Genomic DNA, 72089 nt, shown 5'->3' on the forward strand with positions numbered 1-72089 from the left:
TAAAGGACAGTCCTGCAGGAGCTGAAGCAATGGTGGAGATGTACCCCCTGCCAGAGACACTGCCTAAGACAGAAGTAGGGGGAGCAATACCTGGGCTTCTCCTTTCCTCCTGCTCTTCAAATCAGGGCTTTGAACCAGTTCCAACCAGTTCAATCATGGCCGACCAAGCGAAACCAAAACAAACCCAAATTTTGACAATCTGGGTAAACTGGACTGATAACTAAAAAAAAAAACTAGAACAGGAAAAATTACAGGTTGAAGCCCTGGAACAGGAGACTCAGAAGAGGCATAGTAAGCCCTTTCAGGAGGCTGATGCATGACACCGGATTATTGGCAGGACTGTGGAGAATGACACACTTTTAAAGGGGCCTGCTACGCTGCCATCTTTGAGCAGGGCACCACTGTTTCCAACTGTGCTCAAAATATGACAGGCAAGAGATTTGGCTGCTATGCAACAAGTAACCTGTCCTTGTTTTCTAAGAAGGAGATAAGGTTGCTAGCAGGGCTTCAACCTATAATTTTTCCTGTTCTGGTTTTTGTTCCAGTTGACTCAATTTTTTAAAATTCAGGCCTGTTTTGGTTTTGCTTCTTTGGCCATGATTTAACCAGGAAAAACTGGTTTAAAGTCCTGCTTTAATTTCTCACCAAGAACTAAACCCCATGGGGAGCCAGCTAATGGAGCCTAAGCGGTCAGTCATCCTCCCTCGCCTCTGTTAATACAGAGCAAAGCAGGGGAAGGGCAAGGAATGGATCTGAAAGCAAACTGGCACAAGATGGCATTGGAGGGCCACAATCAGTTTCCTCCTCCACCTTCTCTACACATGTACCTCTTACAGTAAGTAGAGTGAAAAGGAATGCTGGATAAGGCTATATCAGTTCTCAATGCAGCATTTTCTAAATAAATAAATACAATAACCAGATATTATATACTCTTCTTGAAGGTTCAAATGTGTGCTAGCATATTAGGGGCTCAGAGAAGTCCTATAAAATTCTCAAAAATTCTTTGATGCTAGAACTCCACCACTTCTCACTTTTTTTAAGTGAAGCGTCTGTTAAAATTATTTTAAGGTGGAGTGCCCAGTACAATCTCAAAAAAAAGTATTCCATAGAACAAAATCTAAGAAACAGTACAGAATGTTTCATTAAAAGTGTATCAAAATTTCCAGTATGGTATATTTATAAAGTTTTTGGTGGAGTCTTGAACTAAGAAAAGTATGATAAGCCACTAAATATAGTCAAGTCTACTGATGTGCTACAGCCAGTTTATATTGGCTCATAAGAACCAATGTAAAATTTCCAGAAATTTTATGAACTGCCTGTTAAATGGAGTCCTGGTGGTACACACAATTTTACAATTAAAAAAAAAAAAATGCTTTACTGTAAATTCCATACAGCCAATTGATTCTCACAGAATGCTTTCACTGATTTTTGCTGAGTTCTTGTATCTGCAGCCAAGCTGTGATTGCAACTCAACCATGATGGAACAAATAGAGCTGCATCCCAATCCACTAACTCTTTTTCCAATAAATTTATTGTTATTCATCTTATATTAATCTCTTACAAAACTATTTCTTACTCTTGCACAAATTGTATTTATTAAACTGAAACCTCTTTCGGCTTTGGCACTATGTATGTCAGAACTTCACTTGTTTGTCAGTAATAGGAGCAACTTCTTTGCTGAATTGGATTATAGTTTTTGAATACTGGAAGGATATTTTCTCAATTTTTTTTTTTGGTGCAGTTTACAGTGTAAAGGCTATAGAACTGCACACTTATAAGTTTAATCTGCATAATCAACATTTTCTCCTTCATTTGCTAAGTCTAGACAATCAACAGAAACCCTGGTGGCATAGTGATTAAGAGCTATGGCTGCTAATCAAAAGGTTGGCAGCTCAAATCCACCAAGAGCTCCTTGGAAACCCTCTGGGGTGGTTCTACTCTGTCCTATAGGATCACTATGAGTCAGAATCGACTGGACAGCAATGGGTTTTGTTTTGTTTTTGGTTTAGACAATCAACAAAACAATAAATCAAGCCCTTAGTTATAGCATTTGCTGATTTCTACGGTGCAGATCTTTCCACAATGGCTGATTTCTAGCTACCACTGTGATGTCACTGAATGTGGAGACTCAAGAATATCAGCAATAGTAAAGCAATTAGCTAATGATGAGCTCTGAGTATTTAATACCATTGTTTTAATATATTTACATTTATATAATTTAATTTTTAACAATGACTGTGTTTAACAACCAAACCAAAAACCAAACCACAACTGTAAAATTTATAACAAACCTATGTATGTATGGAGCCCTAGAGGCACAGTGGTTAAGAGCTTGGCTGCTAACCAAAAGGTCAGCAGTTCAAATCCACCAGCCACTCCTTGGAAACCCTATAGAGCAGTTCTACCCTGTACAATAGGATCGCTATGTGTTGGAATCGACTTGACATGCATATTGCATATCGTATTTTTTCCTGGAGAGCTCGCCGTTAAACTTTTACCAGTGCCTTCATTTGAAGGTAATTCTGTCCCATGAGTTATACTATCTTAGGACCTGAAGATGTCAACTGGTCCAGGTATCTCTAAATTTAGGAAAGTATTGTCTCTAGTCTAAAGCATCACACTCCAATGTTTCTTGTGATTCAATTCACCAAATATTTATTAAGCATTTACTGTGTACAGAAACCCTGGTGGCATAGTGGTTAGGTGCTACAGCTGCTAACCAAGAGGTCGGCAGCTCGAATCTGCCAGGCACTCCTTGGAAACTCTATCAGGCAGTTCTACTCTGTCCTATAGGGTCACTATGAGTTGGAACCGACTCGATGGCAGTGGGTTTGGTTTTGGGGTTTTTTACTGTGTACAGGAGTGGTTCCATTAAATCATAGGCTTTTAGAGCTTTAAGAAATCTTTGAGACATTTACGCTTAACTTCCCAGCTTTTTATTGAGAAAACTCACATAACAAAATTCACCATTGTAACCCTTTTAAAGGGTACAGTTCAGTGGTTTTCAGGGTATTTACAACACTGTGCAGCAATCACCACAGTCTAGTGGCAGAGCATTTGCATCACCTCAAAAAGAAACCACATTGCTCCGTGTTCAAGACAGGCCAAAAAACTGAGCTCTCTCACCGTGTCTAGCACCTTCAAGCTTTCAAGATTTTTCCACACTATATTTAATTCAAAAAGCAATCCTGACAGCCTTCTACGTGCCAGTCAGGGGATTCAAATTAGCACATTTCCTGCCTTCAAAGAACAAATTCACAAACATCATTGTAGGTGAAGCTCTCATTATGTAATGAATAACAATAGAATCCGACACATAAAATAATACATACGCAAAGTCCAGAAGTAGAGCAAAGTAGGAATGCATTAACTCTCTCTAAAGTAGTCCATAAAAGGCTTCACAAAGGGCATAATGACAGAGTAGGGCTCTGAAGGATGAAGAGGAGTTCACCATGTGTACATGGAGAAGGAACAGCAACTGAAAAGGCAAAGTGGCAAAAACAGAGAGGCATTTGAGGGAATTCATGAACAGTTCTGCAGTGCTGGGGCAGAAAGAGATAGGCTGGAGAAAGGCTGGAGATTCACATACCTAGATGGGTTGTGGATGCCAACCTCCATTCAGGTTAAGAGGAAACACCTAGAAAGGTATGTGGATGCCAAATAAAGGACTTGCATTCTGTTTAAGGGATCTATGATTTGCCCTCTAAGCAATGTGAGTTTTAAGAGGGGAGAGGTAGTTTGTGTTTAGCTAATAATTTAGAGACAGTGTAGGAAGTAGATTTGAGGGGGCAAAAGTGGATGCAAGAAGCCTCTCACCACAGTCCAAGGAAGAGATGATGAAGGTTTGACTCAGAGAATAGTGTGATAGCAATGAAGCAGGGAAACCTTCTTCACCTGCCAAACCAACACTTCTCAGAGAGCTCCCATTACCCTGGCAGAATTAACCACTGCCTCTCCTGTTCTCTCAGCACTTGATACAGACCTCTTCCTAAACACACCCCATCAGTCTTCGCCCCACCTCCAAACCGCAACTCCAGAAGGCGGAGGACAGGATACCTGGTGTCTCTAGCATTCAGTACCCGTCACTTCATACAGTGCTTCTCCAACTTTTATTAAGATGCAGATTTTGATTCAGTAGGTCTAGGGTGAGCTGAAATTCTGTATTTTTTCTTTCTTTCCTTATGCCTGGCACTTTAGTAGTAAAGAGACTTGTCTTGGTCTGGGAGGATGGGATGGACAGGACCAGTGGCCACAACAAGGGACTTTCCTAGAATCAGGCATCCCTCCATTCAGGTTTAGAGGAAAACACCCTCACTGATGAAACCCCCATGGAGTACAGCATTGAGATTGCCAGCCAGTCTGGGAAGGAGGGGCACCCTAGGTACAGCTCAGACCCTGGGACAACAGAGCTTCAATGTCAACCTCAATGTCGATGGATGGGAAGCAGTGGCTCTACCTGAGCACAGGCACACTGTCTTGGCCCACTAGGAACTTCTCGAAGTTCCAGGAGACGTTGTTGCAGCATACCAGAGACCAGGTAGTGAGCTTGGGACTGGTCATGAGTGCATTTCTAATATGCCACAGACTACTCTATGAGTACACAGTCAACAAAGATGTGTTGAGTGGGCAAGAAACTCAATCCTGGAACATAGGAACATCCCTCTTCTGCTTCCTGCTCCTCACAAAAGGACTCCACATCCTGTGCCATTGAGTTCTCAGTCAAGGGGGAAAAGAAGGGTGTGGAAATTCTCCTTGAATAGCAAGAACGGTTGCACAACTTGAAGAATGTAATCAGTGTCACTGAGCTGCACATGTAAAAGTTATTGAGACGGGGTGTGTTTTGTTAGGTATATTGTCACCACAATAAAATAAAAAGAAAATTCTCCTTGGCTAAACCCCTCATAATCAATGGAAATGCACAACATTGTTGAGTCAGAGCAAGTCTAAACCCTTCTGATGACACTGAGTAGCAAAGAGTCAATGAGCCCTTAACATACCAAAGAACTTCCTTGGCAAGCAGAGGGCCTTTGAATAATTGATGTATGAGACCTTTCAGTCTTTGCAGCAGTTCTGACCAACACTGCTCATTACGGAAGATGATTCACTCCATTCTATAGAACAAATTATTCCAAGGTCTAACTCTGCTTCCCTTTCCATTTTTTTCCAAAAAAAAAAAAAAATACACCTGTGGAATTCATATGCATGCAAGTGTGTCCAGAATAGAAATGAAAGAATTAATTCCTGTCCCGCAGCCCATAGTACAGCGATCTCAGAGGACACTGTCAGGGGGCTTAGCTTTGAGAATGACTTCTTTCTTCAGAGAAGAAGAAAGATACAGATATGTCAAGTCTCTGCTGGCTGTGAAGATTTCGGGAGCAGGATGAATTGAAATGAGACCATCTTCCCCAATAATACTTGTTATTTGCTAAGTTTGGCAAAGTGACAATTGGTATTCAAATCATATGCCTATGTTTTAGACTGTGCATCTGGGAGCTCATTTAGTTCTCACTCCAGCCCAGTGTGTCTAGTTCCTGTTAGTCATGTGTTTCTAAGTGCTAGGGTTGTCTTGTGAATTGAGTCCACAGGACAGTTTTACAAGCACACATCAAGCTGCCATGGCTTCTCTATATCCCTTCTCTGTCCCCCAAAATCTGGAAATTTCTCCAACTGTTTCATCTTTCCAATTTATCATTTTGATGAAAAGATGTCTATTTGTTTTGTGAAATGAAGTAAATCTAACAATTTTGCTGGATACATTTCTATAGTGGTTTCCAGTGTGTGCAGATTCAGCCCTGATGAAACCCTTGGTGAGGGAAGGAGAAGGTAATGACCCGAGACATAACGGCCTCTTCTTTATATAATCAGAGACATTTTGAGAATCAGAGAGACAGGTGGTCCAGAAGAGCCTGATTATGCTAAGGCTCAAGCATAAACCCTGGAAAACATCATTCTCCCCTTTCTGGCCCCAAATTCTGCTCCATTTCTCAGATGCTAACATGACTCGGCCCAGTCTCCAGAGTGTCATCTGGATTGGGTTGGGCTCAAAAGCTAGGCCCAGCGTGACTCTGTTCTGATCATCTTCAGCAAGGCCTTGGACAGAACTGGGCTCTGGGCTGACCACACAAGGAACTGGATTTCCCTTCCAGACTTGGAGCAAACCAGCCCCTGAGGAGACCCTGGGATGCAGAGTGGCCAGCTTCGATTTTCAATGGTTGATTAAAACAGGATCTAGAAATGTTGGGGAAAGGCAAAGATCCCATTTCTCCACTCCCTTCTTTGGCTCCTCCAGCACATGAGGCCCCTTGTTTAAGCTGGGTCTAGCTGGTGAACTCTCACCTTGCCCTCTGTGATGTTCAGTGTCTGAACAGCATTCTCTTGTTTCCTGGCTGATCCTAGAGCAACTGAGAATATTGGTTCAGATTCTCACATCCATCTGCACTTCCTTCATTCTCACCTCCATTGCTCCTTGAAAACCCAGCTCTTCTTTTAATGCTGAGAGGTGTCTTTCATGGAAAAGGAAGAGATGAGAATACCAGGATTCCAAGCCATGCAATGCTGAGGGCTGCTCCCCCACAGTTCTCTCACAGCTACTTCTGGGAAGCCCTTCTTTGGCCAGAGACAAGAGGGCACTTTGTGGGAATTTTAAAAAGTGGATCACAGATATCGGTGTTTGAAGAGAACCGAAAGATCGGCAAGTAACCACCCATCTGACATTTGAGTCCTGCCTATATTTTCCTTCACGAGTAAAAAAAATCACGAGTAGCCATGCTTAAATAGCCTCCATTGGTCCAGATTCTCTGAGAAGCAGATGTTGAGGTAGGATTAAATGTGCAAGGATTTTGTTAGTGGAAATGACTGCACAAAAGAAATAGGAATGGAGTCAGAGAAGGCTGGGAGAGTCATTACTGTGATGTGAGTCAAAGTGAAGGACAGAGGGAGAGAAGGTTGGGTGGAAGCATCCTAGACTGTCATGAGTTCAGAGAAAGACTCAAGGGAGTATCTGAGCCCAAAGTCAGCTGATGTAGGAGTCCCATGTTTCCCAGGACTGGGTCTGCTTTAGTATCCCTGCAACACCCAGTTATTGGCAGAAGCAGCCTATGGGAGGCATGCCCTCACTGCAGAGGCAGCGATGGTGTGCTCATCCCTCCCTATCTGGGTCCTACAGGCTCCTACAGTCAGAGTTGCCCTGCCTCACCCTACCATCCTCCCAGAATGGGAAAGCAGACAACAGGACATCTGAGTAGAGTTAGACCAGAACAAAGGAGAGAGGCCAAGGATGGAGACCAGGGAGTTGCAGAAACTCAAACCTGTCTCCCAGTGGGCCAGCCACTGGGGTGACTATATGACCAGTGCTAAAGTTCCATGAATCACAAGGCTCAGGTCTTATCCTGGTTGAATGTATATAGGATCTATACAGTATTTCTGTTTTTTTTAAAATAATTTTTAACTGTGGTATGCATATATAGGTAACAGAAAAATTGCGAATTTCTAGCTTTCACATATGTAGTTCAGTGACATTAATTACATTCATGTTGTTCAATGATCACCATTAACGATTTACGGTATTATAAAGTGTAGCTCTTTATAATAAAAATCTAAACAATGCAAGCGCTCAGAAATTCTTCCCTGAATTTTAATCCTGATTTTCACCTAGCCCCAACTGCCACATTTAAATAAATGCTGACCAGGATTTAGGGGAGTGGGTTCCTAATGGGAACAGGTGATTTTAAATGCCTATTAGTTTAAGATCCCATTGTTTACCTCCTCCTTTGTAAAAACAGTAGTAGTCCTAGGCCAGTTGGCATGGCTATTTTGGAAACCCTTGAGGATATGACTAAAATACACTGTGAAATTGTGAAGTGTTACAGAAATTCTTAGTGACAATGGAAAGCATCGTGGGCGTCAGACTCCTCAGTTTATCCAGGAAGCTTATGGCAGTCAAGCCCTGAGGCCTCTGATTGTACCCATTGCCATCGAGTCAATTCTGATAGTATAGGCCTTTATGCCCAGTCCTTCACAGCCTCTGGTTTCTAATGCTGTCTTTATGATTCCCATGGAAAGCATTCACAGCTGGTGAACTAAAGCCACGCTGTCTTCAGGTTTGAGTTTGGCTGGTGGATGTTACCTTTGCTATAACAATATTCAGAGATTCACAACACATACACACACGTGTAGACACACATATACATAGATACACACATACACATGCATAGACACACATATGCACACACACAGAGACACATAGACACATATATACACACATATACACACACACACTTAGCATGAAAAGATAAATCAACTAGGGAAGAGCTGCCAATGATACTCTATTATTTTTTTCACTCACTTCCCATTTTGATCACATGTGAGTTCTGAAATTGAGCAATATTAAGAATTGTAGAGCCACCCTCTTTCCCTTACAGCTTATGTGCAGAATGTGCCCAGCATTACATGCTGAGCAACTAAAGTGATTAAGAAAGAGGAGTTTTAAAGGAGGAAAACTATGTTTTGAAATGCAGATTCTATTTCAGCGATAGATCAAAGATCAACACAAAAGGACATATAGAGAATAGATGGGTTGTAAAACATGATTTTAAAAAGTGTCTTCAGCAACAACTTGGATAAATTTCAAAAATATTAAGTTGAGCAGAAGAAGCCAGAAACAAAAGAATACTTGCTCTATGGTTCCATTTATATGAAGTCCAAAACTAACTTCAGGGATAAAAGTCAGAATTGTGGTAGTCTGAAGCAGATTAAGGGGTGCATTAAGGTTAAGAGGTCATGAGGAAATCTTCTGGGGTGGTGGAAATGTTCTATATCTTGATTTGGTGATGGTAACATGGTTGAATACATTCAGTGATACTGGATCCAACTCTTAGGCTCTTGAGAGGCAATTCCTAAGTAATCTGGAAAATTTTGCAAGCCAGTTGTTAACCCAAAGCTAGTTTGGACAAGTTATCAGGAGGGACCAGTCCCTGGAGAAGGACATCATGCTTGGTAAAGCAGAGGGTCAGCTAAAAAGAGGAAGACCCTCAAAGAAATGGATTGACACAGTGGCTGCAACAATGGGCTCAAACATAGCAATGATTGTGAGGATGGCGCAGGACTGGGCAGTGTTTCATTCTGCTGTGCATAGGGTTATGAGTTGGAACCAACTCAATGGCACCTAAAAAAAGAAGCTTGAAATCTGCCATAGTGGGAGTATCTACACCAAGAAAAAAAAAAACAAAACAGCAAATGCTATAAGTCAGGGCTTTTTAAAACTTTTTTCCCTAGAGAACTGGTTTACCAGCAGACCACTGAATACAGGTAGTCCCCAACTTACTATGTATTTATTTGAGTTATGATGAACCACACTTACTACAGTTTTTTTTAAACATCTTATTAGTAATATGTACTACATACAATATTGCAAAGCATAATTTGCTGATGTTATCCTTCTCACATGTTCACTCAAAGGTGTTCAAAAACAGGATTTATAAATATACTGATAATAAAAGGCAATAATAATGAAAACTAAAAAAAAAAAAGTATTCAACTTACTTTAGAAATGACTTATGACAGAGTTGAGGAAAGAACCTGTCAGGCACTACCTGTACATTTGTCAAACTTCATTAAACAGTACACTTAAGATTTATGAATTTTACTGTATATAAATTGTGTCTGAATAAAATAATAGTAGCAAAAAAGGGGGGATAAGATAGCATCTTCAATTACTGAGTTAGTCCAGTTGTTCATACATGACTATCAAAGATCTATGTACCTTTTTAATCTCTCATGAGTCTCGTTTTCTAAAATTGAGGATCATCACGACTATATTAAATAGCTAGCTTGCCATTGGGTACTCTTTAAGCCGCTGAGCTTCATTTAGTTCACTTATAACTAATTTTACCACTCTTAAAACACACTTATACCTATAAAATAGAATAAAATAAAACAGAGGTGAATCCTACTTTTTAATAATGTTTGATATGTGAAAGTCTTAACATATCAAACAGCTTAAACGTAATATAATTGAGTATTAATTTTGTTCACAAAGTATTTTTTAATTGGATCAATCCCTCATAGCTTTTATGTTTCATTTTCCTTATCTTTTGTAAAAAGAGCACATTGGCTGTGTCAAATTCAAATAATACAAAAAGGTTAAAGAAAATGCCTCTCCCCAGACTTTCCTGAGCCTCTCTCTCAAAAAAAAAAGGTAACCACAATTAATGCATTAGGATATATCTGTTCAATCTTTTTCAACATCAATATTATACACAAATCAAAATATATGAATATATATACACATACTTGTAGAACAAAAATAAGATTATCCATTATGTTATACAACTTTGTTTACTTAGTACTTCTTGATTATCTTTTCATATCAGTGTATATTAACTCTATCCCCTGCTTTTTAAAAACTGCATAAGATATGTACCATTATTTATTTAATCATCATCCTATTGCTGGAAATTTAGGCTTTTTCCAAACTGTCATCATTACAAAATGCTACAATGAACACCTCTGTATAAGGCTGAATCATATGAAATTACTTTTTATATGTAAAAAATGGTCAAATAGCAATAATTTCATATAGTTCATCTTACACATTTGTATTTCTATAGGACACACTCCTTGAAGTGGGATTGGTGGGTCAAAGGATATGTTCCTATTTTATTTGATGGGTATGATTACACTGCCCTCCAAAAGGTTATAACAATTGATACCGTGTACATTTCCACACGCCCTTGGCAATAATAAAAAGCTTTCAATCTTTGTAATTTTTGCCAGTCTGATGGCTAGAAAATTATACTTCAGTGTTTTGATTTTCTGTTCTTCAATTATTATTGAGGAGGTTGAGCATCTTTTCATATGCATATTGCTCCCATTGCATTTAAAATACAGTTTGATTCTCCCATAACTCTCCAGAAACAATCCTATTTAAAAACAGCATCAAATCTGTTTTTGAAAGAATCAAAGAATGCAGGCATATCATTAAAAGAGCCCCTTTTAGGAAGCTAGAAAAGGTTATTTTTCTGCCTTCAAATTCCTATTTGTTTCTGTTACTGGACACACAGACATGTATTGTTTTTGACCAGAGTGAACTCCTTCAAATTCAGTCTTCTGCTTTCTGAATTTGAGCCACTTGGAAAAACCACTGGGCTTTGGATGGGAGAAGAGCAGAAAGCAGGTTCCCAGCAAGGCTGCAGGTCAGCCTAAGGTCGGCTTCTCAGCCTTAGGGTCTGCTTGCCGGCAGGGGGCCTCAGCAGCTCTGAAAAGGCCTCCTAGCCCAAACTCCATTTTCTCCCTTTTAAACAAGCTTAAACCCTCTCCCCAACGCAGCTGGGCACTGCTGACTTCTGCTTAGGCAGACTAATTTACTCAAAGTCGTTTGGCTTTCTCCGCAGCAATTAATATGCAAATTACTGGTATATTACCTGCCGAGTCATAAATTACATCGACAAACTTAATATTCACAGATTCAACATACCAATTTGGGTAATTTTTCTATTTTTCAGTAGTTGTAGACCAAGACGATTCATTGCCTTATTGAACCATTACACATTAAATCAACAGTTGAAAAAATAAGCATTTTTCAAAGCATTTTGTTATGGATTTAGTTCTTTCAGTAAGCCGTAAAGTGGAACATTAAATGTGCAATGCGTCTAAGTGTACTAAATAGGTAGTGAATACATTTAAGCCTAAAACCATTCTTTTGTAACTTAATTAAAAAAAAAAAAAAGACTCAACAAAGGAAAACCTATACCATGATACAACCTATTGTTAGAACCAAATGTTCTTCTAGTTCAGGTCCCATAAGTGTGAAGAATTATCAATCCCCAATATACTATTCAAGCTAATGATGCTCACGACTGAAAAATGGCTGATTAATCGAATTTCAGGATTCATAAATTGGTACTGAGAAGGTCAGCTCTGGAAAAGCATTTAAACTTTGATCACTAGCTCATTAAATTAATTATGTCCCCCCCACCTCCTGCTTTAATGCTTTAAGTAAATAAGTTCCTGAGCCTTCAGACTGGGCATGGGTGGAGCAAGTTCAAGGGCAGATGCACAGGGTCAAGTCCAGGCACACCTACGTATTCCTTCCTTTTTTCATTTTCCTAGTAAAGGAACTGAGCCCACACTCTGTGCTATCCCCAGGGAGATTTAAGGATGTCATTGCTCAGCACCTGCAGCTGGAACAACACACACGCGCACACACACACATACACACACACACAAACCTGTTGCTGTCAATTCTGACTCACAGCAACCCTATAAAACAGTAGAACTTCCCCATAGGGTTTCCAAGGAGCGGCTGGTGGATCAGAACTGCTGACCTTCTGGTTAGCAACAAACTCTTAACCACTGTGCCCACTAGGGCTGCAGAACAGCACAGTGATCACTACTGAAGACTCATGGGTGCACTCCTGGTCCCTTTTCCCCAACACCACTAACTGCCAATTCGACTCATAGTGACCCCATGTGTGTCAGATTAGAAATGTGCTCCATAAGGTTTTCAATGGCTAATTTTTTGGAAGTAGATCTCCAGGCCTTTCTTCTGAAGTGCCTCTGGGTGAACTAAAACCACCTACCTTCCAGTTAGCAGCCAAGTGCGTTAACAGTTTGCACCACCCAGGGACCCCTGCCACAGAAGTCACTTGCAAGTTAGTAAGACTCGAGTCCAGAATTCCTTTCCCTAATCCCTTACCGTACCCTGCCACGAAATAAAACTACCTTTACCTTAAATTCTAACATTACTATTAAGGTGCTCCAGGGAAATATTTATTAATCAATTAAGCTAGGAGATCTGAGAACAGTTACTAAGACTGTTAACAGGAATATACTGAGAGAGACTCATTCACAGGTGTACAGGTAATCTCAAATTGCACGTAAACCTTGCGGCTGATAACTTACATTTGGTGCCTAAATTTTAAAAGAATTTAGCTTACACAGAGAATATCATCCTTCAAGACAAACTAAAAAGTCCTCTGTAGAGATGGGACAGAGGTTGGAGTAGAAAACCACTTTGCTGCCACAATCTGGACCTGCCACAGCTTCTGTGGCCCCTACACCTAAAACGAGAGCCACATTGGGCAGGGCTCTTCACTCTGGCTCAGGCCTTCTTTGTGAAGCTCGGGTCTGGAGAGGCACTTAATTGCTTTCCCTTCAAGGAAAGAAATATGAGCCAAAGTGAAGTAAGAGGGGACATCTCAGTTAATTTGGGGACGCAATAAAGGATTTTCATATTATACCCCCCCCCCAACCTTGTAACCTTTCCCTGGGGTGGAAACTCTGTGCCACAAAAATCTGGTAGAAGTGATAACATGAAGCAGGAGTTGAAAGCAAACATGTACCATGTGCTTCTCAAGAAAGCCGGCCACATTGATAATCTATTAGGGAACATTATTGTAACTTTAGCCCGTCTTTCAACCATTCATTCAATAAGTATCAATTGAATGCATATTTCTTTCCCAGCACACATGCCTTCTATCAATATTTTACATTTAAGTGTCGGTATGACAAGCAAGGACCTGCAAGTACAGAGCTCAAGTACAGGGAACATTCAGGAGCAGCAAAAATGGAGACTGAAGAATTAAACAGAGCCTGGATGACTGAAATGCAGATGATAGTACCTATCTCATAGCATTCTTGCAAGGACTAAATGAGATAATACATGCATAGATTCCAGAATGGTGTCCGGCATGTAGAGGGCATTCCATAAATGTTAGCGATAGTTAACTACTATCACTTAGGGAAACTTGCAGACCATGGTAGGTGGTTTATATTTCATCCTGAAGGGGGTGGAAAACCATCAAAGGTTAAGCTAATGAAAGACAAGATCATATATATGCTTTATAAAGATAACTCTGATGGCACCGTGGAAGATGGAGTTTGTGTATTACTAGGGGGACTGAGATCGGGAAAAGAAAAAGATGATAAATGATGAAGGCATGAGATAATGAAAGAACGGAACTGATTATATTTTTTTTGTTCATCTCAATGTACTTAGAATCCTCACAGAGTTTGGCACACAGGAGTCATTCAGTGAATAGCTGGAGGAAAAGACCTGCCAAAGACTAAAATCAGATCAAGAAGAAGCCAGAGGAAAGATTGGCAATGGTGGGAGCAGGCAGGAAAGATCAAAGTCGTAGATCTGAACATGCAGCAATAAATTGCTTAGCATAACAATTCTCCCCATATGCCCACCCACTTTTGCTGAGAAAAGTACAGTGACAGCAGGCCTGAAAAGCAGAAAGAACTATCACAGTTTCATGTATTCACATTCTCTTGGTGTCTGGAACAATTGAATCCAAAGGTAGCACCATACCCAGCCCTCCAAGCTCAAGCCTCAAACACTTAACCTGGGAGGCTGGTTTACCAAAGGTGAACTCAACCATCTTAAAGCTGTAGCCCAGAGCCAGAAAAACTCACACTTGGTAAAACCTGCATGATCATGTTTTTCCTTTAGCTGCCAAACATAGAAAAGAGCTTGCTCTCAGTGGGAAAATAAAATAATTGTATACCTCAATCTCTACTGTTTGTCTATACGCAAGGTCAAGTATACAATCAAAGTTCAAAGGAAAGAGCAATAAAATAGGACAGACAACAAACAAAAACCAGCTAAACCTGATCCACAAATAATCCAGCTATTGAAGATTACAGATATTCAAGAATTTAAAGGCGGGGGTGGGGGGGAGGGAGACAGAAAATGGATGAATAGGCAATCTCAGCAGAGCAGTGGAAACTACAAAAAAGAATCTAGTAGGAATTCCAAAACTAAGAAATAAAACATCTGAAATAAAAAGTATACTGGATGGGCTTAAATAAATACTACAGAAAAAAAATGATTAATGAATGTGAGGATAGGTTAATAGAAATTATCTATAATAAATCACAGAACAAAAAAAAAACTGTAGCTCTAGTGAGCTGTAGGATATTAGGTGTCGTGTGTAATCATAGTACTAAAAGAAGAGGAAAGAAAAATATGATAGACAAATATTTGAAGATACAATCCTGAAAATTTTTCCAAATCTGATTTTAATGAATATATCAATTCACAAGTCCAAAAGTTCAGCAAACCATAAGGGGGATAAATCCCAGAAAATCAGACCTAGGTTCCATATAGTCAAACTGCTGATTAAAACTCTTTTCAAACTAGGAATAGAAGGGTAGTTCCTCTACCTGAAAAAAGCAATTACGAAAAATACTTACGGATAATATCATATATAACAGTGAAATACTAGATCTCCCCCTACCTCACAAGCTTAAAAATAAAGCATGTGTTCACTCTCACCATTTTTATACAACATTGCATCAGAGGTCACAGCCAATGCAAAAAGGCAAGAAAAATAAATAAAAAGCAAATGCAAAATTTTTAAAAAGGTGAAACTGTCCTAATTTACAAACAACGTGGTTGTATACCTAGAAAATCCCAAGGAATGCACAAGGAAAAATAAAGGTCTAACTAGTAAAATCAGCAAAGCCTTAGGATACAAAGTCATTATATAACAAGTATTAATAGCTACAATTGGAAAATGAAGTAAAAAAAATATATAATTTGTGATACCATTATAAAATACTAACAAATAAATATAATGAAATATATATACTCCCTCTACAACGAAATCTACAAAATACTGCTGAAATAAATGTAAAATAGACCTAAATATGGAGGGATATATCATGCTTATGTGTTGGAAGACTGAATATTGTAAAATGTGGATTGCCCTCAAATTGATCTGTAGGTTCAATATACTTCCCATTAAAATCCCAGGAAGCTTTATTGTAAAAATTGATAAACTGACACTAAAGTTTATATGAAAATGTAAACCTGAAATAGCCAAAATAATCTTGAGAAAGAACAAAGTTGGAGGACATTCACTATCAGATATTAAAACTTACCATGAGGCTACAGTATTGGCATAAGAGTAGACAAATAGATCACTGGATTTCAACACAAAATCCAGAAATAGGCCCACACATACACAGTTAGTTGATTTTTGACAGAATATGCCAATGCAATTTAATGAGGGAAAGGAAAGTCTTTTCAACAATTGGTGCTGAACAGCTGGATAGCAATATGGAAGAAATGAACCTTGACCCCTACCTCACACTGTACACAAAGTTAAATCAAGATGGAATATAGGCTCCAACATAAAAGCTAAAACTATAAAGCTCTTAGAAGAAAACATAGAATATATTTCCATCATAGGATAAGCAAAGATTTGTTAGAAAATGCAAAAAATAAATAAATAAATAAGATAAAAATTGATAAACTGGACTTTCTACTCACCAAAAACTGCCAAACTTAGAGAAAATATTTGCAATACATATATTTAACAAAAGACTAATCTCCAAAATATAAAAGGAACCACAAATTAAAAATAAAAAGACAAATAAAACTACAAGAATGGTAAAAAGACTTGACAGACACTTTACAAAAGAGAGTATATAATGACTAATAAGCATGTAACAAAACATGCACATGAACATGTAAACTAAAGCCACAGTGAGATTCTACTGCACATCCATTACAATGGCTAAAATTTAAAAGACTGACTATGCGAAGTGTTGGCAAGAAGGTAGAGCACCAAGAACTCTCCTACACTGCTATCCCATAAACTTGGGATAACCACTTGAAAAAACATTGGCAGTTTCTTATAAAAGTAAACATAAACCTAGCTTATGATCCAGCAATTCCATTCCTACATATTTACCCAAGAGAAAGGAGAGCAGATATCCACAAAAAGACATGCACAAGAATGTTTACTGGCACTTTATAGTAGCAAAAAATTTACAAACAACACCAACATTCTAATGAGAAAATAAATTGTGGACAATTCATGCAGCAGAATTCTTAGCAATAAAAAGCAATGATACATGCACCAATATGGATTAATCTCAAAAACATTTTGTTAAATGAAAGAAACTATTGTTGTTGCTGTTGTTAGATGCCATGGAGCTGGTTCCCACTCATAGCGACTCCACGCAGGACAGAGGGAAACACTGCGGAGTCCTGCAGCATCCTCACAATTGTTGCTTATGCTTAAGCCCACTGTTGCAGCCACTGTGGCAATCCATCTCATTGTGGGTCTCCTTCTTTTTCACTAACCCTCTGCCTTTACCGAGCATGGTATCCTTCTGCAGGGACTGATCCCTCCTGATAACACGTCCAAAGTCAGCAAGGCGATGTCTCAGTATCCTCGCTTCTAAGGTGCTTTCTAGTCAATGGTATCACTAGAAGGGCGCACAATACACCCCCTGTCACTGTCGGAGGTGACACCAAAATAACCCCCGAGTCCCCAACAGAGGCAGCAGTAGCTGGATGGCTGGCATGGCTGGGGGATACATCAAATAGCATCACTAGAGTTGGTATCACCGGTCACCCAGTCTAGTAACTCGCCACCACCACTCCTCTTCCCCTAACTCATCACCCACCATTCGGGGAGTGGGCAAGTGGGCCACAGCACCTGCCATTGGGCAGAGAGAAGGGTCTTCATGTTGGTCAATGGGGAACAATGAAGGGCGGGGCAGGGAAGGGTAGGACTATGTGGCTTGATTTTTTTTTTTTTTAATTTAAGGGGGCAGGGCGGCGGGGCCATGCCACTGGGGGAGTGACATCATAAGTCACCATACTGGGTCACATCAACCCTAGTGACGCCACTGATCCTGGCTGTACTTCTTCCATGAAAGATTTGTTCATTCTTCTGGCAGTCCATACTATATTCAGTATTTTTCACCAACACCATAATTCAAAGGCGTCAATTCTTTTTCGTCTCCCTTATTCATTGTCCAGCTTTCACATGCACATGAGGCGACTGAAGTTACCATGGCTTGGGTCAGGTACACCTTACTCCTCAAAGTGACATCTCTGCTTTTTTAATACTTTAAAGAGGTCTTTTGCAGCAAGAGTTGCCCAATGCAATATGTCGTTTGATATCTTACCTGCTGCTTCCAAGGATGTTGATGGTGTTTCCAAATAAAATGAAATCCTTGCCCACTTCAATATTTTCTCCATTTATCATGATGTTGCTTACTGGCCGAGTTGTGAGGATTTTTCTTTTCTTTATATTGAGGTGTAACACACAGTGAAGGTTGTAGTCTTTGATCTTCATCAGTAAGTGCTTCAAGTCCTCTTCACTTTCAGCAAGCAAGGTTGTGTCATCTGCATATCACAGGTTGTTATTAAGTCTTCCTCCAATTCTGATGCTGTGTTCTTCTTCATATAGTACAGCTTTTGGGGTTATTTGCTCAGCATACAGATTGAATAAGTATAGTGAAAGGATACAACCCTAATGCACACTTTTCCTGATTTTAAATCACACACTATCCCCTTGTTCTGTTCAGACAACTGCCTCTTGGTCTATGTACAGTTTCCTCATGAGCACAATTAAGTGTTTTGGAATTCCCATTCTTCACAATATTATCCATAATTTGTTATGATCCACACAGTCAAATGCCTTTGCATAGTCAACAAAACACAGGTAAACATCTTTCTGGAATTCTCTGCTTTCAGCCAAGATCCATCTGACATCAGCAGTGATGACTCTCATTCCACGTCCTCTTGCACATACATCTGTAAGATATTGATCTTTATGCATTCCATTTCATTTTTTATTATTTCCAATTTTTCTTTATTCATACTTCATGCATTCCACATTCCGATCACTCATGGATGTTTGTAGCTGTTTCTTCTAATTTTAAGTTGCACCACATCAGCATACGAAGGTCCCAAAAGCTTTATTCCATCCACATCATTAAGGCTGACTCTACTTTGAGGAGGCAGCTCTTCCCCAGTCTTATCTTGAGTGCCTTCCAACCCAAGGAGCTCATTTCCAGCACTATATCAGACAATGTTCCACTGCTATTCATTGGGTTTTCACTGGCCAATTTTTTCAGAAGTAGACTGCCAGGTCCTTCTTCTCAGTCTGTCTTAGTCTGGAAGGTCCTCTGAAGCCTGTCCACCATGAGTGACCCTGCTGGTATATGAAGTATCAGTGACATAGCTTCCAGCATGCCACCACAGCATGACAAACTGACAGATGAATGGTGGAGATACTGTTAAGAACAGGCAAAACTAATTTATGGGAATAGAAATCAGAACACGGGGATTTACTAGAAAGGATGATGGCAACATTCTAAGTCTTATTTGGGGTTCTGGGTACATAGGTATATACATTTTTCAAAATTCATAGAACTGTGTAAGAACTATGCATTTTTCTGTATGTAATTATACCTCAACTTAAAATTAAAAAAAGTTAATGAGTGAGTGAGTTAGTGAGTAATGAACAAATAAAATTTCATTGAAGGCTACAATAGTCAAGACCTCATGAAGACCTTAAATTATATGGTTGAAATCTGACTAGGAGTAAAAACTGGGAAAGACTCTCTTGTATGAGTAGGGAGAAAAGAGAGGATAATAAGATCTAAACCAAGAGAGAAAAGTATGAAAATGCACATCTAGTATTTTCCTTCTCGCTACCACAATCAATCAAAACTTACAGAGCACTGACAGACATAAAAAGTACAGGCTTATCAACAGCAAATACAATGCCCCTGTGTATAGACTGGGATCCGAGAGTATTTGGATTGTCATTCACCTCAAATTCCACCAGAACCTGTGACTAATGGCCTGATTTTGCCTAAAGATTAGTGGTGGGGAACTACTCACTTTCCCAACATGAAAGAAATATTTTCTACCTACATTGGCTCCTGAGATTTTGTCTGAACTTAATGTAACCTGGCATCATTATAAATGTTTAAACATTTACTTCAAGGAGAAAAAAAAAAATCATGTATTTGCATCTCAGACTCTGTTTCCTCAGGAGTTTAGGTCTGTTGCCAAGTGCTCTGGTAGCTGAATTCAGGCACTGCTAGCTCTAGATAAATTCAGACATTGCTGAGTTCTAAGATGAAGCATAGGTCTCCCTGCTCACTCTTAGTTGGAGGTAAAATCCAAATCTTAAGGATGTTGTTCCAGGGGCTATAAGCAATCCTAATGATAGTGACTTAGACTGCTGGAAGAATGCAGAGGTTCAACAGACAGAAGGGATTATAATGGTTTGGAAAAAGCATTAAAAAAATCTCCTGTTTATCTTTTCATGTAGACCAAGTACAAATTTTAACCAATTAAAATGAAATAAATGAAGTACATATTCTGTAAAAATACATTATGAACAAATTTTCCTAATATTTTATGGAAACCAATTAATTTTATCATTTAGGAACTTCTGTCCCTCAGTCTTGTCCTTGCTTACCTGCTGTGTCATTGATGGGAGGGAAAGGACAGTGAGAGAGAATATTTCCTTCCACTTTCTCCTCTTTGGTCCAGGAGTTGAATTACAGTCATGTAGCTCTAGAGCTGTGGAACCAGCAGATTTATATTTTTAGAAGCAACTAGCAAAGTATATATGGAAAAGAGGTCAAAAGTGATAGGGGCAAAGTGTAGGCCATTTGTAGTCACTTCCTTTCTTAGTGTCATCTTACTTTGCAAGCGTTACCAATGTAAGCATTTCTTCTGTCTCTTTAGACACAGAGAAATCAAGCAGGTGGTGATTAAGCTACTGGCATGACACAATCCAGTAAGTTAGTACCAGTGGGTGAGAATTCAACCCTCCTAACTTCAAATCCATTCTCCTGCTGCCACGAACCACAACTATTTCTCTTTAATCAAGTGTACCTTGTTAGGGTCTATGGAAAATAATCTTCAGAATTCATAATACATTCCCCAAGAGTATTCATTCACTGGAAATTTTTATGAGAGCAAAATGCATTTTTTTAAATCATTCTAAAGATACTGGAATTTTATGTTTAACAGCAACAGTTGCTGTTTACTCCTAAGTATATATATGGTGATATATATATATACATATGGCACAGGACCAGGCAGTGTTTCGTTCTACTGTACATAGGGTCGCTATGAGTCAGAACTGACAACAACAACTCCTAAGTTAATGAAGGAGGTTCTCCAGAACTAGAGAGGGATACAACCTAAATGCCTCATTCTATGCCATGTACTTCATTAGAGGGCCAGATAGTGTCACAGTAAGCAAGTTTGGTATATTCACCCAAGGAAATAGATCTCCTTTAAACATGTTTATATATACACACAAACATAAATTAGATCGGCAGACAGACAGCTGCCAATGAGTCGACTGACTCATGGCAGCTGTATGTACAACAGAACAAGCTGTTGCCTGGTCTTGTGTCATCCTCACAATTGCATATATATATAGAGAGAGAGAACAATGCTGGATTCAAATATATATGTATATAATATATATCATAAATTTATTATACCTCATAAATAAATATATTTTTCATAAGAATAAATAGCAGGATGCTAGCCTTTTAAGTCAGGTCATTCATTGCCTCAAGAAAAGACTGTTCAAATTCTTCTGTCTTTCCTTTAGCCTATCAACAACTGAACCCAGAGGACTCAGCTCAGACAGAAATCCTGAAGTAGATAGGATACTCCTGACCATTATTATAGCTTAGCTGGAGTTGGAAAGAGGTAAGTCATGATGTCAGGGAAGTCAAAGAAATGCCAACTCCTTTTCCTGCTTTGGAGAAACTGGAAAGGAGTCAGAAGAAAAGCGAGAGAAATCAGAGTAGTAAACAGTAAGACCCATTTCTAACTTCTTCTCTTGAGTTTGGCCTGCAGGACTGGAGATATTAGACAACTTTAGGGGAGCGCTAAGAGCAAGAGCATCTTCCCTTAGTTTCCATGTTGGATTCTGGGAATAGAGGTCAAAGCGCCCAATCACACAGAGAGGATCTTATTCTCATTTACGAACTAACTGCACTTCCTATACGGGATGAATACTGAATTCTAGCTGGTCATCGAGCCCACTGTGGTAGAAAACTAAACATGGCCACATGTAGAACAAATGTTCAAAGAGGAGAAGATGGCCAGTGCTGTAAACTAGAAACTGGTGACCATGATATCAGCTGTAGACCAGAGTCTAGAATGGAGAGTTAGGGCTGGATCATGTCCCCTTAGCATAGCAAATGAGATCAGTTAGAAACACATGGTCTCACTATAAACAAATCTTGCCAGACTGGCCTTCTTGCTCTCTGTGGTAGGGTTATGGATTGAATTATGTCCCCCCAAAAATATGTGTATTAACCTGGCTAGGCCATGATTCCCAGTGTTCTGTGGTTGTCCTCCATTTTGTAATTTTATGTTAAAGATTATTTCTGTTATAGCAGCACTAGACAACTAAGACAGAACTTGGTACCAAGAGAGCGGGGTGCTGCTCTAACAGATACCTAAAAGGTGGAAGAGGTTTTGAAACTGTGAAAGGATAGAAAACGAGCAATGGCAGAGATGCAGCAGCAGCAGAAAATCAGGAGATCAGCGCAAGACCGTGCTGGAGCCGACCCATGGGGCGAGAGAGCTGAATGCCCATGCACGGGAGGCTTCCTGGTGAAGTGGGATACCTCCAGGCACTTGTCCATAGAGCTAGGCTTGCTGACCCACAGAGCAAGAAAGCTGAGTGCCTGTGTGCAGGAGGCTTCCTGGCAAAGTGGGGTACCTCTAGGTGCTTATCGGTGGAGTTACAGAGCTTTGGAACACTTGCCCCAGCATGGCAGATGTGGGTGTGAGACTCGAGGAGCCCAGAGGCCAAGAAACCAGGAACAGAAGTTGAAGAGGCAGAGAACACAAGAAGCTGAGCTGCCTCAGTCTCAAAAGGTATGGCCATGACCTCAGGGGTTTCAAAGGGTGGAGCCAGGGCCTCTAGAGTTTCTAAGCGTGGAATCTCCACTCAGATTCTGACAAGGAGAATGGTGCACCTAAAGCCAAGGGAGCAGAATTGCCCTCCCAGTGGGCCTGGAAGGCGGAGCTGAAGCCCAGGGCTGAGGGGCCTCCACTCAGAATCCGAAGACTGTGGCCTACACCAAGAGGTTGGAGAGTAGGGCTATTGTGTAAATTGTCTCAGAGAAGAAAAGATTATTTTCAAAGCCTTGAGGGCTAATGTAGTGTGTTGTACTGACTTGCTTGGTGCCTGTTATGCCTTCTTTCCCTCCAATTTCTCCCATTTGTAACGGAAATGTCTAGCATGTGCCTGTTCTGCCATTGTACCTTTGAAAGCAGATAACCTGTAACCTAAATATCACAGATGAAGAGGAATTTTTTGGATTTTGGACTTGGAGTTAAGACTTTTGCTATAATATGATGGGATGAATATGTTTTGCAAGTTGCAAGAATGTGATTTTTGAGGGGGCCAAAGGGTGGAATGTCATGGATTGAATTATGTCCCCCCAAAAACGTGTGTATTAACTTGGTTAGGCCATGATTCCCAGTATTCTGTGGTTGTCCTGCATTTTGTGATTGTAATTTCATGTTAAAAAGTATTTCTGTTATAGCAGCACTAGATAACCGAGGCAGTGACACTAGACTCAGTAGAAGCATGCCTTAGAAATTCTGCACTTGAATTTTAACAAGGGACTCAGCAAGATCTTTATGAGGGATGTGAGGAAAACATGTAAGCTGGATCACAGTGCCATGGATTTGTAATTTGATCTGAGTGGCGATCAATGCCAACCATGAAGGAGGCCCTGCTGTGGATTTGGTTTGGTTCTGTTTTTTGAAGTAATGACCTGAACAAGAATAATGATGACAAAGAGTAGGTTTTGTCATCATGAAGGAGGCTCTGGTGTGGATTTGGTTTGGTTCCGTTTTTTGAAGTAATGACCTGAACAAGAATAATGATGACAAAGAGTAGTCCAAAGGACTAATGGACCAAAAGTACCACAGCCTCCACCAGACTGAGTCCAGCACAGCTAGATGGTACCTGGCTGCCACCACCGACTGCTCTGACAGGAATCACAATAGAGGGTCCCAGAAAGAGATAGAGAAAATAGTATAACAAATTTCTAATGCAAAAAAAAAAAAAAAGAAAAGAAAGACCAGACTTACTGATCTAGCAGAGACTGGAGAATTGCCCAGAGTATGGCTCCCAGACTTCCTTTTAACTCAGCACTGAAGGCACTCCTGAGGATCACTCTTCAGCCAAAGACTGGACAGGCGCATAGAACAAAATGAGACTAAATGGGCGCACTAGCCCAGGGGCAAGGATGAGAAGGCAGGAGGGGACAGGAAAAATGATAAAGGGGAACCTAAGGTCAAGAAGCGGAGAGTGTTGGCATGTCATGGAGGTAGCAACCAATGTCACAAAACAATATGTGTATTAATTGTTTAACGAGAAATTAATCTCCTATGTAAAACTTCATCTAAATACAATTAAAAAAAAGAATAATGATGGCAGCTGATGAAATTTATGGATGGCATGACGCTCTAAGGAAATGGCTAATGTATTTGAAACAAGATCAGGATCCAAACATAACTCAGCAGGCTAAAAGGGTAGGAAGGTCTAACTAGACTCATTTCTAATAGTTCTGTCTTTGATGTTGGCTCCTCTGAGTCCCCCTTCCAAGAAAAATCAGCATCAAAAACATCATTCCTATACAGAAGGTAGAGTAGCATCAAGTTCAAGAGCACCTGCATTAGAGTTAGACCTCTTTAGATAAGTCTCTACTCCTATGCACCTCATCCACAATAGGATGTTTAATATGGGGCTAAGGATACTTTCTACATCACTGGGGTGATGTGAGAATTAAATGAGACACAAAAGATGCAAAGCATTTAGCACACTGCCTTGCCCACAATAAGCACTCAACAGATAAAAAATAGCTGTATATACACGGTGGCTTAGAAGGAGCGTGTGTGAAAAAGAATTGTGGTTTTAATAGACTCCTAGTTCAACATGAGCCAATGATGTGTTGTGGCCTCCAAAAATAACTGATTGGACCCTGGCTGTCTTAATAAGAGCTAGGGCAGGATGAGGAATTGGAGCAGCAATTCTTGCCGGATTCCACTTGGACAGACCACAAGCAGAGCTCATGTTCTGCTCCCAACGCCTGGCCCTTAGGAAGGACTTTCGTAACCTGAAACCCATGCAGCTAGGAGAAACTAAGACAGCAAAGGCATTTAAAGCCGAGGTCTGTGAAGAAACAGACTTGTTTACTCTGGAAAGAATACTTAAAGGCATCATGACAGCTGAGTCAAATATTTTAGGGACAGTCACATGGGAGAGGAATTAGTGTTGTTTAGGGTGGAGCCAAATTGGTATGAAGAAGCTTTCTACATTGGAAATGCCAGGGGTTTGGAAAAGGCACTAGTTAATAGAAAGTATAAACCATGATAATGAAACAAGTGGTTTCATTCTACCTTGGGAAACCCTGGTGGTATAAGTGGTTAAGAGCTACGGCTGCTAACCAAAGGTTGGCAGTTCAAATCCACCAGGCGCTCCTTGGAAACTCTATGGAACAGTTCTACTCTGTCCTATAGGGTCACTATCAGTTGGAATCTACTCGACGGCAGAGGGTTTGGTTTTGGGTTTTCATTCTACCAAGAAGAAAGTCTAGTTCAGCCTTGAGCCATTTTTTTTAATCATTAAGCATGGGGAATCTTCTCTCCAAAAAAGCTCTCTCTAGGGATTTTGATTAGCCTTGTGATTAGGTACATACCATTACCATCTCATTTTGGGGGGAGGAAAATTAAATAACAGGAAGATACTCCAGGTCTGAGGGGAAATTAGAACTTATCACTCTATTTTTCTCATTCTATGAACCTCTGCTGCTAAAATCAATGGGCACTGATGCCTCTTATCTCAGATATGAATATGGAGCCCTGGTGGTGCAGTGGTGAAGAGCTCTGCTGCTAACCCAAAGTTCAGCAGTTCAAATCTACCAGCCGCTCTTTGGGAACTCTGTGGTGCAATTCTACTCTGTCCTATAGGGTCGCTGTGAGTCAGAATTGACTGACAACAGGTTGGAGTTACGAATGTGGTAATGATTTCTGATAACATTCCTCCCCACCATACCACCTCTGTTCTAGATGTATTTTATTTTTATACATTAATATTAAAAATTCAAATCCCTAGAAGAGTGTTAAGAAAGCATTTTGGTGGAGAGGGATACTGCTAGCCACCATGAGACCTAGAGCAACACATAATGACTTCGTGACCACCATCTCAAGTTCTCACACTCTCCCTGTTCTAAAACAAGCTTTATAATTTTAAAGAACCACAATCAAGCTACTTGTATTCCAGTCACAATATAGGGCTTTTATGGAACAGGCTCAGATTTCTCTCACCTGATCAGTGCATTTAAATGAGAAAAAATGGAATCTCATTCACAATGCAAATATTACGGAAAACCAGAAATCATTCTGCCTTATAATCAAAACCAGAAAGCTGTTATTCTAGCTCTGTACCATTTTCAGGGAATATTAATTCATTGCAGAAATTCTGTCCTAAAATGAAAGTCTGGACAGCATGACATCATTTCTGCTGAACAGCCACTTTGTCTCAGCAGCATCATCTCCAAAGTCACGGATGAAGTCGACTGACAATAACTAATTAATCTGGGTACTTTGTTCTGGTCGTATATTGGTTTAGGAATAAAAAATTACTTCCAGCCAGAGCCAGGCATAAATTAAGTAATAAGAAAATGACTGTAGTGGTGACATTTATTAGAGATAGAAAATTAGAGTGTTTTCTTGAGTTAATATTTTATAATTGTATGAACTTCTTGAGGTAAATCTAACACCATGTCTGTTGATTCTGAATGTTAAAAGTATCATTTGAAGAGTTTTCCTCAGGGATTTTTTTCCATTCTTCCACAAGATGTTATTTGGCAGCAAACTTCAAAGGATCCAACAGTGATTTTCAATTATATTTATTATTAGCTCCATAATCAGCTGACATATTAAAAAGAGCAAAGGCAGTAACTTGGACCACTTGGGGACTGGCATCAGATTTCAAAGTTAAGTTTGGCTCTTATGGGGGGTAACAGAACTGGTGAAGATGTTATCCCAACTCTTTGCTTTATTTTATATTGTTTCAATTCTCAGTTACCAATGGTTTCTCAAGTTTTAGACAGCATTGTTGTCATCACTCAAAGGTAAAAATCAAAACAGTTCGGATGTTTTTCTTTAAAAGATATTTCATGGGACCTTAAGTCATCGATCTATTTCTTCTGGTTATTTCCCCTGGATTTTTTTTCTTTACTTTTAGGATTCATTTTGGTAGATTATTAGATCATTTCTAAAATTATATGAAATTACACTGTAATGAATTTTAACAATGCTGATTGTCATTGATACAGTAAAACACAAATAAAGTTTTGATCATTGCTAGCCAAAAGTTTGGAGGTTCAAACTCACAAGGGGCGCCCTAAAACATAGGCCTGGCAATCTGCTTCCAAAAGGTCACAGCCTTAGAAACCCTATGGAGAAGTACTACTGTACACTGACATCAACTGAAATTGATTCGATGGCAACTAACGACGACAAAAATCACAAGCAATATCACCCTGAATTTAGAGTCCTAAGGAAATAGAATCAGTGAGTCAGTAGGTAACACTCTTTCTTTTCACAGGGTTTTAAATAATGATTTCCAAGGATCATCTCCAAATTTAATTGGATACACTACTATCTCCAACCCTCACCCTTCAGTGCCACAGCTGTGCTATGAGTCAATTTCCCAAAGGGAAGCTAGAAATTTATTCCACGGAGAAGGCCATGTTGCTTAAAGCAAGAGCCATATCAATCAAATTCTCTGGAATTAATAGATAAATTGATTGATCTATCACAAGTCTGTCAGTTTGTTATACTGTGGTGGCTTGCTGTGTGGCGTGTTGCTGTGATGCTGGAGGCTATGCCGATGTTATTTCATATATCAGCAGGGTCACCATGGTGGACAAGTTTCAGTGAAGCTTCCAGACTAAGATAGACTAGGAAGAATGACCTGGCAGTCTACTTCTGAAAAAATTGGCCAGTGAAAATCTTAAGAATAGCAGCAGAATATTGTCTGATAGAGTGCTGGAAGATGAGCCCCTCAGATTGGAAAACACTCAAAATATGACTGGGGAAGAGCTGCCTTCTCAAAGTAGAGTCAACCTTAATGACATAGATGGAATAAAGCTTTCAGGGCCTTCATTTGTTGATGTAGCACGAATTAAAGTGAGAAGAGCTGCAAACATTAACAATAAGAACATGGAATGTACAAAACAATGAATCTAGGAAAATTCAAAGCTGTCAAAAATGAAATGGAATGCATAAAAATCAACATCCTACACTGTATTGGCCATTTTGAATAGGACAATCATATTGTCTACTATGCTAGGAATGACAAGTTGAAGAGGAATGACATTGCATTCATTGTCAAAAAGAACGTTTCGAGAGGCGGGCCAAGACAGCGGAGTAGTCAGACACTTCCGCTGATCACTCTTGCAACAAAGACCCAAAAAAACAAGTGAAATGATTATGTTTATGACAAGCTAGGAACCCTGAACATCAAAGGCAAAGTTAGAAAACACACTGAGTGCTGGGGGAGGGAGGGACGGTTCAGAAGCAGAGATGAGTTGCCAGACCTGAATCGCCAGGTACCCTCAGGCACCATTCCTAGGACCGACTAAGTGGGGCAAGGGGTAGCATTCGGCCACAGTTTCCTCAGGAAGAAACAGCCAACCGCACAGCCTACTCATGACTCTGGAACCAAAGCAGAATATAATTTATTTTTTTATCACACCTCCAGCCTGCAAGACGGCTTCAGTGGCTGTTGATTCCCTTGGGCCTGAGATAGGTTCTGCTGAGCATCCTGGGCCATTCTCCTGGCCATGCAGAAGGAATAAATTCACAACTGGGGGAAAAGATAATCTGCCAGCTCCACTAACCTGGGGAGCTCAGGACAGAAGTAGCTCCTGTCCAGGCACGAATGGTCCGTGGACTTTGAATACCTTTCCCGCCTGCATGGACTTCTGTGGGCCTATTTCAGGAGAATAGGCTCCTGTTAGCAGACTGCAACTGTTTCAGCTGTGTGGTGAAGAGGTGGGTGTTTGATGTTTGACATTGCTTTGCCTATTAAACAGGGTCCTCACCTACCCACATCAGGGGCCTCAGGACTGGTGGCTCCACTCACTTCACCTGTAACAAGCCACCTGTGACAAGGGTCCAAGGATAACTGGTACCTCCCAGTCCTTACAACGAAAAGCATTGGGTGCCCATGTTCCATCTGCAGAACCCACCCACCTGTGCGTCCTAGGCAACAGGGATGCACATTCTTTACAGACACTTGGGGGATGGTTGTCAACCCCTGCCTTGTTCAGAGTGTGACCCCCTGCTGCAACCAGATACTGGTACCTACACCAATCACCCCTGCCCCTTTAAGGCTGTAGGACAGAGCCTGTACCATGCAGTCGATGACCAACTACCTGGACACCTGAGCTGAATCCATACAAGAAAAGTGAATGGACTCCTAGGCTCGTATACCTGATAACAGCTCTAGCCACCTGATGACAGGACGTTAGAGCTTCAAAGGCGAAAATAATCAAGGTATTTCACTCAAGCAACCTATTTGGGCATACCAACACAAAACAAAGCAAGAAGCTAGGATACATTAAGCAAACATAAAATAAACTAATACAATGACTTATAGATGGCTTAAAGACAACAGTCAATATCAAATCACATAAAGGAGCAGACCATGATCACTTCAACAAGCTCTCAGAGCAAAGAATCAATGGATCTTCTGGATGAAGGTGCTTTCCTGGAATTACCAGATGTGGAATACAAAAGATTAATATACAGAACCCTTCAAGATATCAGGAAGGAGGTCAGGCAGTATGCAGAACAAGGCAAGGAACATACAGATAAAGCAGTTGAAGACTTTAAAAAGGTTATTCAAGAACATAATGAAAAATTTAATAAGCTGCAACAATTCACAGAGAGACAGAAATCAGAAATTCAGAAGATTAACAACAAAATTTCAGAGTTGGACAAATCAGTAGAAATTCATAAGAGCAGAATTGAGGCGATGGAAGTTAGAAATAGTGAGACTGAAGATAAAGCACTTGGCACCAACATATTGGAGGAAAAATCAGGTAAAAGAATTTAAAAAAATGAAGAAACCATAACAGTTACATGGGACACTCTCAAAAGGAATAACCTACAAGTGATTGAAGTAGCAGAATGGGGGGTACAACAGAAAATACAGAGAGAATTGTTGAGACTTGTTGGCAGAAAATTTCCCTGATATCAAGAAACATGAGAAGATATCTATCCAAGATGCTCATCAAACCCCACACAAGGTAGATCCCAAAAGTTGCCAAGACATATTATAATCAAACTTACCAAAACCAAAGATAAAGACAGAAATTTTAAGAGGGGCTAGGGATAAACAAAAAGACACCTACGAAGGAGGGTCAATAAGACTAGGCTCAGACTACTCAGCAGAAACCATGCAGGCAAGAAGACAATGGGATAACATATATGAAGCCTTGAAAGAAAATATTTGCCAGCCAAGAATTATATATCCAGCAAAACTGTCTCTCAAATATGAAGGCAAAATTAGGACATTTCCAGATAAACAGAAGCTTAGGGAATTTGTAAGAACCAAACCAAAACTACAAGAAATACTAAAGGGAGTTATCTGGTTAGCAAATCAAGAATATGAGATATCAACCCAAGACTAGAACACTGGACAGAGCAATCAGATGTCAACCCAGATAGGGAAATCACAAAAATAAATCAAGATTAAAAAAAAAAAAATGTTCAAAACAGGCAAACAGTGATGTCATGTAAAAGGAGACAACATTAAAACAATAGAGGGATTAAGAAATGTAGTCATGGATCTTTCATATGGAGAGGAAGACAAGATGATATAAAGAAATAAAAGTTAGGTTTAAAATTAGAAAAATAGGGGTAAATATGAAGGTAACCACAAAGGAAACTAACAATCCTACTCATCAAAATAAAACACAAGAAAGAAATAGAGACTCAGCAGAAACAAAATCAATAACAAATAAGAGGAAAAGACAACATATAAAAATAAACTACTCGACACAAAAAATTAAGTGGAAAAAAGAAACTGTTGACACACAAAAAAGGCATCACAATGACAGCACTAAACTCATAAAATGGACTAAATGCAGTAAAAAAGAGTCAGAGAGTGGCAGAATGGATTTAAAAAACACGATCTGTCTATATGCTGCCTACAAGAGACACACTTTTAGACTTAGAGACTCAAACAAACTAAAACTCAAAGAATAGAAAAAATATATCAAGCAAACAACAATCAAAAAAGAGCAGGAATGGCGATATTAATTTCTGACAAGACAGACCTGAAGTTAAATATCTACCACAAAGGATAAGGGATGACACTATATAATGATTAAAGGGACAATATACCAGGAGGGTATAACCATATTAAATATATATGCACCCAATGACAGGACTGCAGGATACATAAAACAAACTCTAGCAGCAATGAAAAGTGAGACAGACAGCTCCACAATTATAGTAGGGGATTTCACACCACTTTCAGTGAAGGACAAGACATCCAGAAAGAAGCTCACTAAAGACACGGAAGATCTAAATGCCATAATAAACCAACTTGACCTCATAGACATATACAGAACACTCCACCCAACAGAAGCCATGTATACTTTCTTTGCTAGTGCACATGGAACATTCTCTAGAATAGACCACATATGAGGTCATAAAGTAAGCCTTAGCAGAATCAAAAACATTGAAATATTACAAAGCATCTTCTCTGACCGTAAGGCCATCAAAGTAGAAATCAGTAACAGAAAAAGCAGGGAAAAGAAATCAAACACTTGGAAACTGAGCAATAACCTGCTCAAAAATGATTGGGTTATAGAAGACATTAAGGATGGAATTAAGGAATCCATAGAATCCAATGTGAGAACGAAAACACTTCCTATTAGAACCTTTGGGACATAGCTAAAGCAGTGCTCAGAGGTCAATTTACTTTAATAAATGCACAAATACAAAAAGAAGAAAGGGCCAAAATCAAAGAATTATCCCTACAACTTGAACAAATACAAAGAGAGCAACAAAAGAAACCCTCAGGCACCAGAAGAAAACAAATAATAAAAATTAGAGCAGAATTAAATGAAATAGAAAACAGAAAAACAATTGAAAGAATTAACAAGAACAAAAGCTGGTTTTTTGAAAAAAATCATCAAAATTGATAAACCACTGGCCAGACTGACAAAAGAAAAACAGGAGAGGAAGCACATAACCCAAATGAGAAATGAGATGGGCAATATTACAACAGACCCAACTGAAATTAAAAGAATCATACCAGATTACTATGAAAAACTGTACTTAAACAAATTTGAAAACCTAGAAGAAATGGATGAATTACTAGAAACACACTACCTACCTAAACAACCACAAACAGAGGTAGAATAACTAAATAGGCCCATAACAAAACCAGAGATTGAAAAGGTAATTAAAAAACTCCCAAGAAAAAAAAATCCTGGCCCAGATGGCTTCACTGCAGAGTCCTACCAAACTTTTGGAGAAGAGATAATACCACTACAGCATAGAAAAGGATGAAATACTCCCAAACTCATTCTATGAAGCCAGCATATCCCTGATACCAAAACCAGGTCAAGACACCACAAAGAAAATTACAGACCTATATCCTTCATGAATGTAGATGCAAAAAACCTCAACAAAATTCTATCCAATAGAATTCAACAACATGTCAAAAAAATAATTCACCATGACGAAGTGGGATTCATACCAGGTATGCAGGGGTGGTTCAACATCAGAAAAACAATTAATGGAATCCATCATATAAACAAAACAAAGACAAGAATCGCATCATCTTATCAATTGATACAGAAAAGGCATTTCACAAAGTTCAACACCCATTCATGATAAAAATTCTCAGCAAATAGGAACAGAAGGAAAATTCCTCAACATAATAAAGGGCATTTATACAAAGCCAACACCCAACATCATCCTAAATGGAGAGAGTCTGAAAACATTCCCCTTGAGATCAGGAGCCAGACAAGGATGCCTTCATCACTACTCTTATTCAACATTGTCCTGGAGGTCCTACCCAGAGTCATTAGGCTAGATAAAGAAATAAAGGACATCCAGATTGGTAAGGAAGAAGTAAATGTATCTCTATTTGCAGATGACATGATCTTATACACAGAAAACCCTGAAGAATCCTCAAGAAAACTACTGAAACTAAGAAAAGAGTTCAGCAGAGTATCAGGATACAAGATAAACATACAAAGATTAGTTGGATTCCTGTACACCGTCAAAGAGAGCATCAAAGAGGAAATCACTAAATCAATGCCATTTACAGTAGCCTCAAGAAGATAAAATACTTAGGAATAAATCTTACCAGAGACGTAAAAGACCTGTACAAAGAAAACTACAAGACACTACTGCAAGAAACCAAAAGAGACTTACATAAGTGGAAAAACATACCTTGCTCATGGATAGGAAGACTTAACTTGTAAAAATGTCTATTCTACCAAAAGCTATCTATAAATACAACGCAATTCCGACCCAAATTCCAATGACATTTTTTAAAGAAATGGAGAAACAAATCACCAACTTCATATGGAATGGAAAGAGGCCCCAAATAAGTAAAAAATTACTGAAAAAGGAGAATGAAGTGGGAGGCCTCTACCTGATTTTAGAACCTATTATACTGTCACAGGAGTCAAAACAGCCTGGTACTGGTACAACCAAAGACACATAGACCAATGGAACAGAATTGAGAATCCAGACATAAATCCATCCACATATGAGCAGCTGATATTTGACAAAGGCCCAAAGTCAGTTAAACAGGGAAAAGGCAGTTTCATTAACAAATGGTGCTGGCATAACTGGATATCTATCTGCAAAAAATGAAACAAGACCCAAATCTCACATCATGCACAAAAAGTAACTCAAAATGAATCAAAGACCTAAATATAAAATCTAAAACGATAAAGAGCATGGAAGAAAAAATAGGGACAACGCTAGGAGCCCTAATATGTGGCATAAACAGTATACAGAACATTACTAACAATGCAGAAGAGAAACTAGATAACTGGGAGCGCCTAAAAAATCAAACACCTATGCTCATCCAAAGACTTCACTGAAAGAGTAAAAAGACTACCTACAGACTGGGATAAAAGTTTTTAGCTATGACATTTTTGATCAGTGTCTGATCTCTAAAATCTACATGATTCAGCGAAAACTCAACTACAAAAGACAAATAACCCAATAAAAAATTGGCAAAGGATATGAACAGACAAGAAGACATCCAGGTAGCTAACAGATACATGAGGAAATGCTCACAATCATTAGCCATTAGAGAAATGCAAATCAAAACTACAGTGAGATTCCATCTCACTCCAACAAGGCTGGCATTAATCCAAAACACACAAAATAATAAATGTTGGAGAGGTTGTGGAGAGACTGGAACACTTATACACTACTGGTGGGAATGTAAATGATACAACTGCTTTGGAAATCGATTTGGTGCTTCCTTAAAAAACTAGAAATAGAACTACCATACGATCCAGCAATCCCACTCCTTGGAACATATCCTAGAGAGATAAGAGCCTTTACATGAATGGATATATGCACACCCATGTTCATTGTAGCACTGTTTACAATAGCAAAAAGATGGAAGAAATGAAGGTGCCCATCAATGGATGAATGGATAAATAAATTATGGCATATTCACACAATGGAATACTACACATCGATAAAGAACAATGATGAATCCGTGAAACATTTCATAACATGGAGGAATCTGGAAGGCATTATGCTGAGTAAAATTAGTCAGTTTCAAAAGGACAAATATTGTATGAGACCACTATTATAAGAACTCAAAAAATAGTTTATACAGAGAAAATAATATTCTTTGATGGTTACGAGGGGAGGGGAGAGGGAGGGAGAGGGGTTTTCGCTAATTAGATAGTAGATAAGAACTATTTTAGGTGAAGGGAAAGACAACACACAATACAGAAGGGGTCAGCACAACTGGACTAAACCAAAAGCAAAGAAGTTTCCTGAATAAACTGAACTCTTCAAAGGCCAGTGTAGCGGGGGCGGGGGTTTGGACAACCTGGTTTCAGGGGACATCTAAGTCTATTGGCATGATAAAATCTATTAAGAAAATATTCTGCATCCTACTTTGGAGAGTGGCATCTGGGGTCTTCGGCGCTACCAAGCAGCCATCTAAGATGCATCAATTGGTCTCAGCCCACCTGGATCAAAGAAGAATGAAGAACACCAAAGACACAATGTAGTTATGAGCTCAAGAGACAGAAAGGACCACATAAACCAGAGACTATGTCAGCCTGAGACCAGAAGAACTAGATGGTGCCTGGCTACAAGCCATGACTGCCTGACAGGGAACACAATAGAGAACCCCTGAGGGAGCAGGAGAGCAGTGAGATGCAGACCTCAAATTCTTGTAAAAAGACCAGACTTAATGGTCTGACTGAGACTAGAAGAAGGTCATGGTCCCAGACCTTCTGTTAGCCCAAGACAGGAACCATTTCCAAAGCCAACTCTTCAGTCAGGGATTGGGCTGGATTATGAGATAGAAAATAATACTGGTGAAGAGTGAGATTCTTGGATCAAGTAGACACATGAGAATGTGTGGGCAGCTCCTGGCTGGATGGGAGGTGAGAGAGCAGAGGGAGTCAGAAGCTGGAAGAATGGACACGAAAATAGAGTGCAGGGAAGGAATCTGCTGTCTCATTAGGGCGAGAACAACTAGGAGTACATAGCAAGATGTATATAAATTTTTGTATGACAGACGGACTTGATTTGTAAACTTTCACTCAAGCCACAATTAAAAAAAAAAAAGAACATTTCAAGATCTATCCTGAACTACAAAGCTGCCAGCGATAGGGTAATATCCATACACCTACAAGGAAGACAAGTTAATAAGACTATTATTCAAATTTATGCATCAACCATTAATATCAAAGATGAAGAAACTGAAGATTTTTACCAACTTCTAGAGTCTGAAATTGATCAAATGGGAAATTAAGATGCATTGATAATTACTGATGATTGGAATGTAAAAGTTGGAAACGAAGAAGGATTAGTGACAGAAATGACTTCGGAGACCACATGATACAGTTTTAGAAGACCAACAACTTCTTCATTGCAAATACCTTTTTCAACAACATAAACAGTGACTATACACATCGTTCTCATCAGAGGGAAACACAGGAATCAAATTGACTACATCTGTGGAAACAGACAATGGAAAATCTCAGTATCATCAGTCAGAACAAGGCCAGGGGCCAACTGTGGAACAGGCTATCAATGGCTCATATGCAAGTTGAAGTTGAAGAAAATTAAAATAAGTTTGCAGGAACCAAAATATAACCTTGAGGATATCTCACCTGAATTTGGAGACCATCTCAAGAATAGATTTCATGCACTGAACACAAATGACTGAAGGCGAGACAAATTGTGGGTTGAAATCAAGTACACCATATATGAAGAAAGCAAAATGTTATTAAAAAGACAGAAAAGACCAAAATGGATGTCAGAGGTGACTCCGAAACTTGTTCTTGAATGTAGAGTAGCTACAATGAATGGAAGAAACGATGAAGTAAAAGAGCTGAACGGAAAATTTCAAAGGGTAGCTTGAGAAGACAAAGTAAAGTATTACAATGATGTGTGCAAAGACTTGGAGTTAGAAAACCAAAAGGGAAGAATACACTCAGTATTTCTCAAGCTGAAAGAACTGAAGAAAAAACTCAAGCCTCAAGTTGCAATTTTGAAGGGTTCTATCGGCAAAATATTGAACAATGCAGGAAGCATCAAAAGAAGATGAAAGGAATATACAGAGTCACTGTACCAAAAAGAATTGGTTGACATTCAACCATTTCAGGAGGTAGCATGTGATCAAGAACTGATGATATTGGAGGAAGAAGTTCAAGCTGAACTTAAGGCATTGTCAAAAAACAAGGCTCCAGGAATTGACAGAATACCAATTGAGATATTTCAACAAATAGATGCAGCACTGGAGATGTTCACTCATCTATGACAAGAAATTTGGAAGACAGCTACCTGGCCAACCGACTGGAAGGGATCCATATGTGTGCCTACTCCAAAGATATGTGACCCAAGAAAATGCAGAAATTATCAAACAATATCATTAACATCTCATGCGAGCAAAATTTTGCTGAAGATCATTCAAAAATGGTTGCAGCAATATGTAGACAGAAAACTGCCAGAAATTCAATCCAGATTCAGAAGAGGACGTGGAACCAGGCATACCATTGCTGATGTCAGATGGATCCCGGCTGAAAGCAGAGAATACCAGAAAGCTGTTTACCTGAGTTTTATTGACTAGGCAAAGGCATTCGACTGTGTGGATCATAACAAATTACCGATAGCATTGCGAAGAATGGGAATTCAATAACACTTAATTGTACATAGACCAAGAGGCAGAACAAGGGGATGCTGCGTGGTTCAAAATCCAGAAAGGTGTGGAAAGATCAAAGACTATAGCCTTGGATTATAGCTCAACATAAAGAAAACAAAAATCCTTACAACTGGAAAAGACTGAAGTTGTCAAGAATTTCATTTTACTTAGGTCCACAATCAACACCCTTGGAAGTAGCAGTAAAGAAATCAAACAATGTTTTGCATTGGGCAAATCTGCTGCAAAAGACCTCTTTACAGTGTTGAAAAGCAAAGATTTCACTTTGACGACTAAGGTGCTCCTGACAAAAGCCTTGGTGTTTACAATTGCCTCATATGCATGTGAAAGCTGAACAATGAATAAGGAAGACCAAAGAAGAATTGATGCCTTTGAACTATGGTGTTGTCAAAGAGTATTGAACATACCACAGACTGCCAGAAGAACAAACAAGTCTGTCTTGGAAAAAGTACGGCCAGAGTGCTCCTTGGAAGCAAGGGGGGGCGAGACTTCCTCTCACATACTTTGGACATGTTATCAGGACAGACCAATCCCTGGAGAAGGTCATCATGCTTGGTAAGGTAGAAGGTCAGCAAAAAAGAGAAAGACCCTTGACAAGATGAAATGACACAGTGGCTGCAACAATGGACTCAAACATAGCAACAACTGTGAGGATGGTACAGGACTGGGCAGTGTTTCGTTCTGTTGCACATAGGGTTGCTGCAGTCAGGGCCGACTCGATGGCACCTAATAACAACAAATAGGTAGACAGACAGACAGATAAAGGCTTTATACATGGTAGAATGTTAAAAAAAAAAAAAAAAAAACACTGCCATCAAGTCGGTTCCGACTCATAGAATGTTACGTTCTTTAAAATCCAAGCCAGCATTGTCAGGGTGAGGGAACATAGACACGCTGAAAAGGCACTAGGGACAGGGAAGATGGGCTTGAGACTAGAGTGAGGAAAGACTGTCCGACGCTGGCACCCTACCCTGAATAGAATAGGTTCAGCTATTCATATCTATCTGTTTCTCAGCAGTCTTCAAGCAGAAAAAGAGGTCCAAGCAGCCAGCCTCTTACAGAGACTCTTTCACAACATCCAAGTGATTTATAACTACAGCCAGAGTGGTTATCAATGGACACAGCCCAGGAACCGCTCTCAAACTTGGCCACATGGAGGCAGCCAAATTTCACAGGCTGGTCCCAAAATTCATGCAGCATGGTGATCATCCATGGGCTTAGAATGACTTAGGCATATTGAAAAAACACCAGCAGTGCTTCCGTTCTGAGAGATGGTCCCAAGGTCAAGAGCCACTCTCCCCAACGTGGCTTCCATCCAATCATGGTTTTTTCAGTAACTTGTGCCTTCGTTTCTACAGGTTTGTTGGGGGCATGTACTATGGCTTGTCAGGTCCTGTTTTTTCCTTAGCCTATTTATAATGTTGGAATGAGGCCTTAGCTCCTCTTCTGATTTAATTCTTGGAATGTGATCCTCAATGTACACTAACTGCTGAAGTGAGAACATTTTAAAGACTCTCAATTGTAAAATGGTAGGGGCAAGGCCTTAGTCAGCAAAATACAGGCTAACATTTTTTCTCCTACTAAAATTGCAAGATGTTATAAAGTGTACTGACTGACAATTCACAGCACTTTATAAAATACAGAGATTATATTTTCCAAGTGTACATTTCCTGCTTTATTGTGTCATCAGAGACAATGATTTATTCACTATACCTACCTACAAGTTGAGTAGGAACAATGTTTACTTAAAAATGCAGATGCGGAAACTCAGGGTACCAGATTCCAGTGATTTTCAGTCACAATTCAAAGCCCACCAGAACTCCACTAAGAAGCCAACTACTTCCTAGTCCTTTCCTTTCTTATTTCACTGATACTGATGGTAAAGGTCAAGAGCCTTAGTTACGAAGAGAGAGCAAAAGAGAACGTTAAATGAAAGTTCTAATGGTTTAAGTAATTTATTATTATACAGAAATATACTTTTGAAACGGCCACCCAGAGTTTAGATCAACAAATTAGAGGTTGTTGCCAACAGACTTCTAGACTTCGTTTCACAAAAGACTCAGCAGGAACTATAAAAAGAAGGATCCTTTGAATCTGAGATCCATTTTAACCAATAAACAGGTCCAAGGGCAACAGAATGCCCCACCCTCACCATTGTCTCCTGATCCAAAAGCTTATAGAAAACTACACAAAATCCATGAAAAAAACGAATTTAAAGACAAAAAGACTGTGAAATTAGTGAGTGCTTAATATTTATGGTTCACTGAGTTCTCTGAATAAAAGGTACAATATAAAAATGTAAATTGACATTGTTACTACTAACTGTAACAAAATTCAGGGGCTCTTCACTCTTTCTCTTAAAAATCTTATTCTTGGGAGACATTTCTAAGCCTTCATTGGTCTGCAACTTCTTTAAAAAAAACCTGAGGGCCCTTTTTTCATGAAAACACAATAGGTTGTCTTTATGTTTGACCTATTATTCAATTTCAACTGCTTAGCTTCTAAGGTTAGCAATGCAGTTTTAGGGCAGTGCCCATGAGAAGGTTATTCAATGCTTTAACTGTCTGTTGTACCTGAGAGCCATGATGAGTGAACTTGGCCTAAAAGAGTGGTATTGGAATCGGGTTGTGCCCTCGCAGTGGAGGTGAAGACAATTTATTTAAGTTGCACACAAAGGCCGTAACTACTTCCACAATTATTACTAGAGAGTGCTGTGATTTCTCCCCATATAGACATCACCCTTTTAATCCAAGAGAATTTTCAAATAAAAACACGTATTTTAAAAAGAAAAAAACTGAATTTTTTTTTTTCTCTCTAAGAATCCCACCAAAAACAAAACATTAAAATAGTTCTTCAGGCTACAAACCATAACTAACAATACACAAACACCAGAAGATAAGCTAGATAACTGGGCTCTTCTAATAATTAAACACTTGTGCTCACCAAAAGACTTCACCAAAAGAGTAAAAACAAAACCTACAGACTGGGAAAAAAATTTTGGCTATAACAAATCCAACAAAAGTCTAATCTCCAAAATCTATAGGAAAATCCAAAACTTCTACAACAAAAAGACAAATAATCCAATTAAAAAATGGGCAAACAAAACTCTTCAGACATGGATTGGACTGGACAATGGGTTGGAGAGGGATGCCGGTGAGGAGTGAGCTTCTTGGATCAGGTGGACACTTGAGACTATGTTGGCATCTCCTGCCTGGAGGGGAGATGAGAGGGTGGAGGGGGTTAGAAGCTGGCAAAAAGGACACAAAAAGGGAGAGTGGAGGGAGAGAACAGGCTGTCTCATTAGGGGGAGAGTAATTGGGAGTGTGTAGCAAGGTGTATATGGGCTTTTGTGTGAGAGACTAACTTGATTTGTAAACTTTCACTTAAAGCACAATAAAAATTATTTAAGGAAAAAAAATGGGCAGACAATATGAACAGACATTTCAACAAAGACGACATTCAAAAGGCTAACAGACACATGAAAAAATGCTTGTGATCACTAGCCATTAAAAAAAAAAAAGAAAAAGAGAAACGGAAATCAAAGCCACAGTTGAGATACCATCTCACCCCAACATTACTGGCACAAATCAAAAAAACAGAAAATAACAAATGTCGGAGAGGCTGTGGGGAGGTTGAAATTCTTATGCACTGCTGGTGGGAATGGAAAATGGTACAACCATTTTGAAAAACAATATGCCAATTCCTTAAAAAGTTAGAAACAGAAACACCATATGATCCAGCAATCCCACTCTTAGGAATATATACTAGGGAAATAAGAGAAGTCACATGAATAGACATATGCACACCCATGTTGACTGCAGCATTGTTCACAATAGCAAAAAGAAGGAAACAACCTAGGTGCCCATCAAGAGATGAATGGATAAACAAACTATGCTACATACACACAATTGAATACTACACAATGATAAATAACAATGATGAATCTACAAAGCATCTCACAACATGGATAAATCTGGAGGGCATTATGCTGAGTGAAATAAATCAATCACAAAAGGACAAATATTGTATGAGACTACTACTATAAAACTCATGAAAAGGTTCATACACAAAAAGAAAAAAATCTTTGATGGTTATGAGGGAGTAGACAGATGGGGATGGAAAAACACTACGTAGACAATAGATAATTGGTAACTTTGGTGAAGGGTAAGACAGTACACAACACTAGGGAAGCCAGCACAACTTGTCCACTACTGTAAAAACTCATGAAAAGGTTTATATACAAAAAGAAACAATCTTTGATGGTTATGAGGGAGAAGACAGATGGGGATGGAAAAATACTACGTAGACAATAGATAAGTGGTAACTTTGGTGAAGGGTAAGACAGTACACAATACTACGGAAGCCAGCACAACTTGTCCAAGACAAGGTCGTGGAAGATTCAGAGACGCATCTAAACTCCCTGAAGGACCAACTTACTGGGCTGAGGGCTGTGGGGCCCATGGTCTTGGAGAACATCTAGCTCAATTGGAGTAACATAGTTTATAAAGAAAATGTTCTACATTCTACTTTGGTGAGTAGCATTTGGGGTCTTAAAAGCTTGTAAGCGGCCATCTAAGATAATCTCACTTCGTTTGGAGCAAGGGTGAATAAAGAAATCCAAAGACACAAGGGAAAAATTAATCCAAAGGACTAATGGACCACAAGTACCACAGCCTCCACCAGACTGAGTCCAGCACTACCTGGTGCCCGGCTACCACCATTGACTGCTCTGACGGGGATCACAATATAGGGTCTCGGATAGGGCTGGAGAAAAATGTAGAACAAAATTCTAACTCACAAAAGAAAAAAAAAAGACCAGACTTACTGGTCTGACAGAGGTGGGAGAAACCCCAAGGTTATGGCCTTCGGACACTTTTTTAGCTCAGTAATGAAGTCACTCCTGAGGTTCACCCTTCACCCAAAGATTAGACAGATGCATAAAACAAAACAAGTCTAAATGGACACGCAAGCCCAGAGACAAGGATGAGAAGGCAGGAAGGGACAGGAAAGCTGGTGATTGGGAGCCTAAGGTCGAGAAGGGGAGAGTGTTGACACGTCATAGGGTTGGCAACCAATTTCACAAAAAAAATATTGTTTAATGAGAAGTGAGTTCACTCTGTAAACCTTCACCTAAAGTACAATAAAAAAAAAAAAAAGAAAAGAAACTAGTTCTTTGGTTAGTTTTTGTTCGAGATTAGGTAAGGTTTTGCCAGGCCAGGCAGATGTGAAAGAAAATATTCTGTACGGTCATGGGACTTTCTAGGAATAAAAAAGAAATGTTCAGTCCCCGCTGTGTACCTTCAACATTCATCTAAGAGGCCTTTAACTCTTGGTGGCTGTCACAGGCCCACCTGTCACTCCCAGAGCACTAATTGGCATCCTCCCTGGACGAGGTCTAATTGAGGCATAATTTTTGCAGTTGTAGATTTTCAGTCTACAGGGGAGTGCAGGTTGGCTGATGTTTTCACCCTGCCACAAACATCAGCAGACAAAATCGCCCTTTCTTAATATGGTTACATCCAATTTACCCCATTAGCACAAAACAAAACATTAAAATAGAAGCCTTAAATGAACACATGAGCAAAATGCTTGCCTGATACTCACTTACACATATTCACATACATGTATGTAAGCAAGATGTGTCCAGCCCTAGAAAATTGTGCTTTATAATTGCAAAATATTTTCATACCCATCCTAACACCTGTGAGATAGGTGGTGGGCAGGGGAGAGAGTGCTGGAAGAGGAGGCAGGTACAGGTACAACTTAATTTTTTCAGGTAAAACTGAGGCTCAGACAAGTTCAGATGATTTTTCTAGAGTCCCTTAACTAATGAATAATAGAATCAGGCCTAGTCACTTACCTTAAACCCTACAGCTCATTTTGTTTTTGTCTTTAAGTTTTACTTTCTTTGCAGCCTGTAATTCTTCTGAAAATTTCCCCCTTCTCTCCAAGTTTAAGTTACAAACTCCATTAGGTCATAAACTCCATTTTCTTCCTCCAAGATAAAATGCCTGAAGCAATGCTGCTAGATGTGGAAGAACTTAATAAAAGAACTTCACCCCAAATGTCAATGGAAACCCTAATCCAACTGTGGTGTGTTCATGTATTCGGTCCCCAATAGTTTTTCAATCTATGCGCTAAATTTCCTTCGTATAGGGCAGCATTACTCTTACCCACATGAGGAATTTGTAGGACAGAGAAAATATTTAAGTACAAGAACAGAACCCCTCTGAAAGAGTTAAGTTCTGAGGGCAGAGAACACCACGCTTGTGCAATGTGTATCTGAGAGAAGCAAGTGACTGCATGAATTAGAGTGTTAGATTCAGCCAAGAGTTTATATTCTTCTTCAGTTCCAAATGCTACGCAAAGAACATTACTAATAAGAATGTGGATGTCATGCCTTCCACCTTCTTAACAACCTGCTCCTTGATGCAGAAGGCTCCCCTGCCAGCAAGACTCTTTGTATGAACCCTCTCCATAGAAGAAGGCAGAGGCTGACAATCCTTTGGGCATTTTTCACACTGTGTTTTTCAAGCTGGTACCCCCAAGGGAAGATGGAAAATTGATTAGCTTTCCTAAATGTAGCTGGAAACAAGTGATGGGTGGCACCCGCTGGTGACACTTGTTGTGAGCAATCTCCTGGCCTGGTTAGCCTGATAACCCCAGATGCCCAACTCCAATGTCAATACATTCTAAGGCAATAGCTTGAAAAAAGCTTCCATGGGGCTCATTTGTCAGATTCACCCCTTAAATGACTTCCCTCTTAATAAGGAAAAGCAAGCCAGCAATGCTGAGCTGCCACGTGCTTTCAAAGGCAATGGGAGCCACAAAGATCCCATTAGGACCAACATACTTGCCTGAGATATAGGAGAGCCATATTAAAATCAGGTATATAATTCATGGCTAATACACACAGTTAATTTATATTTATATAAAGCTGTTCACATTTTCAAGCACTTCTACATTTATTGTGCGATATCTAGAGCACATTTTATTATCCTCATTTAATAGCTGAGGACATGGAGGTACCAGCGAGGTTAAATAACTTGCCCCAGATCACACAACAAGCAGCTGGCAAAGCCAGGGCTGGAACTCGGGTCTTCTGATTCCAAATCAGAAGTGTTTGCGCACACACAACCTGATTGTTTCTCAAAAATACTCAGTTTAAGCTTTTATTAGCCTGCTGAAGAAGTGTTTTCATCTTCTCTCTCAGCAACAGCTATTGCCTCCAGACTCCCCACACGTGAAGCACCCCAACCCAGTGCCGTCGAGACGATTCTGACTCATAGCGACCCTATATGACACAGTAGAACTGCCCCACAGAGTTTCCAAGCAAAATAAAAGGACACACTCAGAGAGGGAGAAGGGGGTGGGGATCACCTACTGCCATGTTTTTCCCTGGCTACCAGGGAACCCTGTGGGCCTCTGATCTTATTTCACTTTGTCAAGTCCTCAACCTGCTGAATGAATAGGCTTGGACTTTTCTGGGCTTTCTCCTTCTGTCCCCCTGAGCGCTCGGGATGTTTTAAAGGGATCATATGGGAGTGACTCAGGAAGCATCAAAAGAAGATGGAAAGAATACAGAGTCAGGCATTATACCAAAAAGAATTAGTCGATATTCAACCATTTCAAGAGATGGCATATGGTCAGGAACTGATGGCACTGAAGGAAGAAGTCCAAGCTGCTCTGAAGGCATTGGCGAAAAACAAGGCTCCAGGAATTGATGGAATATCAATTGAGATGTTTCAACAAACAGATGCAGCACTGGAGGTGCTCACTCGTCTATGCCAAGCAATACGGAAGACAGCTTCCTGGCCAACTGACTGGAAGAGATCCATATTTATGCCTATCCCCAAGAAAGGTGATCCAACTGAATGTGAAAATTATACAACAGTATCATTAACATCACATGCAAGCAAAATTTTGCTGAAGATCATTCAAAAATGGCTGCAGCTGTGTATCGTCAGGGAACTGCCAGAAATTCAGGCCGGTTTCAGAAGAGGACGTGGAACCAGGGATATCACTGCTGATGTCAGATGGATCCTGGCTGAAAGCAGAGAATACCAGAAGGATGTTTACCTGTGTTTTATTGTCTACGCAAAGGCATTCAACTGTGTGGATCATAACAACCTATGGATAACACTGGGAAGAATGGGAATTCCAGAACACTTAATCGTGCTCATGAGGAACCTTTACAAAGATCAAGAGGCAGTTGTTCAGACAGAACAAGGGGATACTGACTGGCTTAAAGTCAGGAAAGGTGTGCGTCAGGGTTGTATTCTTTCACCATACCTATTTAATCTGTATGCTGAGCAAATAATACGAGAAGCTGGACTACATGAAGAAGAACGGGGCATCAGGATTGGAGGAACACTCATTAACAACCTGCGTTATGCAGATGACACAACCTTGCTTGCTGAAAGTAAAGAGGACTTGAAGCACTTACTTATGAAGATCAAAGACCACAGCCTTCAGTATGGATTATACCTCAACATAAAGAAAACAAAAATCCTCACAACTGGACCAATGAGCAACATCATGATAAATGGAGAAAAGATTGAAGTTGTCAAGGATTTCATCTGACTTGGATCCACAATCAACAGCCATGGAAGCAGCAGTCAAGAAATCAAAAGATGCATTGCATTGGGCAAATCTGCTGCAAAGGGCCTCTTCAAAGTGTTGAAGAGCAAAGATGTCATCCTGAAGACTAAGGTGCGCCTGACCCAAGCCATGGTATTTTCAATCGCATCATATGCATGTGAAAGCTGGACAATGAATAAGGAAGACAAAAGAAGAGTTGATGCCTTTGAATTGTGGTGTTGGCAAAGAATATTGAATATACCACGGACTGCCAAAAGAACGAACAAATCTGCCTTGGAGGAAGTGCGGCCGGAATGCTTCTTAGAGGCAAGGATGGCAAGACTGCGTCTTACATACTTTGGACATGTTGTCAGAAGGGATCAGTCCCTGGAGAAGGATGTCATGCTTGGCAGAGTACAGGGTCAGTGGAAAAGAGGAAGACACTCAACGAGGTGGACTGACACAGTGGCTGCAACGATGAGCTCAAGCATAACAACGATTGTAAGGCTGGCACAGGACCAGGCAGTGTTTCATTCTGTTGTGCATAGGGTTGCTATGAGTCAGAACTGACTCGACGGCACCTAACAACAACAACGTGGGAGTGAATGACTCACCTGTGGGATGGTAATGAAATTGTGGAACACCTAGAGAAAAGCTGGAAAACTGCAAGGCTACTGACGCAAGGGAATTTACAAGAACTCTGAATTTACACTCATTAAATAAGCAGGGAAGGAAAGAATATAAAATATATGGTACAATAATTTGTTTTTAAAAGTTCTTTCTCTCCCCTCCTCCTCCCTTCCCTGTGTTCCTTTCTTTCACCAGATACACACACACATACACACACGTATGCTCCGTAATTCCATTATCGATACGAGATGAGCTCCTCTTTACTGTACCCCAAGGTGGGTTTTAACATAATGACTTTTTTAACAACTTTTGAATAATAGTTCTTCAGCTCTGAAGAGCATCTTGCTTCCAGATTACAGACCCAAAGCTTTGGCAAATGTTATGCCGTTTTGAAATCCTCACGTTGATCTTATGGGAGTCAGCAACACACACAGTCACCTATGCTGCAGCGAGAGAATCCATGGTGGCGAGGGACTGGAAGCAGACTTGTATTGTGGAAAAATACTGGCCTGCAGTCAGGAGGGTGAGTGTTTGCCCAGCTCTGCCACTAACCCGATGTGCAATCTTAGCTATGTCCTCTGACCTCCCCGGGACCCTGTTTGATCATTTGGCCCCTGAAGAATTTGTCAAGATGATGGCTAAGCTCCCTTCCAGCAATGTGTAACAATATATTGACACTGTGCATTGCAATTTACACAGTGTTTTCACATTTATTAACCCAATGGTCATAACAACTTATCTTACAAGTTGAGGAAACTGGGACTCTAGAGAGAATAAGAGATTTGCTTGTGGGAGGGGAATGTCACAGAGGTAATAGAAAAGCCAGGTTCGGGAACTAGGTTTCTCACTCCAAAACCCATGTTCATGTCATAACCCCAGATTGCCTCTGAAGGAAAGGCCTTATTTCCTTTTACTTCCTATAGTAGAAAAGTTAGATTTTTCAACAACAGTTAAAACAAAAATGGGTGATTTCTCGTTTGCCAATCTGTATGTTGCACTCAGTCAAGAGCAGTAACTTTCCAAGGGTCAGACCATGAGTTCCTTCTGGAGAAGGGTAAGCATTGACCTTAGCGGAAGCTAAAATCCTCTGAAGAAGACCACTGTAAGAAGTGCACAATCCATGGACATATACCTCTACATTTAGCTTATGTAAAGGGGGTGTCCCTGGTAACTTTTTCCTTATACCACTGTATTTTTTAAGGCAAGTTCCATTTTGAACACAAAGCTCATCTGCACTTTAAAGTGGTCATCTTAGGAAGTTCTTGCCTAGTTTAAAAAGAAAGAGAATATTTGCTACCCAATAATTCTCTCCTTGGTCACATTCCTTGCTAAGTAACAGAGCAAAAGGAACTTCCAACTAGGCAGAAGAGAGAGACTTTGACCAAGGAAGGCAGATGGGATCCGCTCCCAGCAGCCATGCCTGCTCACCACCTCCTCAGGACTGAAGCACTCATTCCCTCCAAAGCTCAGCTCACAGCTGAGCCCCCTACTAGTGAATGCCTAAACTGAAGGCGGATGCCTGACCCAAGGTCACACCCCTCTTCCCAGGGCAGCCTGTAACCAATGAATGATTGATACAGCTGTGTAAGGAGCTGGACCCTTTGCCTCAGCTGGGGACAACTCTGCAATCTGTGAATCAGACTCACCAGCAAACTTATCTTCGTTGGCCAAATATGATATATCTCTACAGAGTGTTTGCCTGCTAGATAGAAGGTTTAACTGTTAGTTTTAAATGATTGGACTCTTCCAGGGAGTACTGACCACCGAAAAACAGGTTTGCATGCCAATGAAAATAAAGAAGGATGAGTGTACGCAAGAAGAAGGACTAGCAGGGAGAAGCACTTATAATGAGTATCAGTCAAGGACCCAGCAAGGAACAAAAGTTCACTCATGTGCGGATGATTCAAGGACAGGCTACGGACAAGCTGTAGGCAGGGTATAGGAAAACCATAAGGTGGAGTGCAGAATCCCTGGGCTGGGAACAGTAGAGCTGTTAAAAAGCTGTTAACCACCTTTAAATCTGAAGGAGAGAGGGGAAGGAGCAGTTCCTGAAACCAAAAACAAGAGAGTTGTGAGGAGAAGAAAAATGTAAGAGAAGTGATCTTCACACCAGGGAAATAGCCACCTGAGGTGACCCCACAGGGAGGAAGCGGGGAATAACTACGCCAATCTCCATCTCTTCCTCTCTCTAATCTACTGCTATGACCCCTCCCCCTTCATCAATGGCCAAAACCAAACAGAGCCCCTCTATGCAATCAAAGCAGGTCAGCAGGGCAGTCTCCTGGCCAGAGAGCAAAGTAGAGAAAAAAATTCTGAAAGAGCAAAAGAAGACACCCCCCCCAAAAAATGAAAATACCGAGAATGCAATGAATCAAGATTTGAGTATTAGCATCTTTTTTTTTTTTCCTCCTTTCTTTTCTTCTATGTTAAAAAGAAGGGATGGGGAGGGGAGCACTGGATAAAATTAATCAAGGAAACCTTCCTGGAAGTAGATCTTAAGCTACATTTTCAGAAAGAAGGGGATGTGGCTAGGGTACAGCCAGGAAGGGTTACTGATGTTGCTGTCATCTCCCACATAGTTTTTATTATATTTGAAAGCAGGTGTCCCAGTGCCAGTGAGGTCAAAAAGAAAAGACGAGGTAGGCCTATAATTCAGGCAGCTGCTTTTCCAGCGCTTCATAACACTGTGTCAGGAACAGCAGCTATCTGAATGGAATCTGTCAATCTTGCAGGAAAAAGAGGTTGCTTCACCACCTGTAGGGCCAAACATTTTCTTGAAGTACGAGATCTATAGAATCACGTGGGCCCAGCTTGGTCTGAATCCTGGCTCTGCCACGTAATAGCTGTGTAACTTTGGGTCAAATTCTGTAAACATTCTAAGCCTTAGCTTCCTCATCTGTCAATAGAGGGCAACAAAACCTCCCCCATAGTATTGTAGTGAGGATTAAAGAAAATAGCGTATATCTGTTAGTAAAATTTCTTTTGTCACAAATAATAGCATCCAATTCTGGTTAGATTAAGAAAAATAAATAAATAAATAAAATAAAGAACGAAAGCGAGACAAGGAAAGTAATAAAAGTGGAGATTTATTGAAAAGACACTGGGGTATCTCAGTGTTTCACAGAAAAACTGAAGAAAAAGTGGATTTGATTCATGTTTTCTTATCACATAGAGATCTTATCATAAGTTCTAATGATTTCAGGCTTGGTAAATCTCTGAGCCACTGCCAGTCTGTCAGTTGTACTGCGGTGGCTTGTGTGTTGCTGTGATGCTGAAAGTTATGCCTCTGGTATTTCAAATAACAGCAGGGTCACCCATGGTGGACAAGTTTCAGTGGAGTTTCCAGACTGAGGCAGGCTAGGGAGAAAGGCCTAGTGATCTACTCCCAAAAGTTAGTAAATGAAAACCTTATGTGTCACAACAGAATATGTCCGAGATAGTGCTGGGAGGCACTCAAAATACACAGTGGACACAGCAATGGACTGGAGCGTACCAGTAACTGTGAAGAAGGTGCAGGACTGGGCAACAGTTTGTTCTGTTGTGCACAGGGGTCACCATGACTCAGAGAAAGCTCAACGGCAACTAATAACAACAACAGGCAACTGAGAGGGCAGGGACCAGGACAACTCAGGGGCCTCAGCAGCAGCAGTTGCACACCTTCTTTCTGGAACATGTGGATACAAGGCTGGATTACAATGGCTACAGTCCCCAGCCTCATCATTCCAAATTCAAATTCCAGGAAGGGAGAATTCTGTTGGTTCAACTTGGGTCAGGCCAATCAACTGGCTCATTCAACCATGGCCAGGGTGGGGAGGGGCCCCAACATTACATAGTGGACACGGCTACTGCAAGTCCATTTTTGTGTGTCCAGAGGGCAGTTCCTGGGGAAGAGGGAATCATGATAAGCCATGCAACCACTGCCACCTATGGAAAGTCACAGCATATGAGCCAAAACACATAGAAGTTCTCTTGAGGTGTTAGCTATCTTACTTCAATGGTTGTGACAGAGGTAACGTTTAAAAATTTAAGTTTCTTTCCCCTGATGATCTTTTGCAAACCATTAGCTGTTGCTGTTAACACTACATTTTAAAATAATATATATCTTTCATTAGATTACGAATTCCTGGAGAAAAAGCACCATTATATTTTCCTTCTATCTTATTATTTAAAGCTTGGTAAACAGTGAGTGCTCAGTAGGCGTGGCCTGCTCTGTAAAGTTCATTAATCTGTGTTGATATCAGAGCCACTGTGAGGAAAGCGTGCCCCATTCCTCTTTCCTCAGACCCTGGGACATAAAATCAGTGTCTGCTCAATGAGCTGGAAGTTAATTCAGTTCATCATACTCCAAGAAAATTCCTCAATATCTCAATTTGAGGAAAAAAATTTAATTTAACATATTCACCCCGTCCCACATTTTAAAAATTATTGGAAGTGGCTTACAATAAATGTACTTCTGCTGCCAATTCTGGTCAAGTGATAGGAGCTGCCTGGCGCTAGGTTTAGGTTTATGAGAAGGAAGCCGAGACAGAGAAAATGCTACCATTAATTATTAACGTCTGACATGGATGCGGGGTTGGAAAGCGGTGGCGTCTATGGTGGCATGTATGTTAATATTTGACATTTTGTATGTATCACACTCAGAAGTTGAAATAAATATTAAAAATCAGCATCTACATAGAGAAAATGAAGATATTTTTAACCAGGGATGAGATACATTATTGTAATTGTGCAATCAAGTTACAGATGATTTGAGGATTGATTAAAAGCAGATCATGTCAAGGAAAGATTTATCTATACAAATATTGCCCACTATAAGAAGTCATCATCATCACCACGGTTATTTAAACAATCCCAGAACAAGGGATAATTGTCAAGACAGCAGTTAAGTGATTTGCTACCTGCCCTTTAAAGTGGTGAGTTTCTAAATCTAGCATTTAGTTGGATGATTGTGTATGGTTATATTGTGTACAAGTTAGCCTTAGTTCAACTACACAGAACAGAAAACTCAAATAAAAGTGGCTTAAACCAGATAGAGGTTTACTCTATTTTTGTCTCCCACAGAAGTAGTCCAAAGGCCGGCAATCCAAGCTGGCATGGAGGCTCGTCATCAGGAACCTGGTCATCTATCTTTGTGTTCTATCCTCCTTAGCAAAAGGCTTCCATTCTCAAAACTGCCTCATAGCCCACTGTGGAAGACAGAACTCTAGCCATCATACATGCATTCTAGCCAGAAAGAAAAGGGAAGGAGAAAATGGCAAATGGATGTGTTTTCCAGCTGAGGCAGACCCATCTTAAATAGTTTTCCCAGAAATTCCACTCAGTTACTTTCAATCACATCCCATTTCTCTCCTCCCCCAAACAGTAGGGGAAACTGGGAACTGTGGTCTTTCAGCTGAACATATTGCCATCTAGGAGATGGAGACAATGGATATTTGGTAGACATCTAATAGTCTATGACACACTTTGCCTATTAGAAATAGGCTACCACTAAGTACTTAGTAAAGGGGCCCTGGTGGCACCGTGGTTTAAGTGCTCAGCTGACAACCAAAAATCAGTGGTTTGAGCCCACCAGCTGCTCCATGGGAGAAAGACGTGGCAGCCTACTTCTGTAGAGATTACAGCCTTGGAAACCCTGTGGAACAGTTCTACTCTGTCCTACAGGGTTGCTACGAGTCAGAATCAACTCGATGGCAAAGGGGAAGTACCTAGCAGGAGTCCCTCGGTGACTTGAATTGTTAAGCACTGGACTACTAAGACTGGTGGCTCAAACCCACCCAGAGGAGCCTCAAAAGTAAGGCCTGATGATGATCTGCTTCCTAAAAGTCACAGCCTTGAAACCGCTATAGAATGCAGTTCTACTCGGCACACTTGGGGTCACCATGAGTTGGAATGTACTCAACAACAACTAACAACAACAACAACAACAAGTACTTAATGGAGTCCCTGGGTGGTGCAATGGTTAACATGCTCAGCTGCTAACCAAAAGGTTGGAAGTTCAAGCCCACCCAGAGGCACCTTAAAAGAAAAGCCAGGCAATCTACTTCCTGGTAGATCTACTTAACTGGCTTGGTTAAGTACTTAGTGATCCCACTAGACTGTACACTTCATGAGAGCATAGACCTTGCCTATTTTGTTCACTACACACCTCTACCCCAGTGCCCTGCAAAATGCCTGGAATACAGAGTAAAGAACTGGCCCATGGATACTCAACGAGTAAGTGGCCCAGTCAGATTTAGAACCCTAGTCTGACCCCAAAACCATATTCCTTCCATCATGCCTTGAAGCCTGTACAAAAAGGTGAATGGCAGAGCCAGGAGAGATACTGGAGAGGTGACAGCCCTGAATGCCTTTTGTCCAGAGCTTTTAAACAAAGATCCCACTAGTGACGGTGTAAAGAGTAGAGGAGATGAATGTCTGTGGAATGTTGCACAAATGCAGGTTAATGATGATTGGCCTGAACCAACATCCTGCCAGTAGGAATAGAGAGAAGGGGATGAAATTGAGAAACATGTTTCAGAATTCACAGGACAAGGTTCACTGGCCATCAGGAGGGGGAAATAGCAGGGATAACAGGTTTCCAATTTACAATACCACCACTGTCTGTCAGTTTGTTCTACTGTGGTGGCTTGTGTGTTCCTGCAATGCAAAAAGCAATGCCACAAGTATTTCAAATATCAGCAGGGTCACCCATGGTGGACAGATTTCAGCAGTGCTTTCAGAATAAGACAGACTGGGAAGAAAGGCCTGGCAATCTTCTTCTGAAAATTAGCCAATAAAAACCTTATGGATCAAAACAGAATATTGTCCAATACAGTTCTGGAAGATGAGCCCCCTAAGTTGGAAGGCACTACACGGTGGCCACAACAATGGACTCAAACATGCCAATGATCATAAAGATTGTACAGGATGGGACAACAGTTTGTTCCATTGTACATAGGGTCGCTGTGAGTGGAGCTGACTCAATGGCAACTAACAATAACAATGAGAAACTGTAGATTAACATGACATCCATAATAACTGATCGGGGGCTTGGCAGGTTTTTTAATGAACTAACTGAGTCAAAAAACTGAAGAAATTAGCTTATTTTTAACCTTTTTTGATTACTACATGTGTAGTCCTAAGTCCTTCTAAAATTGTTTCTATTACTTGCTGAGCAACTATATAAGAATAATGCATGGGAACAAACTACCTAGGGACAAGCTCATTTTTCTCCAGGTTCCCACTAAATGGCATAGGAGGTGGCGGGGGCAGTGGGAGCCAGTCAGCATTTTCTGCAGCTTATAACTACTATTACAGGCTGAGAAATTGCCCCAGAACATGTCCTTTTTGAAAATTAAAGCCAATATAACACATCTAAACTTGGACTTTTTTAAACCCGAGGACTTAAATGTTTCTATTCCTTCCTTCTGGTCATAATAATCAGGTTTTTTCATTGAGTGCCACAAAGCTGCAGAGAATGATTGCACTTGGGATAGAACATGCTGGTTGCCTACCAAATCCCGAAGTCATGCAAAGTTAAAGACAGGCAAACCATTTGGAAATAATTAGAGGCCTGGATTGTCCCACTCAAGTTCCATTTCACTGTGGTTCCTAGCTCTTTCTTGAGTCTCTGAATAACTCGAAATTCACCAGATTTTATTTTGCTAATAACTATTTGGCTAGCATTTTCTTCCCAATTATTGCTTTATAGACTTTTTGCAAAGTTCTTGAAATAGGAGTAAATTTGATTTCTGTATCAGAACATAACATCAGCAGTTGGTTTAATTATATGGTAGAAACACATATGGAAATATTTAAAAGAAATTTCCATTGTCAATTAGTGTTTGAAAGCCAAGTAAATTCAAATTTTTAAATAATAGAGAGATACATAATAAACTATAGAAGGATATTTTAGGACCAACCGAAAAAAACAAAGCCGTTGCTATTGAGTCTATTCCAACTTATAGCGACCCTATAGGACAGAGTAGAACCGCCCCACAGTGTTTCCAAGGAGCGGCTGGTGGATTCAAGCTGCCGCCCTTTTGGATAGCAGCTGAGCTTTTAACCACTGCACCACCAGGGCTCCAATTTAGGACCAGCAATATGTAATTTATTTCCTTTGTTACCACTCCCTCTCCCCTAGCCCCCTCAAAAAAATCTTACTGTTAAAATATTTCGAAAATATTTCACTGTCTACTGATTTCCCAAACTGAATTACAACCTGACAGATTAGTTTCATTAAAAAGCTACAAAGAATTGAGAAAAAAATCTAATAATATTGAAAATAGTAAAATATACCTGCCCTAATAAAACAATAAAGACACAGAAAAGGAAGCAAAATACCATAATCTACTTGTTTCCTGCTGTTCCTAATTTGAGTGGTCATAATTCATGTCTAGAATAGTGTTTGTATCTTTACTGAATTCATTACCAGTTAGCTTTTGGTTTCTTTTAGTGTTCTTAGAATTTATGAGTCAAATGTTTTCAAAGTTAGAATTCCCAGCTTCTGCCTTTGCAATTCGCAATAGCAATTATTTAGCCTTGCTTTCTCCAAATAATTCTCGAAGTTTTGTGGCTGTAACTGTCCCTATCTCATTAATTTCCTAATGAACAAAGTATTATTCTAAACATATTGAGAATTTCTGGGCACTTTTTTGTTTAAGCAATGCCAGTTAAGCCTTGCACATCCCTGCCCGCATTCCCTAGGCCAAATTCCAGGACACTGAGAATTTAGGCAGAAATGGTAGATGCCATTATTAATATCTGTCAGGTCATGTAATCCATGCATATTAAAGCTTGAAGGAAACCGATAGGTTTGAAGATCTATTTAGTATTCTGAGATCTGTTGTCTGATTCTCTTTGATGTTTCTCTGGGTGTCATTGAATACTTAATCCTATTCGTTGCCTGGACCATATCATCTTATAAACTTTCCAAATGAGTAATCCCTGATCTATCCAATGTGACATTTCACTTCACATTTTGAAAAGTGGATTTATGAGAGAGAAATTGACACCATTTTAGAAAATTCGGTCCAAATTTCTCAGCACATTTTTAAGCACTTCAAGGTTATGGTCCAAATGTGATCAAATGCCTTTTTCTTTCTTTCTCTTTTTTATAACGAAACCCTAGAAGCATCCAAAATTCTATTGCTATACTAACAACTACCCCTAGCACTCATCCAGGAAACCAAATCTATACCATCATAACTTCCATGCTGATGGAAAATTACATTTAAATCAATATCACTCTAAAGAAGTTCTGCTCTCTTATTGCTTGTGGACTTATTTTCAAAACATAGTTGTAAGCTATAACCCACTATGAGCTCCCACTGAAAGCACAGATAAAATTTTCAGCAAATACATCACTTCAGCCAAAAGCCAACGTTCTCACAACAGTGCTATTCTAATTCATACCACAAATTCTCTCTAAAATAAAATTCTCCATCGTGTATCCGCAGGACAAGAAAGTGCATCCTGTGCAGGTTTAAAACCCATTGGTTTCTGAGCATCTGCCAGCTCTATTCTCTTTCAAACACCTGCCAAAACCCCAGCCTTTCTGCAGTCTTGCCTATCTCAGCAGCAATAAGGCCCAAGTTCGTGGACGCCATTCCAGAGATGCCGGCAGCCCATAATAATCCACTTAAAAAAAAAAAAACTGTCATTGCGCATGTGTAGTTATTTATCTTAAATTATTTTTGTTCACTGAGAATTTATCTTGATTCTGTAGCACACAGCATGTAAAGATATCACATTTCTTTTATTTCTTTACACTGGGCTCTGTGTTCTCTGCCAATGACATCAGTTTTAACTCTTAAAAAACGTGAAGTATTACTTTATGAGGTTTCTCACATGGAAGGGTATTGAATAAAGACTGAATTTGACTCACTCATTCTTTAATTTGGGCAAATCAAAGTAAATTTATAAACACCCACAAATAACCATTGTTTACCAGCTTACAACTTCTTTGCCCTCTATAATTCTCTAGTTGAACTAAACTAAACATACAAGGAAGGACGGGGGCTCTTACTTAATTGTCGTTGCTGATAATTGTTTCAATCATTGTTTCAAGAAACTGAGTACTCCAGAAAGATAAGAATATTACACTAGAAGAATTTTTTGGCCAAGGGTGCTTGATGAGCATGTCTAATACCTGACAAAGAGCTCAAGTTCTGAAGTCTAACTCCATGAACTCAGAGCTTAGTTCCACCATTTCCTAATGTGAGGCCGTGAGGGTTACTTATCTCTCTGACCTCCACTTACTGATTGTGAAATAGGCTTTGTCATCAACATAACATCTGATTGTGAAATAGGCATTATCATCATCAATAACATACCTCTTGGGGCTGTGGTTAGGATTGAATGAAATAAGATGACAGTTTGGAGGCAATATGGGAGGCTGAGGTGGGCAGGGACCTCCCTCCCTTTGCTTCCTCTTTTCAGACTCTGGCCTGCTGAGAGTGTCTCATCCTACTGTGTTTTCCTGCTGCTCTCATAATCCAGGGCCTAATTGCAAACATCGCAGAGCAGAGAATTGCTCTGTTGTATGAGCATTTGCTCCGTGTGTAGTCAGCACAGCATGCAGTGAATCCGTGTGATTTGGCAAGTCCTGTTTATTTCATCCACAGCTTGAAACTTCTTTGTAAAATACAGGCTTCCACATGGGTTAGGGTTCTTACTGGATGATGTCTTCCAAGGCTCCATTTTGGGGTCTTACCTACTTTTATATTTCTATCTCAAGGCTGTTGGCAATTTTCTTCACTCCCATGACTTTACAAGCAACCAGTAACATTGGCTACCATTTACTAACGGCCTACTATGCTACTTGTCATTTTTGTTTATTATCTCACATAATAAACAATCCTACAAGATGGGTATTCTTTTTTTCTTCTTTGTTAAACTGTTCTTTTTAACTTATGGGGAAACTGAGACTCAGAAACTTGAATAACTTGCCTAAGACCACACTAGTAAGGGCCAAGCTGGTATTCAAAATTAGGTCTGAGTCTAAAGACCACACTTTTTTTTCACTAAACCAGAGAAGGCAATAGATTTCAACTTATGTGCTCAATATGATCGATTGGCAGTGGTGAGTGCTGTGTTAAGCAGTGTTTGGGGGCTGGGCTGAGACTCAGGGAAGAGAGTGCTGCTGACAGTGAATAATGTCCGCCCTGAGCATGGGGGAGCAGGGGCGGGCAGGGGGTGCTGACGTGCCAAGCCGTCTCCCACATGTCATGCAACCCTTACCACCTACTTCCTACTAACCAGAGAGAAGGGATTAATTTGCCTCCTTTGAGTATGTCTTTCATACCATCTCGTGCTTCCCTATCCCTTTTCATCAAAAGAAAACATCCCTTCCTTGAAGCAGTTAATCCCTACATAATAGTCTTTCCTGCAATTCCCTTTGCCCAGCACAGATGTCTAACCTCCTGGGCTGCAAGGATCTCAGAAGCAGCTTGATTTCCACACATCTTTTCTCAATCAGGGTATTGTCCCTTCCCCAGGCTATTTTGCTAATTTTCTGATTTTGGAGACTACCTCAGTATGTGCCACCTAGATTTGTGGCTTGACAAATTGCTTAATCTCTCTGCACTGTACTTTCCTTACCTGACTTTAAAAAAAAATGTGTGTGTGCACACGCGCAGTTCCGGTGCAGGAGGGAGACAGTAATTCTCAGCCCTGCCTGCACATCAGAATCACCTGAGCAGCTTTATAAACATGCCCATCCCTGAGCCTAAGGCCAGATCCACTGAGTCCATCTCTGGAGCTGGGGGCCAGGGATCCGTTTGTTACAAGCTCCCAGATGACTCTAAGGTACATCCTGGATGGAAAACCACTGGATATCACTAAATACTAGTATGCATGGTATCAATTAAGGTCATATAGTAAATAAACTGTCTGGCTTTGAGTTCACTTTGGTGAATAGTTTTTAAACAGAGACATACATTGGCTTTCTCATGGAACTGTTACATTATTATATTCTTGAGTTTCTTAGTCTTCCTGCTTTTGCAATGTTAGTGTTCTGATTTGGTTAATTTACTATGATTTTTTTTAATCACGTTTTCAAAACGCAGTCTGTGGGCCATCACCATCTTCATCAGAACCAGTCCATGTAATTCTTTAAGAAAAGTGAAGATTCCCAGACCCACCTAAGACCATCTGGCTCTGAGCTTCTGGGGGCAGTGTTTTTTTTGTTGTTGTTGTTTTTCAAATAATACTTTATTTTGTTCTTGGTGAAGGTTTACACAGCAGCCTAGGTTCCCGTTCAACAATTTCTACACAAACTGTTCAGTGACATTGGTTACTTTCTTCACGATGCATGAACACTCTCAATATTTCCATTCTGGTTATTCCGTTTCCATTAATCCAGTTTCCAGGGGGCGGTGCTTTTAACAAGCACCTGCAGCAATTCCTAAGCACGCTAAGTGCAAAGGAAAGGACTTGTTGAAATTTAGACTGATTCGTATTGCTTTGACTGTAACATCACTGCAGCAGACATGCATGGGGGTTTAATAAATATTCCCTGATCACTGTCATTGTGAAAATACAAACTGCTTTTGCATTTACATATATATCCTATACTGCTATTCAAAAAAATGACAAAAAAGCTTACTCTTCCACTTTTACTTAACAGTCTCTACTAGGCAAACTACTCTTTACTTGAGGATAACTGTTGAGTAGGTGTTTTTATTTGTTTTGTTTTTTGGTGTTCCCCTTCTTTTTAATCATCTCAATTGAACCCACGTAAATCTTGAGGTCAACAGACTGTTCTCTGCTGAGCTTCTTTGTAAACAGGCTTAACCTAGAGGATTTTTTCCCTGCTACATAAACCAATTATCTAGGTGTTGGGTGGAGAATAATGTAACAGAATGTACAGAATGTAACAGAATGTAAACAGAAGTCACCAATTCTATGTTCAGCTCTCCCCTGACATGCTCAGAATTTAGCGCTGATCCCTGGATTCCTTGGTGCTTATTTTTTCTTAGAAAAAATTGTCTAGTATCTGGTTCATAAAGCCCAGTAATCATTAATCAGCCAGATGATATCAAATCTTTTAAATATCTGGTGTAAAAGTCCCATTTAACATAAAAAGCAATCCTCTTATAACATTATTACTTGAGTGATTTGTTTTGGCAAGCCTAGAATTCAATTACAATGCTTTCTAACAGGTAGATTTCACTACAAAGGCATTCAGGAAATAGAAATTAATGTGTGGATGATTTAAGTGATGACAATATTTAGCTTTCATAAAGCATGTTTCCTTCAAAGAGTAAAGTTTTCCTCTGTTAGCTTTGTAATCATAGCTAAACTAGGGAGGGTTTGTGGTGATATCAACAGTTGGCTTTCTCTAGAAGATGACTAGCCATATTCAACTGACTCCATGAGACTGTATTTTCCTGTACCTAGTGGTTCTGGAATTATTTTAAGTCATTTTTGTAGATTTAAACAAAAAAATCATTTTCTAAAAGAATTCTCAGTTGTATTTTACACTACATGAAGCAAAGATACTATATCTTTAATATTATGATCGTTATGTGCACCCTAACATATTGCCTTTGGCCAGCAGATGCACGCTTTCAGAGCTCCTTGGTCTCAGCTCATGTGCGCTTTAGAGAAAGATAATCTGGTTTAGAGTAAAGTAATCTCATTGTTCCGGACAGAGGGAAAACCTAGCTTGCCAGTTCTGGACCTAATCCTACTCTTACACTCATATGATTCTTTAGCACATCACAAAAACCTGATTTACTGTAGAATTCAAATGTCAACTCTGAAATACCATAAAAGTTAATGATAATAATAAGTATCATCCTTTCTAGGAAGGATGATATGTTTGGATGCACACGAGGATCATAATATTAAAGATATAGTCTGTTGGTTTCATATAACATGGAACACAAGTGAGATTTCTTTTAGAAAATGATTTTTTGTTTAAGGATACAAAAATGACTTAAAATAGTTCCAGAATTAATAGTTAAAGGAAAATATGATCTCATGAAGTCAGCTGAATATGGCTAGTCAACTTCTAGAGAAAGCCAGCTTTTGACATCACTGCAAACCCTCCCTAGCCTAGAAATTATTATAAAGCTAAAGGAGGAAAACTTTCCTCTTTGAAGGAAATATGCTTTATGAAGGCTAAGTATTGTCATAACTTAAATCAACCACATATAAATTCCTATTCCCTGAAGGCCTTCCCTGGAAACCACCGCTTGTCAGTCAGTTTGTCACACTGTGGTGACTTGTATGTTGCTGTGATGCTGAAAGTTATGCCACCAGTATTTCAGGTACCAGCAGGGTCACCCATGGTGGACAGCTTTCAGCAGAGATTCCAGACTACAACAAACTGGGAAGACAAAAACAGTGGTGTACTTGTGAAAAAAAACTGGCTAGCGAAATCATTATGAATAGCAGCAGACCACTGTCTGATACACTGCCAGAAGATGAGGCCCTTAATTGTAAGGCACTCAAAATACGACTGCAGAAGAGCTGCCTCCGCAAAGTAGAGTTAACCTTAATGACTTGTGTAAGTTTTTTGGGACTTTCATACGCTGATGTGACATGACTCAAAATGAGAAGAAACAGCTGCAAACATCCATTAATAATCAGAACATGAAATGTGCGAAGTATGAATGTAGGAAAATTGGAAGTCATCAAAAATGAAATGGTATGCATACACACTGATACCCTAGGCATTAGTGAGCTGAAATGGACTGGTATTGGACATTTTCAATCAGACAATCATATGGTCTACTATGACAGGAATGACAAATTGAAGAGGAATGGCATTGCGTTCATTGCCAAAAAGAACACTTCGAGGTCTATCCTGAAGTACAATGCTATCAGTGATGGGATATCCATAAGCCTGCAAGAAAGACCAGTTAATACTATTATTCAAATTTACACACCAACCACTAATGCCAAAGATGAAGAAATTGAAGGTTTTGCCAACTTCTGCAGTCTGAAATTGATCAAACATGAAATCAAGACAGGTTAATAATTACCGGTGATTGGAATGCGAATGTTGGAAACAAAGAAGAAGGGCCTATACTTGGAAAATGTGGTCTTGGTGACAGAAACAAGGCCGGAGACCAATGGCTTATTCATTGCAAATGCCTTTTTTCACCAGCATAAATGGCCACTATACGCTTGGACGTCATGGGATGGAATACATTTGAATCAAATTGACCGCATCTGTGGAAAGGGACGATAGAGAAGTTCAATATCATCAGTCAGAGCAAGGCCAGAAGCCGACTGCAGAACAGACCATCAACTGCTCACGTACAAGTTAAAGCCAAAGCCGAAGAAAAATGAAAACAAGTCCATGAGAGCCAAAGTATGGCCTTGAGTATATCCCACCTGAATTTAGAGCCTATCTCAAGAATAGATTTGATGCACTGAACACTAATGACCAAAAGCCAGATGAGTTGTAAAATGACATCAGTGGCATCATACATGAAGAAAGTAAGAGGTCGTTAAAAAAGACAACAAAGAAAGAAAAGCCCAAAATGGATGTCAGAAGAGACTCTGAAACTTGCTCTTGAATGTAGAGTAGCTAAAACAAATGGATGAGGAAGTAAAAGAGCTGAATAGAAGATTTCAAAGGGTGGCTCAAGAAGACAAAGTATTACAATGAAATGTGCAAAGACCTGGTGTTAGAACACCAAAAGGGAAGAACAACTCAGCGTTTCTCAAGCTGAAAGAACTGAAGAAAAAAATTCAAGCTTCAAGTTGCAATACTGAAGGACTCTACGGGAAAAATGTTGAATGATGCAGGAAGCATCAGAACAAGATGGACTGAGACCAGAAGAACTAGATGGTGCCTGGCTACAACTGATGACTGCCCTGACAGGGAACACAACAAAGAACCCCTGAGGGAGCAGGAGAGCAGTGGGATGCAGACCCCAAATTCTCATAAGACCAGACTTAATGGTCTGAGACTGGAAGGACCCTGGGTGGTCATGGCCCCCAGACCTTCTGTTGCCCCAGGACAGGAAACATTCCCGAAGCCAACTCTTCACACATGGATTGGACTAGACAATGGGTTGGAGAGGGATGCTGGTGAGGAGTGAACTTCTTGGATCAGGTGGACACTTGAGACTATGTTAGCATCTCCTGCCTGGAGGGTAGATGGGAGGGTGGAGGGGGTTAGAAGCTGGGAAAAGGACATGAAAAGAGAGACTGGAGGGAAAGAGCAGACTGTCTCATTAGGGGGAGAGTAATTGGGAGTGTGTGGCAAGGTGTATATGGGTTTTTGTGTGAGAGACTGACTTGATTTGCAAACTTTCACTTAGAGCACAATAAAAATTATTTAAAAAAAAAAAAACAAGATGGAAGGAATACACAGAGTCACTGTACCAAAAAGAAATGGTTGATGTTCAACCATTTCAGGAGGCAGCATATGATCAAGAACCAATGGTACCGAAGGAAAAATACAAGGCTCCAAAAATTGAAGGAATAACAATCGAGATGTCTCAACAAACGAATGCAGCGCTGGATGTGCTCACTCATCTATGCCAAGAAATTTGGAAGACAGCTACCTGACCAATTGACTAGAAAAGATCCATATTTTGTGTCTATCCTGAAGAAAGCTGATCCAACATAATATGGAAATTATCGAACAATATTAATAATATCACAGCAAGTAAAATTTTGCTGAAGATAATTGGAAAGTGGTTGCAGTATAATGACAGGAAACTGCCAGAAATTCAAGCCGGATTCACAAGATGACATGAACAAGGGATATCATTGCTGATATCAGGTGGACCTTGGCTAAAAGTAAAGAATAACAGAAAGATGTTTACTTGTGTTTTATTGCCTATGCAAAGGCATTCGACTCTATGGATCATAACAAATTGTGGATGACACTGGGAAGAACGAGAATTCAAGAATACTTAATTGTGCTCAATATGAAGCCTGTACATGGACCAAGAGGAAATCGTTCCAGTAAAACAAGGGGATACTGTGTGGTTTAAAATCAGGAAAGGTGTGCGGCAGGGTTATATCCCTTCATGGTACTTATTCAATCTGTGTGCTTAGCGAATAATCCGAGAAGTTGGACTATCTGAAGAAGAATAGGGCATTATGACTGGAGGAAGACCCATTAACAAACTGCAATATGCAGATGACGCAAACTTGCTTGCTGAAAGTGAAGAGGACTGGAAGCACTTACTGATGAAGATCAAAGACCATAGCCTTCAGTATGGGTTACACCGCAACATAAAGAAAACAAAAATCCTCACAACAGGACCAACAAGCAACATCATGATAAATGGAGAAAAGACTGAAATTGTCAAGGATTTCATTTTACTTGGATCCACAATCAACACCCATGAAACAGCAGTCAAAAAATCAAACAACATATTGCATTGGGCAAATCTACTGCAAAAGACTTCTTTAAAGTGTTAAAAAGCAAAGATGTCACTTTGAGGACTAAGGTGTGCCTGATCCAAGCCATGGTATTTTCAACTGCCTCATGTGCGTGTGAAAGCTGGACAATGAAAAAGGAAAACTAAAGAAGAATTGATGCCTTTGAATTATGGTGTTGGCGAAGAATACTGAATATACCATGGACTGCCAGAAGAACACACAAATACGTTTTGGAAGAGGTACACCCAGAATGCTCCTTAAAAGCAAGGTCAGCTAGACTATGTCTCATGTACTTTGGACACCTTATGAGGAGGGACCAGTCCCTGGAAAAGGACATCGTGCTTGGTAAAGGTAGAGGGTCAGTGAAAAAAAGGAAGAAGCTCAGTGAGATAGATTGGCACAGTAGCTACAAAACTGGGCTCAGACATTGCAATGATTGTGAGGATGGTGCAAGACCAGGCAGTTTCGTCCTGATGTACATAGGGTAGGTACAAGTAAGAACTGATTTGACAGCACCTAACAACTTCCTAGAAAAAGCTGGTGAGACTGTCCTTCATCCATAATATAAACAATACCAAACATATTCTGGCGCTAACTATGTGCCAGGCATTTGTAAGTATTTCATATGCATTATTATTTCCTTTACTCCCTTAAGCAACTCCTAAAGGTAGTACTCTTTATTATCCCATTTTACAGAAGAAGAAACAGAGCACACAGATATGCCACAGTCAGTCACAGTCAGAACAGCAGTTTAACCCAGGTCTGCCTGACTCTCCATGGGAGAAAGAAGTGGCAGTCTGTTTCCGTAAAGATTTCAACCTTGGAAACCCTTTGGGGCAGTTCTACTCCATTATATCGGGTCACTATGAGTCGATGGCACTGGGGGTTTTTTATGAGTTGGAATCGACTCAGTGGCAATGGGTTTGGCCTGACTCTAGAGCACATGCTCTTGCCACATGATAGGTTAGGTTGTTTTTATAATACAATAATAATACCAAAACAACTAATACATTGTTAGCTACGTTGCAGCCAAGCACTTTATATGTAATAAATTTATATATTTATATATATATGAAGCCCTGGTGGCATAGTGGTTAACAGCTTGGCCACTAGCCAAAAGATCAGCAGTTTGAATCTACCAGCTGCTCCTTGGAAACCCTATGGGGCAGTTCTACTCAGTCCTATAGGGTCACTATGAGTGGGAATCAACTTGACAACAGGGTTTTTTTGTGTGTGTGTGTGTATATATACTAGGAAGTGACAGACCCAGGATTATAGAGTGAGCCTGCTATGGTCCATCAGTATTCCATCTCCCAGTCTCCAGGCACTTAGGGAGTATGTAATAGAACAACTGTGGAGAATAACAGAGTTACAGAGATTCTGTGGTCATGGCACAGAGCTAGGCCAGTGATGTCCAGACACCTTTCCTGAGCCCACATGAGGACCAGGGCTTTGACCTGGGCAGGGGCTCTAGTGGCTGAGATTGGGCATGAGAGAGGAGCAAGGCTGATTACATCAAAGCTATGGGGCATGGACCTGAGGAATAAAAAAAAGGGTCAAATGTGAGGTCAGACACACAAAGAATGTATAGACAATCAACAGACCTAAAGTGGCTGGCCAAAGAGGAAGAATTATTTCCAAGGCAAAAGGGACTAGCAAAGGGGAACAACTGGGTCCAAGGCAAAAGGACTTCAACCTGGGCAGCAAGACAGAATAGGCAGTTTGGGAAGACAGTTGCAAGCAAGATCCTGAGTGGAAGCAGAACCCACATGTAGTTTGGAAAAAAGCTGGTAAGAAAGCCAGTTGGGATGAGATAGGATAAAGCCCTGACACTGGCCTCATCAAGTCCTGATAAACTGAGTTAACCTACCCTAGACTAAATGAAAACCATGATAATCTCGTCCCTGATATGGATAGATAAAGAAGTCTATCATACTCCCTCACATAGCTTGCTAACATTCGCATTTGCCATTTATCCAATTGTCTTTGACTGTAACTGCTGTCCACTGAATTCATTAAAGATTCTGTTGCGAGAGTGTCCTGACTCTGGTTCGCAGCTTCATTAAAACATGTTTCACTTTGTTCTTTATCAGTCAATCTCCCTGGACTCCCCATATAATAATTCTTTTGTAAACAAAGCAGACTTTGAAGCCACTAGGAGTCCTGCAAGGCTGAGCAAAATGAGAATGAGCTGCAGGCTTCCTGGTGTAAAACAGGGCTGGAAATCCTTTGTAACCGTCAGTATTTTTTCTGATTATGAAAGTAGCGACTCTTCATTGTAGAAAATACACCAAAGCATAAAGAAAAAAGCTACTACCCAACAAAGATAAGTAAAATTAACATCTAACATCTGGTTTAGAGCATTCTAGTACATATATATACATAATATATATGTGTGTGTGCATATATTTGTCATTAAACTGCGCAGTTTTATCTCTTGCTCTTTACACTTAACATAGATCAGAAGCATTTTCCCATGCCAAATCGATATTCATTGTAAGCATTTTTAGTGACTACATATTAGCCCATCCTATTGAACATCTGATGCATGAATTTTTGATCAAGTCTTTATTGGGTTTTACATTTGCCGTTATATTGGGCTGTTGTATTTGTGCTCTGTGGTTTCATATTAAAACTCTGCCCCATCAGTTTCCTCTCTATTCTCTCTGAAATTTAAGACACTGGTTCTTAGACCCAGAAGACCCTAAGTAAGTGTTGTAAAATAGAAATTCTGGTTCCGTCTGTCCCGTGTTCTGCCACCAATTCTCTAAACAGATGTGGCCAAATCACTCTTGTCTGTGTGTCATTTTCCACACCTGTCACGTTATACTGTTTAATTTAAACATATGGCAGTTTGGTAAATGAGAGGATTCCACCTGGCCATCCACGGCACTGAACTGCAGTGCCTGGCCTGGGTTAGAGAAGAGCTGGCGTTTCCTACAGAGAGTAATTCTGATGACAGCTAACATTTCTCCAGGGCTCCCTACATGCCAGTAGGGGTCTATCTATGGAAAACAGCGCCTATAGCAATTAGTTTTAAATTGCTGAATGATTTCCCACAACTGGCAATGGAAACTGTGATGTCCAATAGAAACTGCTCATTAGCACCCCTCCTTAAGCAGCTACCAGGGCACATCCCCTACCTGCCATACATTACTTATGCCTCTGTGTGCCAGGCATGATGCTAAGCGCCGTATATGCGTTATTTCATTTGATCCTCCCAACATTCCGTGGAGGTACGAACTATTATTATGTGCATTTTGTGGAAGAGGAAACTGAGGCTCAGGGAGGTTAAATAACTTGGCAGAGGATGGGATTCAAATCCAGCCTGAGCTCACAGCCACTGTGCTGATGAGTTCCTTGTAGATTGCCATCATTTTTACCAGGGTAAAGCACTCTTCCCAAAAGACTGTGAGCTTTATGCCCACTTTCTGTGAGACAGCATTTGACCAGCTGCTTTTCAAATACATCTGTCCATTTTAGAAGCCCATGGAAATTCATACATGAGGCAAATTTTTTTAATGTTCAAATCAAGCAGGAAGTACTGAAAACAGATGTGTGACATGTGAAAGAAAAAACCTCTTCAGACAAAACTCTGGAAAATAGAGACGACTCTACAATATAATCAAAAAGGCAGTCCCAGACCCTGACATTCCCAACGGCCCTGGTCCTTATTAACTTTCCTGAGTATTTTAATTATAAAAGCATGTAACTCTTTAACATCTCCCTCATCCTGCTCCTTCCATGCATGGGGAAATTATATTTGGAGCTTTTGTAACTACCCTACAGAGGTTTATTTTTGTGAATCCAGACACAGCCCTCCATATTCCCTGGCCATCCCATTTGGCACTGCGTCAGTCCCTCCCTCCCACCCCCACATACATGAAGGCCCGTGAGAAGGTCTCAGAATAGAGGGAATCTCACCCACCCAGCCTCCACGCTCCCACGATGACTCACACATTGTGCAGAGCAATCAACATAGTAGGGAACTCGTCGCCAAATAAGCCAGTTGCTGTCCCTTCGGTCTGAGCCTTCACAGCCACCAGCACCATTACAGCTAAGCCTCTGCAAGACCAGGAACAATCTCTGTTCAGCATCTAAGCAATGCCAGCATTCTGGAAGAGGAAGAAAATGGGGAAGCAATGGAGGACAGCTTTGGCCTGCCAGGTCGATTTCAGTATCCACTAACCCCATGTGCTATTGAACCCTTCAAATGTGGCTAGTACAAATGGAGGTGTGCTGTAAGTGTAAAATACTTTAGTTTTCAAAGTTTTAGTGTGAGTAGAAGAATGTAAAATATCACAGTAATAATTTTTTTAGTTGAGTTAATGTTGAAATGATATGTTGAGTATATTGGGTTAAATAACATACTAAAATTATGTTTACTGTTGGTGAAGTGGTTAAAAGCCTGGCTGCTAACCAAAAAGGCAGCAGTTGAAATTCACCAGCCGCTGCTTGAAAACCCTATGAGATGGTTCTACTCTTTCATATATGAGTCAGAATCAACTTGACAGCAATGGGTTTGGTTTTTGCTTGTCTTTACTTTTTAAATTCGGCTACTAAAACATTTAAAACTGCATACGTCTCTATTATACTTCTACAGGACTGCAACTGGAATTATTAGCATTTTTGCTGGCTCTAGAAGGTAAGGTAGGATTCATGTTTGCTACCTCTGCTTGTGCAGCTGTGGGGGCAGCCAATCAAGCCTCACCCCAAACCTAGTTCCTGTCTCAGTGAGTTAGTCCTTAAATACATCTGGATGGGTTTGAAAAAATGCCCTTCCCAGCATGTACCAATTCCAAGGCATTGGTCTTTTTCAGATTTCTTTAAAATTCCAACACCTCCCTGCCCTTGCAGTGGGGTTAAGGGTGTAAAACATTACCTTCACTTTTAAACCTTATGATCTTTCCTGTCAAGAAAATCTCTTACTCTGTTAGGAGTGAAAGAGAAGGAGTTTTACTGAGGAATAATACAGCTCAAGCTGGGCAGCGCTAAATAAAAATACAAAGCTCTCCTCCGTCTCTATCAAATTAGAGGTTTTCATGCATAGCGAACAAAGGAAAGGTAGGCGGTTAGCGACTGATTCAGTTTTAGCTTTGGGGTCCTTTGAAATGAAAAGGTCAGTCATTTGGCTGGGGTGGGGGAGAATAAGTTTTACCCCCTAGGTGAGTGGCACAAGCCGGTTAGGTCATACACATTCTTCCTAGGAACCAATTACGCATATCCTGACATATTCTTCCTAGAAACAATCTGCTTACATCCTGACCTTTTGCTTCCTGGGAATGTAGGCTGATCTCGCCATTCCTGTCCTAAGATGAGTGCTTCCATGTTTGAAAATTTCCATCTGCATCCCTAAAGGACAAATCGCTCCCATATGTCCCATTCTAGCCCTAGGTCCTTCTGAAGTTTCCGCCGAGATGCCCCCGCACCCCCCAATTCCCGCAGCCCACCAAGCCACCATCTCCAGCCCAGGTTAGGCGTGACCACAGCGCAGTTTGAATTTGGCACTGGATCTCTGCGCATGCGCAAACCAGAATCTTGGCACATGCGCAGGATCTAAAGAACGGTGTTTTCAACCTGACTCCACACGTGAGTACAGAGATATTCTCCCGCACGCTGCAGCGCTTGAGGCCCATTGCAACATGACTCAGCACCCAAATCTCCAAATTTGGGCATGGGAGGGCTCAGGGTTTCCCATTTACGGTGCCAGTACCTGCCCCCAGGGGACTTGAGGGTATAAAAGCTTCCAGGTCCACTGGGGTCTTTCAGCCCTGTATTCGCAAACAATAAATTCCCACTTGGCGTTTCCCTTGCATTTGGAGATATGTGTCCATCTTATTTCCATCAGCTAATAGAGCAGGACAAGAACCCTCGTTCTCGGTTACACTTCTACTGCATTCCCCTTCCAGTCCCTCTCCCTAAGCCACCTCCTAGGGAAGGATATGTAGGGGAAAGGGACTCTTCCCAAACAGAACTGGAGAAAACCCTCTGTGTAATAGCTTTGGGTACCCCACACAAGCCCCATCATCTTCTGGTGTAAAGGAAAAGCAGAAAGGATGGTGATACCCAGGAAAATATAACTGAGTAATATTCTGTCATCCCTGCAAACCCCTCAAGGAAGCCTGCCTCCTGGGGCGCACCACTTTGGGAGCTGCAGCAGCAGCTTGAGGTAGTTGATTCCTCACTGAGCACCGAAATGTAGTGCAACTCAACGTGGGTTCAGGCACCTGGGACCGCCTTAGAAAGGCAGATTCATGGAGCCCCACCCCATATTTTCTGAATTAGAATCTCTAAAACTAACAAGATCCCAGATGATTTGTATGCACATTAAAGTTTCACAAACAATTCTAGAGTTAACACTGTTTCTGCCTGATCACCATCCACTTACTCTTCTTCCCACAGCACCCCCTGATTTCTCTTAGGAAACCACCCCTACCCCTATTCTCAGCATGTAGAACCGCGGAGAGGGACTGACCTGTTCCCTGCTTCCAAAGGGGACATGTGGCCCAGGCCTGGCCAATCAGCGGATGGAATCAGATTGGCCATTAAAAAAAATGCCTTCAAGTCGGTTCTGACTCACAGTGACCTTATAGGACAGAGTAGAACTGCCCCATAGGGTTTCCAAAGAGCGGCTGGTAGACTTGAAGTGCCGACCTTTTGGTTAGCAGCCGTAGTTCTTAACCATGGTGCCACCAGGGCTTCTGATCGACCATACAGTGATCAGCAAATGAGACTTAATCGCTGGACTTTGATTGAGACATTTGGAAGAGGCAGGTATGCTCTTTTACACGAGAATTGCTGAGATGATAGAACATAAGCCTATCATCACTGGCAGCTTTGTTACAATGAGGGAATACCTGCTTAAGAATGGACCCAATGCAGAGGAAGGCATTGCTGAAAGAGAGAGAGAATGACAAGAACCTCTGGATCCAGTATAAGCTGGCCTGCTTCAGAGCTGCTCAGTCCCCTTGTTCTCTCTGTGCACCACATAGCATGTTACTGAGTTAGCCTCACAAGAGTCTTCCACCAGGCAGTGTTGGGGACCTTGTGGAAGGAGATGCTTTACAGTCAGGCCTGGATACAAATATCCTCTGTCTGTCCCTTATCTTAGAAAGTTTAGCAAGTCAGAGAACCTTGGCCTCAGTTTCCATATCTGTAAAATGGATAACTAGAGCTATCACTTAGAACTGTTGTGAAGATTAAGGATAATCCATGTAACACTGGCACATAGAAGACACTCAGGGATTGGCAATAGCTGAACTATCCTGAGGGTTAGAACCAGGGACAGATTACCCAATAAACAAGGAACACTGCTTACTGGTGAATCCACCCCTGGTTTGGGCTCTCGTGTAGGAGGTTCTGTGCCACTGGGAAAGTGCTGACCTGGCTTCTCCACGGCAGGTCAAATGTTTCCAGGTATGATGAAGCAGATGAAGGTGAAAACAGATGAACGAAAAGATTTTTTTTAGATTTAGAGAATCTCAGTCTCAGAAGAGGACTTGGATGGTCATGACAGAGGTTATTTGTTCAGCTCAAGAGGTTAATTAAATGGAACCAAAGAATATGAATTCTCTCTGTATCCTTCTTCCCGATGAAAACCTGTGTTTATAACAGCTGGTTTATCACACTTAAGACTGTATCTTGATCCTTTTAGAGGAGGCCCTGCAGGACAGAAGAAAGAAACTTAAGGTTATACTACTGGATCTGCCCCTTTTAACCCTGTGGCCTGGGGCGAGGCATTTCACACACCTGGCTCAATGAACAGCTCTCTAAAATGACTGGCATGAACCAGGTGATCGCCAGGGCCCTTCTAGCTCTAGCAGGGTTCTACATGCAGAACTCTGAGGAAGCGTTAGTCTACATTGCCAATGCTGTAGCCACAAGGAGCTCTTGGCCCTCTCAAGCCAGAGAACCTACCACACAGCCTCTGGGATGCAGCTTCTAGGGCAAGGGCCTCACCCTGCTTCGTTTCAGGCCTGTTTCACTTAGCTAATGAGGGCTGCCAGCTAAAAGCCTCCTTAGTGCAGAGTGAAGACAGGCTTTTCTTTTGGGCTCTCTATGCAAAAATTCTGGAGCCCTGGGCTGGCTTTCATTGCCTTGTGCCCTCCGCTCTCTCCCTGGGGTCAGCCACAACTTGGCACTTGCAGCTCAGACCCTGAGGAAGGCATCCAGAGACACAGATAGGAGAGGCATCACAGCCCTGTGTCAGGCCTCACCCTGCTTCTCCCCAGACCAGGCCATTTTAAGCAACCC

Source organism: Loxodonta africana, chromosome 2 (genome assembly GCF_030014295.1).
Source record: "Loxodonta africana isolate mLoxAfr1 chromosome 2, mLoxAfr1.hap2, whole genome shotgun sequence".
Taxonomy (NCBI): Eukaryota; Metazoa; Chordata; class Mammalia; order Proboscidea; family Elephantidae; genus Loxodonta; species Loxodonta africana.